Source organism: Paramormyrops kingsleyae, chromosome 25, assembly GCF_048594095.1.
Source record: "Paramormyrops kingsleyae isolate MSU_618 chromosome 25, PKINGS_0.4, whole genome shotgun sequence".
Classification (NCBI taxonomy): domain Eukaryota; kingdom Metazoa; phylum Chordata; class Actinopteri; order Osteoglossiformes; family Mormyridae; genus Paramormyrops; species Paramormyrops kingsleyae.
Window position 1 is genome coordinate 33986024 of NC_132821.1, and position 72089 is coordinate 34058112.

At 42.0% G+C, this 72089-nt stretch overlaps 1 protein-coding gene across 1 annotated transcript; it reads left to right on the forward strand.

Moving 5' to 3' along the window:
* The first annotated feature begins 12903 nt into the window (after positions 1 to 12903).
* LOC111842590 (up-regulator of cell proliferation-like) lies at positions 12904 to 51175 on the forward strand. The gene is made up of 3 exons (XM_023809325.2): positions 12904 to 13026; positions 19319 to 19404; positions 46027 to 51175. The coding sequence occupies exons 1-3, from the start codon at positions 13013 to 13015 to the stop codon at positions 50736 to 50738; spliced, it is 4812 nt and encodes a 1603-aa protein (XP_023665093.2). The 5' UTR covers positions 12904 to 13012; the 3' UTR covers positions 50739 to 51175.
* The last annotated feature ends 20914 nt before the right edge of the window (positions 51176 to 72089 follow it).

Consider the following 72089-nt stretch of genomic DNA (forward strand, 5'->3'; position numbering starts at 1 on the left):
TCGTTCGCTCTGCTTTTGGTTTGAATGCTCGTGTATGACTGGTTGACTTCCGATTTTCGCCTCATCCCTTACTGTACCTTCGCCCTGGTTTTGGCTGCTTGCTTGGTTTTTGAACTTTCGCCTGTACTTCGACTTCACCTCTCTGATCTCCCCTCTGGATACCTTTGCTTTGGCTGTGTGTTTCGTGTTCCACTAGGTGTGTGTAAGGAGTGTCTGCCTTTTTGTTTCTTCGTCAACGTGGGGATTATTGTTTGTTTGGGTAGGGAGATAGGTTTAGGCATTGTTTTTTTCGTTTCACCCCTTTTGTGTTCACTTAGGTAGCTTAGCTTGTGGTTATACTCGGTAGATGTGTTTTTGTTTGTTTCTTTGGCCTTTGTCACTCCTGACGTTCATTACACCTAGTGTTTGTATAGTGTTTGTGAAAAATGATAAAAAAAAACTAAAAAAAGACTCCCTTTGTGTCCCGTGTTCCCTTCTCCTAGCTCTGGTTGTCCTGTCCTTCCCAATCCCTCCTTCCCTTTCACTTTGTTAGGCTCCAACCCTAACTATAGCGGTGTTTTGTTTGTTGTTTTGGCCTTGTCACTCCCGAAGTCAGTTGCACCTCGTGTTTGTAACCGTGTCTGTGAATGAATATAAAAAAACACAAAAAAAGATCCCTCTTGTTTCCCGTGTTCCCTTTTTCCCATTCCCTGGTTGTCTCGTCTCCACCTCTCTTTTTCCCTTACCTTTCTGGCGATCCCCAACCCTAGACTGGGGATCGTAACAGAAATAGGGGGCTCGTCCTTTCTTTTCTTCCTTCCGGTGTTTGTCTGGCAGATTTTTTTTTTTTTGTGGGGGGGCGGTGTTGTGGTTGTGTTAGTGGGAATGGCCCAGTTTGATCTCGTAACTTTCACCCTCCACCCCACGCTCGAGCAGTTTGATAGGTGCAGGATGAGCTGATTCAAAGCAGGGTATCCTACCTGAGTTGGGCGGCTCGCCGGGTGTTGCATCCACTCCCGTGCAGTTGTCGGCTGCAGCGGAGGCCAGCGGCGACGATCCAGGGCTGGGGATCTGCATGGATCCCGGCGATCCTCGCTCCGCTAGGGAGGAGCTGCTGCTTACCATTAAGCTGAGGGAGCTGGAGTTGGAGATAAAACGGCAGGAGTATCAGGCACAACTTCTCCATGTTCGGGCTGTGGAGATAGAGGCTGAGAAAGAGGTGGCATTGCGGAGGCTAAGCAGGACTGAACCAAAGCCTGAGCCCCGTCCGCGGAAGGTACACTCGCCGGGTGTCGCCCCTCAGGCAGACCTACCCGCCTGTGACCCAGCTGGTGCCTAAGACGCTCCTCGCCCTCGCCTGTGTTCTCCTTTGGGTTCGCCAGCTTCCCAAAGCACTGAAATTGGGCATTCCGGATTCGATGTCAGCCGTCAGGTCAGACTTGTTCCCATTTTTCGTGAGAATGAGGTGGATGCCTATTTCTCTATATTCGAGCGGATCGCTACGACCTTGAACTGGCCCAAACACCTTTGGTCTTTGTTGTTACAATGTAAGCTAATGGGGAAGGCGCAAGAGGTTTGTTCGGCTCTGGCGTTAGAGCAGAGCCTAGATTATGATGTCGTGAAAGCTACTATATTAAAGGCATATGAGTTAGTACCAGAGGCTTATCGACAAAACTTCAGACAATTAAGTAAATCCGCCAGCCAAACCCACATTGAGCTTGCTCATGAGAAGGCTCTGTTGTTTGATAAATGGTGTGCTGCAAGTGGTGTCTCCGACTTTGACCAGCTTAAGGAGTTGCTGTTATTAGAGGAATTTAAAAATTGTGTTCCGGATCGCGTCGTGGTGTATTTAAATGAACAGAAAGTCGTTTCTTTGTCTGAGGCTGCCACCCTTGCAGATGAGTTTATTTTCACCCACAAGACTGTGTTTGCCCCAACTCCTCTGCCTCGTAGACTTGGTCCCCGTCCTGTGACACCTCCATCGTCATCCGCTGCGTCTCCACCACCTGTGGAGAAAAGGGAATGTTTCTATTGTCACGAGGTGGGTTCATATCATCTCTGTTTGTCCTGCGCTAAAGCGTAAGAACGCTCGTGTTGCTGCCAGAAAGGTGCAAATTGCTGCTCGTGTTGACCAGGCTGCACCGCCAACCCTGACTATTGAACCTACCTTTCAGCCCCTGTGTTCCCTGGCTTGGTCTCGCTCGGTGAAAATCAGGTACGACACCCTGTGACTATCCTACGGGATACGGGAGCAGCTCAGTCTTTCCTAATCGAAGGAGTTATTCCCCTCGACGATACTACATATTGTGGTACTGACATGTTAGTGCAAGGCATCGCCCTATGTGTGACTGCTGTTCCCCTGCACACCGTATACTTAAGGACCCCTGACTTTTCTGGGTACGTGTGTGTTGCGGTGCAGAAAGAGTTTCCTGTCCCTGGCGTCACGTTTGTTCTGGGGAATGACATTGCGGGGGAAAGAGTTGTTCCTCTGCCTGAAGTCCTTCCCGAACCACTGCTTAATACAGATGTTGCGGTGGAACTCTCGACTGTGTTTCCTGCTTGTGTGCCCAGTGGCGCCGGCTCACGGACATTGACTTAGCCGATATGTTTATGTCAGGGCGCGCTCTGCCAGCTCCTTCGACAAATGACCCTGATTCCCTGGCCCCTGTGAAACTTACTGTCTCCCCTGAGGTCCCCTTCACTACAGATGTTCTGATTATGTCACAAGCGGATGATCCCTCCTTGGAGGTTTGTCGTACCTCTGCTGTGGAAAAGGGTGTGTTAAAGGACCACCCCACCGAATATTTTTATCGCAACCGAGTGTTGATGCGGAAGCGGACCCCTCCAAAACTTGGCACCTCGTTACCCTTGGTTATTCGCCAGTGGTTTCTGTTTTTTCTGATTCTCGGTTCTCTTGTATGTGGGTGCTTTAATCGTGTAAGTCATGATTGTGATTGCGAACACCTGCCGGGTTCGCTCTTGTGTGGGGGGGTGTTACGTGCCGTAAGTTCCAGGGGGAGCCCTGCAGAATCTCCGGACCTCTCTCCTTCGTCGTCATTCGCTGGCTGCATCTTGGCTCCGCCTCCTTGACTGGACCCCGCCCACATATCCTCTGATGCATCACGCGTCACTTCCTGGTTCCTGTGAAGAAAAGACCACGGATCGCAAACTTCGGGAGCTCTGCTCGTTTATTTTGGATTTATTTGATTGGTTTGCATATTGATTGTGACTATCCGTGTATGACTGTTTTGTTCTGGACTCCGACTTTCGCTTCGCCCCTTTTTGGTACTGTCGCTTTGGTTTGTTTTGATTTCCTGGTTTATTTGATCTTCCGCTTGTTTTTGGACTACTCTCTTTGCCTTCTCCCTTTGGTACCTTTGCCTGTGTTTTGTATGCTTGCTGTGTGTGTTTGTACCAGGTGTGTGTAAGGAGTGACTGCCTTTTTGTTTTGCGAGATGTGGTATATTTTGTTTTCCTTGTGTTGCACTTAGATTTAGTTCCGGGACGTTTTCGTTAGCGGTGTTTTGTTTGTTGTTTTGGCCTTGTCACTCCCGAAGTCTGTTACACCTGGTGTTTGTGAAAGTCTTTGTGAAAAATAAAAAAAATACAAAAAAAGATCCCTCTTGTTTCCCGTGTTCCCTTTTTCCCATTCCCTGGTTGTCTCGTCTCTCCCTTTCCCTTACCTTTCTGGCGATCCCCAACCCTAGACTGGGGATCGTAACAATATACATAACATTCACTACTTAAATATTACATTTGGGTATTACATTTGGATTTTTCTCTCACACTGCAAAGAATGCTATTCATGAAATATACTACTGAAATACAATCTGTTGATTTTAACACTAGAGTTGGCTGTCCCTAAGAGTTACATAGTAAATATCAATAGTCACATCCAGGGCCCCTGCTGGCCAAATACCAGACTCTGAAAGATGGGAATGTAGGAAACGTGTTTCTCAGTGAGTCACAACAATAAAAGAATCTTTTTCTACAAGATAATGTATCTGTACCTCACGTGGTTTCATATTGGACTGGTATTAAAAGTAAAAGTGAATGTTATTTTTAATTTTTTAACATTGTACACATAATACAGTTTTATAGCAACCAAGCGACAGTCATAAATAAAAGAAAATATACGTGTATAAACATCCAAAGACAAGGAGGTTATTCGTTTGGGGAAAATAACATTTATTTATTGGTCACAAAACACCAATAAACCGAGCTCAAACGTATAACAAATGCAATTCTCCTGCTCTATTGGTTCACCTTGGTAGCAAGGTAAAATACACCCATTTTGCCCATTTTACCGCAATCTCTCTCGGCTTCTAGACTTTAATTGAGATATGTATACAGATGTTGATTATACGACATTGAATCACTGTCCACGTACACGCATGCGTGTTTAGAATTCACTACGAGTCGTAAACGTACGTAGCGCAGTGCATCAAGAGGGTCGAGCCGCAGTCACAAAAAGTACTGTTTAAGGCACGAGGATTTTGCTTTGAAAACCTTGAATCGGGTTAGTGAGCTGGAACGATACAGCCGCCGATGGAACCTGTGGCTCCAAGGGCTGACAGAAGACAGGGAGGAGAATGTGCGGGCTCGAGTGACCAGCATTTGTCAGGCGATTCTACCGAAGGAAAAGGAAATGCTCCCTGCTGCTATAGACGTCGCGCACCGGGCGGGAACACTTCGACAAGATCAGGCAAAACCTAGAGGCGTTATCATGAGATTTGTCTCTCGAAGATACAGGGATGCAGTTTGAAAAGCAGCAAAAAACAACCCTTATCTCCAAAACAACGGTCTTCGCTTTTCAGAGGACTTAACCCAAGAGGACAGAGAGAACAGACAAAAACTGTGGCCGCACATAAGGAAAGCTCGGGATGAAGGAAAAACGGCCTACTTCGTGGGAGGGAAAGGGTTCATGAACGGTTCGGAAATTCATCTGTGATCTGTCAAGCTAAGATCAGGAGGTTTGCCTAAGAAGTGCCTCGTGTTCAGGTCATTCCAGGATAATTACTCTGAATTGTCTTTTCTCAGGGTAAAATTGCGGGTTACTTAGATAGCAGGTGAAGTTCCTGCTGGTTCGGGGAAAAAAAAAAAAGAGAGAAAGGTATTTTGTTTACAGATTTCTTACTTCTATGGTTATGTGATATAGCACATTATTCCTCATTACATGAGTAATGTCAAGGTTATATTATGGTGCTAAATTATAATGCTAAATATGGTGCCGTCCTCGATAGTCCACCGTTACTTATCAACACTAGTAGTATTTAACCAAGGCTTATCTAAGTTTGGGTTCTTATCTTTCATAGTTCTTATTGTTTGTTTTTATTAATGTTGTCAATTGTCTCACTAAATGCCAGGGGTCTCCGTAATAGTGTTAAGAGGAAAGCATTATTTTTGTTCACAAAACAATTCAAATCAGACTTTGTCTATTTTCAAGAATCTCACTCTAATGAGGACAATTCTAATTTTTGGAGGTCTCAGTGGGGAAATACTATATGGCTCTCCCACGGAACAGAGCGCTCAGCTGGGGTAGCCTCTTTAAATGACAGGTTTAATGGAAGTGTCTTGACCACACAATGTGACCCAGACGGTCACTTTATTTGCCAAGTTATTGAACACAATGACTCAACCTACTTAGTTTCTAATATTTATGGGTACAATACCAAAAAAGAAAATGTGAACCTTCTGTCGTCTATTGAAAACATTTTTACCGGTTGGCTGGTTAGATTTCCAAATGCATTTATATTGTTAGGAGGTGATTTCAACATTATTCTAGACGGTTCTATAGATAAAAGTCCACCTTCTCAGCATAACGGTTCAGACTCATACTTGACTGACTTTATAAGAAGATTTAAACTGGTAGATATACGGAGAGAAAAGAATCCTTATAGCAGATTGTATACCTGGAGCAATAAATCAGGCTCTAGGCAATCATGACTGGACTATTGGCTTATATCTGACAGTTTTAACAAGGATTATGTTGATGTTAGCATCTGCCCTACTCCCTTAACTGATCATAAAGCCATATGCATTTCTCTTAGTATCTCAGCTGGTTCTACACTTGCCACACGCTCAAGCTATTGGAAGCTCAACTGTTCTGTACTGCAAAATGGGGTAGTCAAACATAAGGTTAAGGATATGATTTCACTTTATTGGTCTAAAGCAAACAAAGATAATCATTTTGGGCTTAACTGGGAACTGCTTAAATATGAGATAGGAAAATATTTAAGAAAGTTTGGTGCTGAAACAGTCAAAGCCAGGAATGCGGAGGAGTTAAAGATTGTTTCTAATATAACAAAATTATCCTGCAGAGATTTTGACTCTCTAACAAAGGAGGAAAAAGAAGAGCTATGTTACTCACAAATTAAACTTGATGAAATGTATCGGCAAAAAGCAAAGGGTGCCTTTATCAGGTCTCGCTCTAAATGGTTAGAAGGCGGCGAACAAAACTCTCATCTAGAGAAATATCGTTCCACCAACAACAGTATCAGTAAGTTGAATATTAATGGAGCTATTACTGAAGATCATTTTAAAATATCAGAGTTGTGTTCAAAATTCTATAAAGAATTGTATAGCTCTCAATTTAGCCCAACTGCGTCTGATAATTTTTTAAACTCCCTTTCAGTGAAGATGATAAGCGAAGTGGATAAAGAGCACTGTGACATGTCTATATCTCTTGAAGAAGTACAGCAAGCTATAAACCAACTAAAAAATAACAAATCGCCTGGGTGTGATGGGCTATCCTCCGAATTTTATAAATCCTTTATCGCTGAACTGTCCCCTTTTTTATTAAAAGTCTTCATAGAATCCATTGAAAATGAATGCCTCCCCACTTCTCTGACCCAAGGAATAACAGTCCTAATTCCTAAACCAAACAAGGACAAATTATTTTTAGATAATTGGCGTCCATTCATTTTACAGTCTCTTAAAAAATTCGGTTTTGATGGTTTTTTTTCCTCAGCTATTAAAAGTGTATATAACAATAGTAATAGCTCAATTAGACTAACAGGTGGTATGTCTCCCAGATTTAATGTTTCTAGAGGCATCCGACAAGGGTGCCCGGCTTCGCCTTACCTCTTTCTATTGGTAGCCCAGCTTTTGTCTGATCATATTAAGTCAAGTGAAATAAACGGCATCAATATATTAGGTACAGAGCTTATTATATCTCAACTGGCGGACGATACCACTCTCTTTCTTAGAGATGAAAATCAAGTCTCTGTTGCAATAAATACTATAAGAAAATTTTCCATGGCCTCTGGCTTAAGGCTGAATATCAATAAGTATGAAATCATGTCCATTAAGGACTGCATGATATCCTCCATTTGCAGTATCCCAATCAAAAATGAACTTGTTCACTTAGGTATCACAATCACAAAGGACCAACAAAAAAGAACCTCATTGAACTTCAACCCTATTATTCAAAGAACTAAAAAAAGAAGCCGAACCAATGGCTGTTACGGGATCTCTCCCTCAGGGGCAGAACCCTACTGTCTAAGGCAGAAGGTTTATCACGGTTAACATATCCAGCTCTATCTCTGTATGTGGACAAAAAACATATTACTGAGATTGACAAGCTACTCTTCAACTTCTTATGGAAAAATAGAACTCATCATGTGAAGAAATCTGTTCTAACAAATGACTATGAAAGGCGTGGATTAAACTTTATTGATTTCTGTACTCTTAATAATACTTTTAAAGTAAATTGGTTAAAACATTTCTTTAAAAACCCTAACTCTATTTGGAATGTCATACCCTGTCATATTCTGTCAAAACTGGATGGATTGAGCTTTTTCTTAACCTGTAATTATAATATTGATAAAGTCCAGATAAAAATGTCATCCTTTCACCGCCAGACCTTCCTTTCATGGTCTCTTCTTTTCAAACATAACTTTTTGCCCAACAAATATTATATATGGAACAACAAAGACATACTGTTTAAACACAAATCTTTATTTATTGATTACTGGTTTAATAATAACATTATTTTTGTTGACCAATTGTTTAACAGGGCTGGTTGTCTTTACTCCTATTGTGAGTTTCTAGAATACAAAATTCCTGTGTCTCCTGGAGATTATGCCAAAGTCTTTGGAGCAATTTCTTCTGGTGTTTGCATGTTATTTAGAGCTCAACCAAGATTGGACACACAACAACTAGTCTTGTTATCACTGACTGACACTTCAGTTGGTAAGATTTGTTTTTCCTGTAACAATGGAAAGAACAACAAACTAATTAGATCTTTGCTCAAAACAGATATTATCACAGTCCCATATGTGGTTCCATACTGGAATAAATTTGTGCAAAACATTGACTGGAAGAAGGTCTGGCTCTTACCCAGCCGATACCTGCTGACCAACAAAATTAGAGAAATATCATTTAAATTAATTCATATGTTTTACCCGTCTAATGATCATATTGTTAAATTTTTTTAAAAAGATATTGATGTAATGTGCACTTTCTGTTCTGTGAATATTGAAACAGTTACCCATCTGTTTTGGCACTGCCCTTTTGTCCAAAGTTTCTGGTCTGACATTTGTATTTTTATTGCTGGAAAAATTGAGAAAGATTTCAAGTTATTTTGGAAGGATGTTCTTTTTGGCCTTTATGACCTCAACAGAACTAAAACTATGCCTAATGAAACTTTCATTATTAATCTCATTATTCTGTTGGCAAAATATTACATTCATAAATGTAAGTTTGCGCATTCCAAAACATCTTTTATTGCTTTTAACAATGAGGTCAAGCAATATGTGAATTCGATTAAGCATTCTTTTAATCAAAAGGCAACAAGAACTGTGAAGGTTTGTAAACACTTTGATATCTTTTTGTAAATTCGTACTTCCCCTGGCAAAATGTGATGATGTGAGTCTTGTTTATGTTTTATTTGTGTTAAAACACCTGCAATATTGGAAAATGCACAATTTGTGATTTCTATAATGGAGATTAACATTCCTGTACATTGTGCAATTGTTGAATAAAGTATATATATTTAAATAAATAAAAAAAAACAGTACTGTTTGCTACCTGTCGTAAAATACTCCGTGTACGCATGCTTTAACTCTGAGCACATGCGCAGTCTAACGCTGGGAAAGACACACGCAGGCGCACAGGTACATTATGCATGAACCGGATCCGGAAGCTACGGATCCAGTAGGGTGTACGGATCTCCCGGAAACGTGTTCATTTGTAGCAGAGGTGTGTATGTTGCTTGTGCAAAAATATGATTAATCTAGCTCAAGTATGTGGTGAATTATAATTCTGTTGAGGCATTTGTAAAGGTAAATTGTTTCTTTTTTCCAGACATATTTTTATGTCGCGTTTTTGTTTCGTAAAGTTATGCGATTACGTGTACTGGTGTGATGTTTTTACTTTCTACTTAGTTAGGACTAATATTTATTTCTGTACATTTTAGATACATTTTTCAAGAGCTGGACAATAAAAAAAAAAATCTTAATGCGATTCCTAAAACCAGTTATTATACTGTTAAGGCAGTAAACTTAATTTTTTATTTAGTAATCTCAGATGTTAGTATAATGTAAATACATAAATGATAACATCCGCATAATTATTTCTGATTATCTTATTAAACCAAAATGGCAGAATTTAAGCAATACATGTATTTTACATGTAAACCAGCATAAATTTACAGCTTTTCCGGGTATATTCAGCGTCACATAGCTTGTTTGTTAGAGAGTGGCGTTAGGCAAATTCAGCTTTGATCCGTGGCTGACCGCAACATATGTCTATTTGTCTCACAGACGTATTGGGTTATTATTGTAACAAAATTATTTGCAAATGTGTATGGAGAGTTGTGTGACTATCTCAATCCGTGCGTGTGTAATCCGATTTGCTAATGTGCAAAAGAAACTACAAATGCGTACTTAGATTTGCGAGCAGTTCTGTGATGTCAAGTGCAAAGACAATGCACACCGATAGTTTTAGCGGTTCCAGCCATACAGAGAAATACGTATTTATTTCTATGGGCCAAGCCATTTCATAATTTGTGCAAAACACGACTGCCCTGCTCACCAAATTGGTCAGATGGCGCAGGCCAAAGTTGAATCTGCCAGTCACGCTTATTTCATTCATCCCATCAGATATTCTTCTGCGGAGCTTTTATAGTCGCCTGTGAAAGTGGAGGAGAAATGTTACCTTATTCTTATTAAAGCTTCTAATTGTTAAGATGTATCTTTCGTTGCTTTAGTTTGCTGAAATGTTTTGTTGAATAAGGATCTTTGCTAGTAGTGGTTTAGTCACTCTTAGTTAGTTAGTTAGCTAGCTAACATTACTGTCCCCGGGTTTGGATCTCCGCCGTAGGTCTTGGATTGCATCACCCGCGGATACAGGTGCTGTACTCTATTTAACATGACAGTTTGCTAACGTTGATATAAGCGCAGGGTTGTCAACTTTGGTCAGCTGGCTGGAGTGAGACTTTACATTAGAGACAAGTCTGCACACACGCATTTACATGTCTGTAACATTTTTATTACCTTAATATGTAACAATAATAAATAATAATAATAATAATAATAATAGGGTTTGCAATCTACCCCAAAGCTTTTGGTGTAGCTAATTTCAGGTTTATAATGGAATAATACAGATTTGCCGTATACTATAAGCCTGGATAAGTTCAGTTTACTTAAAAAAAATTGAGGAAACCGGTTACCTTAAAAAAGTTAATTTAACTTAAAATGTAACAAGATGTTTCAACTCGAAAATTTGTTATAGCAAATTTCCTGCCCAATTATGGCACTTAATATGCCAAGTTCAATGCATTAAATTCCCAGTTGACTTAACTTAAAATCATTTGTAATAAATGATTTGCCCAATTAAGTCCAGTTAACTCAGCACTTTTAAGGAAATGGATTACCTCACATTTTACAAGTTAATCAACAAATAGTTTTAAGTAAGTAGCACATAAAAACACATTTACCTAAATAAGGGCTTTGCTGAAGGACACACAGACATGCCAAGGTCAGGCTTCAATCAGCTACCTGCAGTTTACAGGCACAGAGATTTAGCCCACTGGACCACATGCTGCCAACAAGCCCTAAATTCCTAAAATTACTGTTTGATTTATTCAAATATTAACACAGATTTTTCACTATGAATTCTGTCTAAGAACAGATATAAATTTTAAGTTCATAGTTTAATTGTATGTTATATACAGGGCTGCAGATAACTGGTGCGCAAGTACGCATTCACCCTTAAAAGCGATACGTGCGGCAATCGATTGCTGTGACAGTGCAAACGTCTAAACCTCTATACAGCAAATGAACTACGAATTAGCATATACAGGTTAAAATGCACGGTAATTTTTTGTCATATCAGCGCAAATGCACATAAAATATGCACGCATTTGCACTGTCACAGCAATCGATTGCCGCACGTATTGCTTTTAAGGGTGAATGCGTACTTGCGCACCACTTATCTGCAGCCCTGTATATAACATACAATTAAACTGGTTATATAAACTAAATAAATTTTAGTAGAGTGTGTTACGTGCCGTAAGTTTAGGAGGATGCCTGCAGGTCCTTCGGAAGTCCTGCCCACTTGCCGATTGGTCAACCGCCCCCTCGACTCGGCCCTCTGGACCTGACCCCGCCTCCCTGGCCTTCGGAGCGGTTTTCGGTTTGTCGGCTGAAGAGAGTGCCGCTTCGTCCCTTCGTCTGCCCGCTACTTGCTTCTCGCCTGCTAGCTCGCTCTTCGTTCGCTTTGCTTTTGGTTTGAATGCTTGTGTATGACTGGTTGGCTCTTGACTTCCGATTTTCGCCTCATCCCTTATTGTACCTTTGCCCTGGTTTTGACTGCTTGCTTGGTTTTGAACTTTCGCCTGTACTTCGACTTCACCTCTCTGTTCTCCCCTCTGGATACCTTTGCTTTGACTGTGTGTTTCAAAACAAACCAAAACACATCTACCGAGTATTACCACAAGCTAAGCTACCTAAATGAACACAAGAGGGGTGAAACAAAACAACAATGCCTAAATCTTTCTCCCTGACCAAACAAACAATAATCTCCACGTTTACGATTAAACAAAAAGGCAGACACTCCTTACACACACCTAGTGGAACACGAAACACACAGTCAAAGCAAAGGTATCTAGAGGGGAGAACAGAGAGGTGAAGTCGAAGTACAGGTGAAAGTTCAAAACCAAGCAAGCAGTCAAAACCAGGGCAAAAGTACAATAAGGGATGAAGCGAAAATCGCAAGTCAAGAGCCAAACAGTCATACACAAGCATTCAAACCAAAAGCAAAGTGAACGAAGAGCGAGCTAGCAGGCGAGAAGCAAGTAGCGGGCAGACAAAGGGACGAAGTGGCAATCTCTTCAGCCGACAAACCGGAAACTGCTCCGAAGGCCAGGGAGGCGGGGTCAGGTCCAGAGGGCGGAGTCAAGGGGGCGGTTGACCAATCGGCGAGTGGGCAGGACGTCCGAAGGACATGCAGGCATCCTCCTAAACTTACGGCACGTACCCGAAACTTACGGCACATATCCATTACGGCATGTAACCCAAACTTACGGCACGTAACAGAGTATAATTAAATTTTTTTTTAAAATTAATTCAACGGCACCCATGTTCAGTCTACTTAAATGTAATTCATATGTTTGGATGGTATTAACCTATACATTTTAATTAAATTCAACATTAAATTTGTTGTCATAAGACCAGTCCTGGATTGCAGCCTTGGATTATGGGTAATATACGCAGAAAGGTGTTATGAGAGCTGCGACGCCCTTTGGAACCAGCCACTCCTCTGTACACCAGTGGTGCTGGATGTATATTTGCATAGCATGACATGGTACTGCCTGTTATTTGGCAGATTTTTATATATCTACCATGGTGTTGAATCAGGCAAAAGTATAAAAAGCCAGATATATTAAACTATATTGGTTGTTGACTGCTGTTGCAGGAATGGATCATGGTGGGATCTGCTCTATTCTGCTAGTCTGTGGGTGATAGAGTGGTTTCTACTTGTGTGGCACCTCCTGCAGTTCTCAAGATGGACCACTAAGGTTGGACACACCATGGATAATAAAGGGTATGTTATCCATAAAGCTCTCATTATTCTTTCCTAGGTGGTATCCTGTCTCTTACTAGAAGAATATACACAGACATTCATACTGACACTAACATCCAAACCCACTAACGACAATCCTTCAGGATTTTATTGCAGTTACACACCTATAAGTGGGTACTTGACAAATAGAGGTGAAACACTATTTTTTTTTTTGATATTCCAATTTCTGCACAAAATGTATGAAATTATAATGTTCAAAGGCTTAAGGTTTGGGAAATGTTAGTGGTTTACAGAATTTCCCCTTTTTTTTCTATTTTCTAAGCCTTTTTCACAGCCACAGACGGAAAATGTCCTGCGGTGTGACATAGCACTACTGTAAAGATTAAATTTACAAATATTATTGATTTCAACTGCAGATCACATATGTTAAAGTTTAAGAAGCCCTTTATAAAAATCATTATTGAAACTCAACATGCACTTATTTTTCACAGCTGTTTTTCAGTTCCACTCCTTACTTGCACCTTCTTTTCTCACTCACTCGCATAGAAATATTTTGTAAAATGAAGAAAAGTCTTAATGCACTGTTTATTTTTCTTGTGATAGTTAAATTATACAATGTTTTAAAGGCTACATCACAATAAAAATGAATGATCAAACTTAAAAGGCATTTAATTGCATTTAAAGTGACGTCACACCACAGGACATTCTGTCACACCACAGGACGCAATTTTAAGTATCTTAAGTTTTTCACCTGACTAAAAACATCTATGCAAAAGTGGGCACATATGGCTATATAGAAAACCGCAACAATAATGAGAGTAAACTGAATGTAATGAAATTAGTTTTTATTAAAACAGTGTAACAGACCAAAAACAAATAGGCTTACCATAAACTGATCACTGTATAAAGTGTATAAAATTCATTTCCATTTTCATCTTTTATCATTTTACATTTTTATCTATTATCTAGAAAATCTTTCTTAAACCATTTTTAACATGAATTTGATGAATTTAACATGAATACTGTGAATAACATGCGTACAGTGCATTGGAGGTTGAATTCACACTGGATTTCTCCTTTAATGTGCAACATTTTTATCATATTCAAACTCCCTCAAAAACTCCCTTTCCCTATATCAACTTATATACTTTCTTCTTCTCTCCCTAAGGATCTCCTCACGCCTAGCTTCATCATGATTTAACCTCTCCCGGTACCTTCTTGTCCTCTCTTTGCTCATTCCTAAAAACATCATAAAGCACTTTAAAAACACTTAAAAATAAATATCAGTGATTGTGGGTCATCTATATGCAATAAACATGAATACAAATACATCATCTATTTAGAATTTTAAAAATAACAGGTAAGGCTCTAGCAATACATTGCATTAAGCACATCACACCGCAGGACATGAATGTCACACCACAGGACATTAACAGCATTGTGGCCACTTTAATCCCTTTCTATACATGACTGACCTTGGGGCTAATGCTAACTGACTAATAATATTGCTTTTAACCTTAATATAAGTTTTTTTTTTTTAAACCAAACTTTTTCCCTTTTAATAAGGCCCGTCACACCACAGGACATCGTAAATGGACACAAACATTGTCTAACAGAAACAATGAAATCTGTTCAAATATTAAGAGATTAATACTCAACTTTTAACTTTCACAGCACTCTCCAATAACTGAGTTACTTCCTGGTAGGGGGCCTGTCTTGAAGACTCCTATAGTTGTCCATGCAAAAATTTAAAAACTTGACTTGCATGTCACGCTGCAGGACGGCATTTATGTTACAAAATTTAACTTGCTGTAAATATTACCGTATCATGTTTTTGCATGTCAAAAAACTTTTTTTTATTAAGTTGATATCTGAGACTAATGCCAAAGATTTTATGAATTATCTCAAATGTTGCTGGTTTATTTTATTGCTATTTACATTTCATGTGTCATTCATGTTACAGTCACACCGCAGGACATTTGGCATTAAAACCTTTAAATAAATATGCTAAAAAAATATTTTTTCATCCAAAACTAAAATTACAACATAATATACTGTACTTTGCTTCATTTATACTTGATGTTTATAAGGAAAAACACATTTTGGTAAGTATTTACACTATGTTACATTAAAATCACACGTCACGTCAAACACCCAAGTACCACTATAGTACTGAAGGCAAAGAGCCATTTGGTCCACATTAATTAATGCAGGCATCCCAAAGGACATTGAAAGGTAGCTAAAAATAAAATGTGATGGAGACTAATATCTGTGGCATTCCATTCTCTTGCAGTGGGTTTCTAAATATTACTCCTGGGTTTCCAAAAATTAAGCCTCATAAACAATCTAAAAACAGTGGTACCTCAGTTCTCGAACTCATTAGAACTCAAATTTCTTAAAAGTCGAACCAACCAGTTGGGGAAAAAAAATGACCTAAAACTCGATCTGAATCTCAGAAGTCAAACCGTGAACGCAGACCTAAGATAACTTGTATGGGCGGGGAAATGAGTCACGCGGCACATCTCTCAGTGGTAACAAAGGGTAACGCTTCTGTCTCAGCCTCGCATTCGCTGGGATAACATCGTGCATGTTTACACTAGCTGAATACATATATTTAGACAGTTAAAATACATTTAGACCAGGGGTCACCAACATAGTGTCCGCGGGCACCAGGATGCCCCCAAGGACTACATGAGTTGTCCGCGGACCTGTTCTAAATATAGCACAACTCACCAGTGAGCAGCGTCTAAAATTTAATTTTATCCTGTTGCTATTCTTCTTTAATCACATTTGCATTTATATAGATTTCAAAATCACAATATCTAAAAAAAAGCATTTAAAACATGTTTATTATACATGAAGTTTAGGAGGGCGTTTCAAACTGGTATCCCTACATATGGCTCAGTACCCGTGAAGTGGCTCTCAGTTTCAAAAAGGTTGGTGACCCCTGATTTAGACAATGATAGACAGTAACAGTAATTATTATTATATAATAAAATACATTTAAAAATAAAGAATTCTTATTAATTATTTTAATATTAATAATAAACCATTAATACATTTAATTATAATAATATTGTCGCGCCCTTTAAGACAAAGGCACAAACGTCAGGGTATCGGGGAATACGGGGTTTAATTACAGGTAAGGCAGGCAAAACGCAGATGGACAATACAATGACCGGACTGGGGAAACAAACTGAAACACGGACTAAATACAGAGGACTAATGACAACAACCAGAAACAGCTGATCACACGGGGATTCCACACGGGGTTAATGAGGGGGCGTGGCACACAGAAGGAGCGGACGATCGGGGCATGACACATTGATTTTATTTTAACTTGATACATTGTTTGGATACATTTTCTTACTTTAAAAATGACTTTTGATAAATGTGCTTAGATGTGTTGAGTACACTATATGCTTTTCTTGTTTTGTCTGGTTCATTTTCTGTTTAAATGCTAAAAAAAACATATTTCGGTGTAATTTTTTAGGGCCGGGAACCAATTAATTGGTTTTCCATTCTTCTTATGGGGAAAATTCGATCAGAACTCGAACTTTTTAGGATTTGGTCCGGAGTTCTGAACGGATTAATTTCGAGTTCTGAGGTACCACTGTATTAAATAGGCAAAATGATTTGATTTTTGGCACAGTGGTGCAGTGGTTAGCACTGTCGCCTCACAGCAAGAAGGGTTTTATCCCTGGGTCACCCATTGTGCCTTTCTGTGTGTGTGTTTACATGTTCTCCCCGTGCATGCGTGGGTTTCCTCCCACAGTCCAAAGACATGCAGATTTGGTCAACTGGCTACTCTAAATTGCCCATAGGTGTGCATGCGAGTGTGTGTGGCTGTTTGTCTGTGTTGGCCCTGTGGTGGACTGGCGGCCTGCCCAGGGTGTACCCTGCCTCTCGCCCGATGGTGCTGGGATTGGCTCCAGCTTCCCCATGACCCAGATGGATAAAGCGGTATAGATAATGGATGGATTTGATTTGTTGGCCTTTGTGTTATTTTTTTACCATTGTATTATAACAGTAACATGCTGTAAATTAGTTTACAGTAGATGAATTATAAAATTAACAGTAAACTACTGGCAACCCTGCATGGCAATTTTTTACAGTGTGGAACTTGTTGAAATCTCAGAACCATCCTCAATGTAATATATAGTTGACGAATGATTGTCCCTTTGATGAAATGTTCATGCAATGTCATGTCTTATGCTAACTTGCATATGACAAATAAACTAAACTGAACTGAAATGGGAAATGCAGGTTTAAGCACCCCTTCCTGCTGTCATTTCACTATAGAATACATTTTATATCAATATTAGGTAACATTTTATATTACTAGATTGGATTGCCACCTTATCGTGGTGGAGGGGTTTGCGTGTCTCCGTGAACCTGGGGGCTAGGTTGTCGGGGGTAATAGCCCCTGGTAGGGTCTCCCAAGGCAAAAAGGTCCCAGGGGAGGGGCCAGACAAAGAGCAGTCCAAAAGAACCCCATGAAAAAGTTTAAAAACAAAGTCCTGTTTCCCTCTCCCGGACTAGGGTTACTGGGGCCCCACCCTGGAGCCAGGCCTGGGGGAGGGGCCCGTTGGCGAGCGCCTGGTGGCCGGGCTTTGGCCCGTGGGGCCCGGCCGGGCATAGCCCGAAAGAGGCACGCGGGACTGTACCCAGGTGGGCCCACCACCCGCAGGGGAAATGTCAGGGGTTCGGTGCTTTGTGGATCGGGTGGCGGCCAAGGGAGGCCCTGGCAGTCCGATCCCCGGCTGACAAAACTGGCTTTCGGGACATGGAATGTCATCTCTCTGGTGGGGAAGGAGCCTGAGCTTGTGTGTGAGGTTGAGAGGTATCGACTAGATATAGTCGGGCTCACCTCAACACATAGCTTGGGTTCTGGAACCAATCTCCTGGAGAGGGGCTGGACGCTCTTTTACTCTGGAGTTGCGGCGGGTGAGCGACGCCGGGCTGGGGTGGGGCTATTGGTGGCCCCACAGCTCGGTGCATTAACAACAGAGTTTACCCCGGTTTACGAGAGGGCTGTTTCCCTGCGCCTTCGGGTCTTGGATTCCCTTAGTGGTATGCTATTTGGTGTGCCGCGGGGGGATTCCGTCGTTTTGCTGGGGGACTTCAACGCTCACGTGGGCAATGACAGTGTGACCTGGAAGGGGGTGATTGGGAGGAACGGCCTCCCTGATCTGAACCCGAGTGGTGTTCTGTTATTGGACTTCTGTGCAATGCATGGTTTGTCCATAACGAACACCATGTTCGAGCATAAGGGTGTCCATAAGTGGACATGGTATGAACATGCCCGGGGCTACAGGTCGATGATGTGTCTGGGGATCTCCAGCATGCACTGGGGCGGTTCGCACCTCCAAGTCCGAGACCATGGTTCTCAGCCGGAAACGGGTGGTTTGCCCTCTTCGGGTCGGGGAAGACGTACTGCCTCAAGTGGAGGAGTTTAAGTATCTCGGGGTCTTGTTCACGAGTGAGGGTAGGCGAGATCGGGAGCTGGATAGACGAATCGGAGCGGCGTCTATAGTTTTGCAGGCGCTTAACCGGTCCATCGTGGCTAAGAAAGAACTGAGCCAAAAAGCAAAGCTCTCGATCTATTGGTCCATCTTTATCCCTACCCTCACCTATGGTCATGAGCTACGGGTAATGACCGAAAGAATGAGATCGCGAATACAGGCGGCCGAAATGAGGTTTCTCCGCAGGGTGTCTGGGCTCTCCCTTAGGGATAGGGTGAGAAGTTCGGATATCCGGGAGGGCCTCAGAGTAGAACCGCTGCTTCTTCACGTCGAAAGGAGCCAGTTGAGGTGGTTTGGACATCTGGTGCGGATGCCTCCTGGGCGGCTACCCGGAGAGGTTTTCCGTGCCTGTCCTACAGGGAGGAGGCAGGCCCAGGACTCGCTGGAGGGATTATATCTCTCGGCTGGCCTGGGAACGCCTCGGTGTCCCCCCCGAGGAGCTGGTGGAGGTAGCTGGGGAGAGGGAGAGGGAAACTGTATATGATTACACAATTATAACATTTGTCATATAATGTTTGTTATTACTGCATATTAAAGCTGTCAAAAGTATACTTACATGCTGCTTATTAATGCTCTATGAAGGCACAGTTAATGTAAATTACCCAATATGATGTTTTGCAAGTTTATACTTTTGTTTTGATATTTTATTTCTTCCCTATTTGGTAAATTAATAAATTCAAAATATGAAAATGAGTGGCAACAAAATATCAGAATTTCCTTTAATATTTTTCTAGTTTTTCTTTAGTTTCTAAATTGCTTTACTTCCCTCTACAATGCTCAATGTGCAGACTTGACGAAGAGGCTCTGGATCATGGTGAATCTGCACCCTCTGGGATCAACGCGGGAAATGACGGCAAAAGAGGAACTAAACAAGGTAAAGAGTAATTACATCATAATCATTTATGCGTATAGTATATTAGAACATTTACTGTGTTAGCTCAAATATAAAAGTTTTTTTTCTCAAAATAAGTCTGAAAACTTGGTGTCTTACAAGTACGATATTTTGTAACGAGTGTTTTGACTTACCGTCATATAGGCTTGCGGTAAGATTTCTTGCATGAACAAGAGAATCAAAAAGTGGCAGTGTCATGCCAGATGCGTGAGAGCTGGAGGCCCTGCGTGTGTTTAGCGTGTATCTGAGTATCGTGTGAGTTGTTGGCTTCTCTGGCTGTGCCGCTGCTAGTATTAAACTGATAGCGGCCATTAATAAAGACAGTAACATTCATTTTAAAAGAATTTAATACTAATTCGACCTTTCTCTGCAATATGGTTTTTTTACCTTCAGTGTTACACCATATTTTGTGACCATCGTAATGTGACTCCAGGGGGCGCTGTTTCACATTTATTGGGAATGAACACAAGGTTCCTGTTCATGTGCACGAGCCCTCTGCGCATTTCTGTACCGTAATTATTTTACCTTTTCATTTAACTTACCGCAGTTAATTTAACTCTTTCAAGGCAGCAGCGTTTCCTCTTTCTGTTCCGTCCTCTTATTTGTATTTCTTAGTGCTGTCTCAGGAGCTGTTATTCTGCATGTTATTTCAAAATCAATATTTGCGAATTATATAGCTAGCTAAAAGAGTGGGTAATTCTTAGTAAAACATATAGCTGATGTTGTGACTATTTTCCACAATAGCCTGGTTGCTTTTTTTTATTTATTTATTTTCAAAGGGGGTCCGTGCAGGCTAAATATAACTATTAACTACAGATATTGTCAGGGATTCTGCCCCCCCCCTGATGCCGGTGTGTGGTGTGATCGACCGCTGGAGGGCTCCACTCAGAGAGCACTGAGTCGTCAGAGTTCGGTACTTTACTCCACGGCTGATTATAATCCCACATACAAATCGGAGCACTGAAAGAACAGTAGTGCGAGGTGGATTGAACTGAAGACAGAATTAAGCAGAGACTTTTGCTTCAGCTCGGCACAGTAAAGAGAGTGGCGGAAAAACGGCAACTTCCGCTTTTACCCGGCAACTCTTAAAGCTCTTTTAATGATAGCAGTCAATATAACAACTGAACTAAACATCGAAACATTTCTTTTTATTACAATTATCCATAAAGTGTGCAGCTTTTGTCACTGCAGTTTATCTTCCTGGGCTTCTGGAAGAACATTTCTAGAGCCTCTTGATATGGGAAGTCAGAAATGTCTGGCTCATTTATTGAGATCCTGACCTGCAAATACATTAACTGTTAGGCTTTAAAAGTGATAGCTGATAGCTTAAAATAGTGCTCACCTGTGTGTGCGCGCACGTGTCTCTGCACGTGCATCGGGGCGGAACTCCGCCATGCGCGAAACAGAGTGTGGAGGAGAATTGTAAACGCGCGACAAAAATGATAAGCTGTTGTGTAAATTGGATAAGACTATTTAGTTTGTTTAATAAAAGGACAATGTATAGACCTGTTCTATAGGAAAGGTAACCTTAATGACTTCTGTTGTGATCTGGCGCTATGTAGAAAATAAAATTAAATACAATTAACTAGGGCTGCAACAACTATTCGTTCTTGTCATGGACTCGGGATTTTATTTCGAGAACAGAGCTCTGAGAATATTCTTAATGAGCCGTTTACTGTCGGATTGGATAACTTCAAGTGCAACCATGCAATGGCGTTACTGCCGGTGTTATGCCGAAAAAGGCATCCCTGCCGTAGAATGCATGCCTGTCTCTAAATGACCGATTGGTCGTTGATCTGAAACGAGTTGAGCTACTTTGTCGAGTTAGGCTACCGTAGTGCTAATCAATAGCCCCAAAAAACCCATAAAACTCTAACCCTAACCCCCAAAACACCCCTAAAACCCTAACCCTAACCCCTAAAAAAAACCCTAACCCCCAAAAAACCCTTAAAAGCTCAACTCGTCAGAACACCGGCATGCATTCTAAGGCAGGGATGCCTTTTTTGACAGGGATGCGTTTTTCGGCATAACACCGGCCGCGTTACCCGCCCCGTCCCTTCACACACACACATGTGTTTAAATCACTGCTTCCCAGAGGTATTCCGGGGGGGTCGCACCGATGGAATAGCCTCAGGGGCAAAATAACCTCGTTACAGACTGGACGATTAAACAAATAAAGCAGCGCAACATTAAAGTAACTAACAATATATAAACCACTACCTTACGTGTACTATTAGAGCATTTATGTAATTTATTTAAACTTTATTTTACCAGATAAATTAACTGAAAAACCAGTTCTCGCTGCTTTACGTGATATTCGGGAGAAATAGCAGATAATGCATCGGAACTTCCTGGGATAAAAACGTCACGTTCTTCAGGCAATAAGGGCAAAGTTGTCATTACGGAGGCAGTTCCAGTTTGTTCAGCCGGCTGAGAGGTGCTGTACGATCTGTCTTAAATCGTCTTGCTCTTGCAAGGTTTTTGTACCATGTAAGATGGTGACGCGTGACAACGTTTTGCAGCGCCGGACAAAAAAATCTTACCATATCATGAAAAACGAGGTTTAAAATTTTCTACATGAAGTGCAGGGAGACTATCAATTAATGACTTGTATGATTTTGTGTTGTTTTGTGCTATAGTATAGGCTGAAACCTGCGGTTATCATTAAAAACAAAATCGTTAACGTAAAACAAACTTTAATTTGTGTAGCCAATGAATATTAACCGGAACATTAAATTCTATTTGCATAAAACAAACTTATGCTGGACTTTTATTTTTAATTGATTGCTCTTTTTTCTCCCACAGTGGTGAAATTGCACCATTTGTATTTTGTAATTGCATTTGTTTCGCTCAATTAGAAAAGGGAGTTGTATTTCAAATAAAGTTTGAATCTGAACCTGTGTAGTTTGAATGGGGGGGGGGGCTCAATAATGTTCCTATCTAGAAAAGGGGGCCCTGCAGAGAAAGTTTGGGAACCAATGGTTTAAGGTCGTGGTTGTCAACACAATCAGCTATTATGTGGCTACAAATGTGGCTACATATACCACAACGTGTTTACCCTACCATTCTATTAGGGGGGCGCCCCAAGTTAATTTTATTTAATTTTATCTTCTATATAGTGCTAGATCACAATAGAAGTCATTTAAGGCTACCTTTCCTATAGAACAGGTCTATACCTTGTCCTTTTATTAAACAAAGTAAACAGCCTTATGTTATTTATCTTATTTACAGTTCATCACTGTAGTATGCTGAAACAACCGGACACGTTTTAAAATGAAATTTGCTGCCTGCCGTTCACGGGTTTTTCATCACCAATCGTCTTATTTGCGCCATTCAGTCACTAAAGTCTATAGTGTTTCACGAGACCGGAAGCCGGCGCATTTTTAGCATAAAATGTGGAAAAGGCTTTTTCTCCGCAATAAATGTTTACTTTGTCCATAATAAATGCAGACACACTCGCTTACGTGCTCTCCCCCTGTCACATATGTGTATCAACATTAAATAACATTAGACAATTATTTAATAATATTCTTAGTCACAGCAGCAGCGGTAGTCTGTGCTTTTACATTAAAATACTGGAGTATTGAATACATTATCTAAAGCACCATGCTGGTTGCACTTCATAAAACAAGATTTTGTGTATGTTATTGCATTGATTCAGCTGCTACCTTTTTCTTTTTATATATATATACTCTTAATGTAGCATACATTTGTTTTTTATGTGAGTTGCTGGAAACAACCTTTGTATAAAGACAGACTGGGTTATTAAAAATTGCTGGAAATCGAATTGGTTTTTGCCCCCCCCCCCCCCCGATTAATCGAAAAAGTAATCGCCAGATTAATCGATTATCAAAATAATCATTAGTTGCAGCCCTATTTTGTAGTATAGTGTCCCATAGAAATTTAGGGTAACTAAAGATTTTCTGAGTTCTCTGAAGTCTGGTGGGGGTGTACTCATTTATGCTGAGCACTGTACACAAGCACTGTACACAGTCATAAATTGTGGCAAATAATGATATGCCAATTAGACTGTATTTTACTGAACCTCACATTGTCTTGCTATATTTGTGTATCTGTACTATTACCGCCCCCCCCCACACACACACACACACACACACTTTTTGGCAACAATGCGTAGGGGAAAAAAAGTTTTTGGAATACCAAATCTTACTTTTATAAAGAAAAATTATTTAATTTGACAAGAACATAAGAACTATACAAATGAGAGGAGGCCATTCGGCCCATCGAGCTCGCTTGGGGAGAACTTAACTAATAGCTCAGAGTTGTTAAAATCTTATCTAGCTCTGATTTAAAGGAACCCAAGGATTCAGCTTGTTATCAGGAAGACTATTCCATACTCTGACTACACGCTGTGTAAAGAAGTGCTTCGTTAAATCCAGTTTGAAATGTTCTCCCGCTAATTTCCACCTATGGCCACGAGTTCTTGTATTTGAACTAATGCTGAAGTAACTATTCAGTTGAACAGCATCCAAACCTGTTAGAATCTTATAGACCTGGATCATGTCCCCCCTCAGTCTCCTTTGCTTGAGGCTGAACAGATTTAGCTCAAATAACCTTTCCTCGTATGACATTCCTCTAAGACCAGGAATCATTCTTGTGGCCCTACGTTGCACCTTTTCTAAGGCCGCAATGTCCTTTTTAATATATGGTGACCAAACCTGCACACAATATTCTAGGTGAGGTCTCACCAAGGAATTGTATATTCTTAGCATTACCTCCCTTGACTTAAACTCAACACACCTGGAGATATACCCCAACATCCTATTGGCCTTTTTTATTGCTTCCCTGCACTGGCGAGAATGAGACATGGAAGCATCAACATGTATACACACCAAGGTCTTTCTCATAATCAGCTACCTTTATTTCAGTAGGTCCCATAAAATACCTGTACTTTATATTTCTGCTCCCTACATGGAGTACCTTACATTTGTCTATGTTAAATTTCATCTGCCAGGTGTCGGCCCAGTCACTAATTAAATTAAGATCCCGCTGTAGCTGCTGAGCCGCTAGTTCAGTATCTGCTACACCACCCACCTTGGTGTCATCTGCAAATTTCACCAGTTTACTGTATATATTGATGTCTGTATCATTTATGTAAATTAGGAACAATAGTGGTCCTAAAATTGAACCCTGCGGTACCCCACTATGAACGCAGGCCCACTGTGACATTGAGCCTCTTATAACTACTCACTGCTTCCTATCCGCTAACCAGTTAGCAATCCAGGTCGCTACAGTTCCTAAAATACCTGTCGCTTTGAGTTTAAGTGAGAACCTCTTGTGGGGGACAACATCAAAAGCCTTTTGGAAATCTAAGTAGATGACATCATAGGCCTTCTTATCATCAACTTCCTGAGTAGCTTCCTCAAAAAACTCCAACAGATTTGTTAAACAGGATCTACCTCTCCTAAATCCATGCTAGCTATCCCTCAAAATGTTATTTGAGTCCAGGTAATCTACCATTTTCTCTTTGATTATAGCCTCCATAACTTTACCAGTTAGACTGATTGGCCTATAGTTTGACAAATTACTTCTATCCCCTTTTTTGAAAATGGGCATTATGTTGGAATGCTTCCAATCAGAAGGTACCACACCTTCAGATAAGGATTTTTGAAACAGTAAAGTTAAGGGTTGGCAAATAATATCCCTCATCTCTTTTAACACTATAGGTAAGATGCCATCAGGGCCCTGTGATTTATTTATTTTGAGCTTAGCTAGGCTTTGCAAAACATCAGCTTCAGTTATATATGTATTAGTTATAGACGATGTTGGATTAGTAATAAGAACTGGTAAGTTACTAGTGTCCTCAACAGTGAATACCCGTGCAAAACTATCATTGAACTCATTTACTATATCAATGTCGTTTTCAATTATAAGACCCTTACTATCCTGCAGATTAGTAATTTCAGCTTTTAGAGCTCTTTTAGAGTTAAAATACTGGAAGAAACTTTTAACGTCATCCTTAGCCTCCAATGCGATCTTCCTTTCGACATTCCTTTTAGCTCGTCTAATGTCTTTTAATTCAGCCTGATTTAGATACTCTTGCTTTATTCTGTCATCATCAGTTATTTTCCATTTCTGGAACAAAGCCCTTTTCCTCCTTACTTTTATACTTTATTTCCCTAGTAAACCACCTAGGTTGCAATTTCCTAGATTTATTCTTGCTGGAAACCGGTATGAAGTCCTCTTGCACTTGCAATAATGTGCTTTTAAAAAATTCCCATGCCTCTTCAACAGTTTTGTTATTTAACTCCATCCAGTTCACAGTTTCTAGTTTTAATCTCATACAGTTGAAGTTAGCCTTCCTAACATTATATATTTTTGATTTGGACTTTGCTCTTCGGGCACTAAACTTAACCTCAAATTTAACCGTGTTATGATCGCTACTGTCAAGTGGTTCTAAAACGTCTAATTTACCAATCCTGTCTTGGTTATTAGAGAAAACAAGATCAAGAATGGCATCTCCCCTGGTAGGGGTGTTAACAAACTGAGTAAAAAAACAATCCTGTACTAATTCCACCATCTCAAGTTCATTTTCAGAAGAGCCAGCAACAATGTCCCACTGCATCCCCAGTAGATTAAAATCACCTATTACTACCACATCATTTTTATTGCTCATAATCCTAATATCACTGTATAACAATCTGCTTTCCTCGTCAGCTACATTAGGTGCTCTGTAACAAACACCGACAATTAGGCTATTTGAGTTTTTAGCATCTAATTTTACCCATATAGCTTCCGTACTTTTACTTATATCAGTAAGCTCCCTTGCCTGCAAGTTTTCCTTTACATATACTGCAACACCACCTCCCTTCTTACCTATATGGTCTTTACGGAACAACGTGTAACCATCCATATTATATTCTTGTCCATCCTTTTCTCTCAACCACATTTCAGTTATTGCTATAATATCATAATAGTCCGATGAGATAAGAGCCTCTAAATCATGAATTTTATTCTTAATACTCCTGGCGTTTAAATACAGACAACAAAGGGTAGGCCTATTACAGTGCCTACTTATAATATGATTTTTTGGGGCTTTCCGTTTCCCCCCAGTTACATACTTAACTAACCTCCCTACCCCCCCAGTCCCTAGTTTAATCATTCCTCAACTACTCTACTAATACGCCTTCCCAGTACACTGGTTCCCCTCCGGTTCAGATGCAACCCATCTGGCTTGAACAGGTCCCACCTGTTCCAGAAGGTCCTCCAGTGCCCCATAAACCTAAACCCCTCTTTCCTACACCATCCTTTTAGCCACGCATTTAATCTCCTTATCTCAGCTAACTTAGCCGGACTTGCGCATGGCACGGGGAGTATTTCAGAAAATACCACCATGGACGTTCTGCTTCTAAGCTTATTGGCGACTTCTATAAATTTATCCTGCAGAACAGCCGTCCTACCCTTGCCTATGTCGTTGGTGCCAACATGCACCACGACAACTGGATCCACCCCAGCTGGGGCCAAAAGCTTGTCCACACGATCTGGAAGGTCTCCTACCTGGGCACCAGGCAGGCAAGACACCGTACTGTACAGTATAATAAGTTAACCAACAACCACAACTTAAAAAGTGTCTACAGGCAATCGGATTACAAGTGTATTAAACAGCAAACGTTCCAAAAAACAAACGTATTGTTTGGGGTTGGGGGGTGTTACATCGTATTCTGTGACTGTTATAATGTGTGACTCCAGGATGGCACCGTTTCATGTTCCTGGGAATAAACCCATGGTTCCTGTTCACATGCACGAGCCCTCTGTGCAAAATGTACAAAATAAAATGAACAAATAAAAAGTCAGAAGGTAAGATAAGGAAATTTAAAATAATCATGTAATTTTAAAACGTTCATGTATTTGTAATCTGCATTTACATGTGTAAACATATCTGTTGTGAATTCAACGAATTCAGGACTCTTGCTCTGATTACCCTATACATGCTACCTCTTGGTAACATTATTAGAAATCATGGTGCTGGGTTTCATTGTTATGCAGATGATACACAGTTACATATATCTGTTAACCCTGATGATACATCACTCCTCTAATCTCGGTTAGAAGACTGTCTGTTAGATATCCAGTGCTGGATGGCAAAAAATTCCTAATGTTAAACACAGAAAAAACAGAAATACTGGTAATTGGTCCCAAGGCTGCAAGAAATAAGTTTCACCACCTCAGCATTAGTGGCCTTCCTATACAACCTAACATGGTGGTTAGATATCTTGGTCTTCAAGTTGATTCAGATCTATGTTTTGATGCTCACATAAGAAGTATTACTAGAACTGCATTTTATCATCTACGGAACATAGCCAAGCTTCGTAAGATGCTCTCACTTCATGATGCAGAAAAATTAACTTCCAGACTGGACTACTGTAATGCCCTCCTGTCTGGTTGCCCGTCTGGATCCTTACATAAACTTCAGCTGGTACAGAATGCAGCAGCCAGAGTTCTCACAAACACTAAAAAATTTGAGCGCATTACACCGGTCTTATCCTCCCTTCATTGGTTACCAGTTAAGTCTCGGATTGACTATAAATCACTGCTATTAACCTATAAAGCACTGAATGGCCTTGGACCAGACTAAAAACACACCTGTTTAGTTTAGCTTATAGGGACACTAGTTCTAACTCAAGTTAACTGCTCACTCCCAGTTATACCTATAGTGTGAGGTGTAGAGCTGGGTGGGGATCGGTGCCACTGGCTTTGGATAAACTGAATTGACAGTGCTGTCACTCTAGCTTCACAATCGCTTGTGGGATTGGAGTGCTGACATTTCAGGGACTCCCCATGCCTGCATTCCCACCTGCCTCTCCCTCCTACTTATGCTGCCATAACTATATCTGCCGGAGCTTGCACATTGCACTTCATATTGCAAATAAATTATAATAATAATAATTATTATAACTTCATATTGCACTCACCTAACTCTTAGCACTGCCTATAGTCTCTCCTACTTTGACTACTCTGGAGTGACGAGACCAAGGTAAATGTTTCTGGAACTGATGGCCTCAATAACATGTGACGGGGAGAGAGCACGCAAGCGAGTGTGTCTGCATTTATTAGACAAAGTAAACATTTATTGCGGAGAAAAAGCCTTTTCCGCATTTTACGCTAAAAATGCGCCGGCTTGCGCTCTTGTGAAACGTCATAGACTTTAGTGACTGAACGGTGCAAATAAGACGATTGGTGACGAAAAACCCGTGAACGGCAGGCGGCAAATTTCGTTTTAAAACGTGTTCGGTTGTTTCAGCATACTACAGTGATGAACTGTAAATAAGATAAATAACATAAGGCTGTTTAGTTTGTTTAATAAAAGGACAAGGTATAAACCTTTTCTATAGGAAAGGTAGCCTTAAATGACTTCTATTGTGATCTGGCGCGCTATATAGAAAATAAAATTAAATAAAATTTACTTGGGGCGCCCCCCTAATGGAATGGTAGGGTAAACACGTTGTGGTATATGTAGCCACATAATACCTGATTGTGTTGACAACCACGACTTCCCCTGCGTTCATTTAAACACATGTGCATGTGTGAAGGGACGGGGCGGGTAACGCGGCGGGCAGTAACACCATTGGTTGCACTTGAAGTTATTATTTATCCAATCCGACAGTAAAAGGCTCATTAATAAGAATTAGGGCTGAACGATTTGGGGAAAATATCTAATTGCGATTTTTCTGGCAGACATTGCGATTACGATTTGATTCGCGATTTAATTTTTTATGTCAAGCTTCAGTTGAATATTCAGTGTGTAGTAAATTTAAAACATATGATGCAGCATTACCACATGAGATACCATCAAAATATTAACTGGTCTATATTCTAATGCAAGGATGAGAATTTAATGATGTGGTGTGTTAAGTTAAATAATGTAATAATGAACAAATGCAGCAAAAAAAACAATAGCGATCTTGCAGGTAATGCCTTTCCCACGCCAGTGAACAAACAAGAACTACTTCGGTGTATGCGGCCGTTTTGTTTGCGCTGTTATTAGTGTTAATAACAGCAGCGAATCTAACACTCAGAAAGCTGCAATGTTCATAAAGTGGCTGTTCTGTCCTGAAACTGTAAAGCTGGAAAATTTTCAAACGTAATATTGTTGGTCTACGTTTCCGCTTTTTAACAACTGTATAAGGTAATTTTTTATAGGCTACAAATCAATTCAGGGGAAACAAAAAATGTATGTGTTCAGGATTGCAAACTCTCACGGGTTTGGGTAACACGCTTTCAGACTCTCACGCAAGAAATCTTATGGCAAATCTAAATTATTCCATTATGAACTTAGACTTAGCTGCATCAAAAACGTTAGGGCAATTTGCAAACCCTACAGACTATTTCCATGTTAATAAAATTTAAAAAAATTAAATAAAAAGACTCGTCTCAAACAGAAAGCCTCAATCCAGGCAGCTGACCAAAGATTGGACTGAAGCAGCTTTCACTTATAGCTCAGTAGCGGAATCACTATTTTTTTCTGCACCGCGAATGCGACATTTTCTTCAGGTTTCACGTGTTTGCTGTTTGTGGCCGTGTACTCGGTCGCCTTGGGCCAAGTAGACCTGAGTGCAGTGTGGACGATGGGGCGGGGCGACATATTGGGGCGGGGCGACACGTGTTGCTCCGCCTACGTGTCATTTAATTGGTTCACCGACGATTGTGGGCGGGGAGACATTAGGCAGGTCACGCACCTGTACAGTATCTCCTTTTATTGGTTCGCCGAAGAGTAATATTATCCCGGAAAACAGTTCAACAGCAATGTATGAAGTTGACAGATGGCAAAGATTACTTACTTACTTACTGTTGTTTTATTCACCTACTCTAAAACATTTGTAGTACAACGTTCTCAATTTTGACATGAAGTCGGTATGTCTACATTATTTTCGTTTTGTTTCAGTTTCAATCGGTTGTAATGCATCTTTCTATATGACTTGCACTAGACATTTATTTCAATGCTTGCGTTATATTTTACGCCTAAAACACTTGAAAAAAACTGGACATGATTTAGCAGTTAAATCTGAACATATTGATATGATATTTTGTATTGTTTACCATTCCTTTGCACAGTATTTGTCATAATTAAAATTTCAAATTAAGCTTTTCTCTGACCTGTTCTTACCTTATCTTTATCAAATAACCACAATGAGTGTTACAAACAAATGACATTTATTATAAACATAATAATAAACATGACCATTTTTTATCGATTCATTATTCACTGAGTGCCCCCAATTTCGTGTAATCCAGAACAGAATAAAATCCCAAAAGCTCTCCTCTCTTGCCTCTTCCCCTGTATCCTGGTGGACAGTCCTTGTAAAGAGATTTGCAGTTTAGGCATTCTGTGATCCGATAAGCTTTTCTGTATTCATCTCTGTATTGGCTTGAAAAGATGCTTCAGTTGACGACACCTTTTGGTTTGTTTTAGGTAAACAAAGTAAAGACCAGATGAGTGAAAAACTCGTTTAACTAATACTTGTCCTATACCATCTATATTAAAATAAATGTTCTCTATACTTAACTAAAAGAACAAAAGTAGCACTTACTGTCTAGCCAAGAAAAGTGGACTTCTCTTCTAAATGCGTCATTCCCAATAACATCTCGAAATTCTCTGCATACCAAAGAGAGGGTTCGGTATGCAGTCTCCCCATCGCTGAGAATGACGTCCTTCAGTATTTTTGTAAGAATTTCTGGAGGTAGCTAAAGAGGGAACATAAGAATACTTGCAACTGTTCATTTTGCACATAGAAATGTTTACTGTCAATGTGTTAAAGGCTCATTTTATAAAATTCAGTATACACACACATCTTGGCATCCCATAGACGATTTTAACTGGACAATGTTAGTTTGACAAACCTGGTACAGTGTAGTTTCAACTTTGTGTCCTGCACATGGAAAGAGATTTAAGACAAATATAATTACAGTGAGAATAACTTATGTAACACCACAATGAGAACAAGTACATTCAGAAATTGTTCTGCATCTGAATTATTATATAAAGATTTTCAATACACATCACATACTATTTTATACTTTTTAAAAGTGCATGGCTTTTCAAAATCGCTTTTACCAGTGTCACTGAACTTCTCTAGGCGTTGTCTTTTGGAGAGACGTGGAGCAGCTGTTTGTCTCTCATGTGTTCTTGTATTAAAACACCACAAATCAAAAAGGTTAATGTTGTTATAGTTCAAACCAACATGGTAACAAGCATGAAAAAAATGAAACATACATTTCCAAAGAGAAGTTGTCTATAAGAAGAGCACACCACCATCTTCTGATCATGGGCATGTCATCCTGAGAATGAAATAATGAACAAACTAAATGAAAAATAATGAACAATGGTATAAATAAGCATAAACACATGCACAATAATTTAAACAAAATAACAAAAAAATACTTACTTGTTCAAAATCAAACTGCAGCCCCAAAGCAATATACATGGTATACTGTCAGAGTATTCAAAGGGAAAGTTTCAAAGAAATTGTTAAAATAATAACTATCAGTTGTCACTCTATGAACCTACTATCAAAATGAAGAGTCCACAGTCAGTGTCTCCCATCTGTTTTGGGATTCTCTGTTAGATTTGGATGAGTACAACTTAATAAATACAGCTCATCATCCCAATTCAGTAAAATGAATGAAAGTTACAAAATACTTTACTTCAAATGAATCCATAGTTCTTTCAGTCCATTCATCATTATGAATGTACTTTGCTATTTTCCTGTAAAGATGAAACCATTTACACATGATTATAAAACACATGGGTTTGTTAGAATATCTCTTTAATCTCTTTATTTTTTTTGGGACAATGCACATTAATGAACAAACACTACAATGACATAATCAAGTAATGCTTGTAAATGAGCCAGATTGTAGCACAATCGCTAGTTTACATCTGTAGTCCCTACATAAGAAAACATGACATACAAAGACGACATGAAATCATCCAGAAAATTATGACAAACACACACAAAAAAAAAAAAAATTAAAATTAAAAATGACAGCACAACTGAGTACTTTTAAGATGTAATTTAAGATGTTTTTTAAAAGTGCTGTAGGTTGGGCATTCTCTAATATTTTTCGGGAGGTTATTCCAGAAATGACTCCCTCTAACTGATAAAACCGTTTGTCCAAAAGTTGTTTTCCTATAAGAGATCTGAAGCTCTCCTCGAGAACCGAATCTAGTTCCATAACCTATATCTGTTTTTTTTTAATATATGTAGTAAGTGGGGAAGGAGCTAGTCCATTCAGTACTCTATAAATTAGACAACAGTTTTTAAAATTTATAAAATTTTCAAAATTAAGCAGATCGTATTTTTCTAGGATTTTGCAATGATGGAACGACATAGGCTTTTGATCAAGAATTTTTATAGCTTTTTTGAATAATATCTCTAATGGTTTTAACATTGTGTCTTTAGTGAAGGACCAAATTGTAGTACAATAATCTATATGTGAGAATATCATAGAGTGTAAAAACATTTTTGCAGAGATTAATGACATTGATGGTCTAATTTGTCTAAAATTATTCAAATTAAATTTAATTTTATTGGCTGTTAATTTTATATGTTTTTTATAAGATAATGTCTGATCCAAGGTGATGCCTAAGTACTTAAACTCTCGTACAATGTCCAATTCAGATTCTCCCAGGAATACCTTTGACCGCTCCAATTGTATAGGTTTTTTAGTGAACATCATTACGACTGTTTTCTTTTCATTTAATAATAGGCAGGATTGCTGAAGCCATTGCTGAGCGTTCGCTAGAGCTAATGTAAGAATGGAAGAGGCCTCGTGTGTGCTTTTAGCAGATGTTAAAATAACAGCATCATCGGCATACATTTGTACATGTATTCTTTGACATATATTAGGCAAGTCGTTTATATATAAAGAGAACATTATCGGTCCCAAAATGGAGCCCTGTGGGACCCCTACTGGGCAGTGAAGGTATGATGACAATGCATTTCCCACTCTTACACACTGTCTTCTATTGGAGAGATATGATTTACACCAGGTCAATGCGTTTTCAGAGAAGTTATAATGGGATAACTTGGACAGAAGTGCTTGATGATTCACTGTATCAAACGCCTTCTTAAAGTCCAAAAAAATTGCACCAACACAAGTGGTGTTGTCAAGTAAGGATTTCACTTTCTCCACAAAGACACTGTTTGCTGTCTCCGTGGAATGATTCTGGCGAAATCCAAACTGCATAGGGTGTAAAAACGAATGGTCGTTGAGATATTTATTTAGAGATTTTGCAATCCATTTTTCTACAACCTTAGATATTACAGGGAGAATACTGATCGGGCGGTAGTTACAAATGTTCGTTTTGTCTCCAGATTTAAAAATCGGTGAGACCACCGCGACCTTTCAGGCTGCCGGAACTGTCGCCATTTTAATCGATAAATTTATTAAATTTGTTATTGGGCACACTAAAAGATCTTTATGAGTTTTTAGAAAGCAAGTGTCCATACCATATACATCTTTGGCTTTAGAGGGTTTCATTGATTCGATCATATTTGCGACTTCGAGGTCGGTAATTTGTTCGATATTAAAGGTCTGTTTTTCGCGGTCGGGAGACTTACGAACTATTTCTGATATACCAAACCTTAAGCTTATTTCGTTAACAGAATTAATGAAGAATGTGTTAAATTCACTTGCAAGTTCTGTCGGATTAACTATCCATATGTTATTTACCTTTAATTCTAATCTATCGTTGGGCCTTACAAACTGCTTACCTAATAATTTGCGTATGTTTTGCCATATAATTTTCCCATTGCCATTTGCATCTTTAATAATATTCAAGTAAAAGTTCGCTTTGGCTTTACGTAGTGCACTAGTCGTTTTATTTCTCATTGATGTAAATTTTTGTCTATCGGTTGCAAGGCCAGATTTTAAATTTTTTTTAAGGAGAATATCCCTCTCTTTCATATATGTCTTGCATTGAGTATTTAATATGCAACAAACAATTGCACCTGTTTTAGCTTTGACCTTAGGTGTCACTTTCCTATGTCTATCACTATGTAGACCATCTGACAGAACTTGCCTGCGAACTGAACAGAACATTGAAGTTCAACAGGGAACAGAAAAAGAAAAGAGATTGCAGTTTAAAACAGAACCACTGTAATCTTTGAACACATGCTGAACACGTCATAAACCTGTATGTGTCAATGTACTGTCCAAATGCTCCTTTATCAACAGGGTCAAGAAAATATATTTCTCTCTCCTTTGGTTTCATAATCTGTAAAATGTACATATGCTGTTACACACACATACACTAAGACACACAAATTATTTCCAGAATATTGTACTAGCCCACACAATACATCATAGTATAGCCTGTAGCCTTGGTGAAAACCACTGAAAAATGTAAAGAACAAAGCAGTGGCAGAAGATGTGACTTGAAAACACTGCAGCAACAAATGAAAACACCTGTTATCACTACTATAAAGTTCTGAAACAGGGAAAAAATGTACAGAATACTCAACACTTACAAAACGGGCATCTTTCTGCAACCGATTCCTGAAGAACCTTGCATTCAGCCTTCGTTAAAACAGTGTAGTGCTTCATGATAACTGTGATGCAGTATTATCAGTGAAACCTGCGCGATATCGAGAAATAATTTAATAATAGAAAATACATTATCCAAAAACATTATACAATATATATATGTAAGTACCAAAAACCGTAAAGTTCGGTACAGACCCGAACTTTTTATAGTTCGGGGTCGCTCAACACTAGTTAACAGGGATGACTGCGGCCATACTGTATTGCATCATTCTCCTTACTAATACTAACTTTTATTCACCGCTACATAAAAATCTATCTCATACCACTAGTAAAAATGCAATAAAACTGTAGTGAAAAACATGGTTACCCCATATGTTTTTCCACCGCCTTATTGTGACCGAACTGCAGCTTCCTCTTTCTCCTGCTATTTCTGTGAAAGTTTCTAGTCGCGTTTAAAATTCAGAATAAGTGATTGACAGCTACAATGACCGCCCGCACTCACAAAATGGGCGGAGCGACACGTGTCGCCCCGCCCCAATATGTCACCCCGCCCCATCGTCCACACTGCACTCAGGGGTGACTCCCTTGGGCCACTTCCGATTGGTGACCATAACTGTCACATAAGGAGCACGGCGCTTGTGATTGGTGAGAACGACTGTCACATAGGGAGCATGGTATGAGTTTGGAAAACTATTCTTACAACAGTTTTAAACCCTGGGTCCGACGTGCTGTGTAATGTATGTCCTAAATCGCAGCCTTTGCGATTTGCTAATTGCGTTGTTTCAAGTCGCGATTTCGATTTGAGTTAATATAAATAAAATCCCGAGTCCATGACAAGAACGAGTACAAATACGGCTGATTCAAAGACAAGATCGAGACCTTCAAAAACTGGTCTTACTACAACATTACTACAACATTTGAAATTTAATTAAATAAATTTCTATCATGAAGAAATGAAGCAGTGTAGTGGTAAGAAATTTAAGGTGGGTAGACTATATGCACTGCTGTAAAAATGGTGGGTAACTATATCCTTAACATTAGTGATCTAAAAAAAGGTGAGTAAACGCTGTTTTGTAAATTTAAAAGGTGCGTAAATGGCGTTTATCTGCATTTACCCTCCACTACACCACTGAATGAAGGATTTGCGTTAAGTAATCTGAATAATTGCATAAAATAATCCAAAAACTCCACAACGTCACATAATACTTCAGTGTCTCTCCGACCTAATTTCAGCTAATTATCGTCAAATTCTGGCAGAATTAAAACAAGACTCTGCTGTGTCCGCCTCCACCATTTTTTAAACGTTTTTTCCAATTCTCCCAGAATACATCACGTAAGCTACTGAAGGCATGCCATTGGTTCTCGTCACCTTTTTCTTTTATGGCGGTTGGCATCCAGCTTAATGGTACTTTACTGCCACCGCGGCTTCGGTTAGCTTACTACTCCCAAATTAGGAGGTAGCTACTGTACTTATGCGTGTAATAACGTAGACTCAACTAATCGATTATTTAATTAGTTGACAACTATTTCAATAATCGATTTTAATCTATTAAATCGATTAGTTGTTGCAGCCCTACTACAAAATACTCCCACAAATGTAAGCCATTGATAGCAAACAAGATTTGTTCATTTGCACACATAAAAAAGTGATTTTCCTAACAAAATCATTCATGCTCATGTTGCAAAAATGAGTACACCCCAATTAAAGTCTTAGGAGAAAAGTCAAACTGAAGACTACAAAATTCAGGTTAACAAGATTTCAACCACATGTGAGTCTAATTATTCTTTTGAGAGGTGTCTAGCAGACAGGTGACTATAAAAGGGCATTACTTAACAAATAAAAACCCTTCCCATTTCATGCTGTCAGCAATGGCACCACACGGAAGAGAAATGTCACAAAACCTGAGAAAGGAAATCATTTCTTTACACAAAAAAGGTGAGGGCTACAAGAACATCAGCAAAGCTTTATATATCAGTCAGAATTCTGCAGCAAAAGTGATCCAAAAATGTAAGAAAGATGGAAGTGTAACCATCTCACAGAGATGTCCAGGCCATCCATGGAAGTTAACATCTCGACAGGAGCGTCTTCTGATGAGAAGGGTTGAAGAAAATCGCTATGCAAGTTCACTTCAGTTAGCTAAAGAAGGCGAAAGCCAAATTGGAGTAACTGTTTCCCGTGACACAATACGGCGCACACTGCAGAGGAATGGAAGGAAGCCTCTCCTAAAGCCCACACACAAAAAGCCCGTCTAGAACTTGCTAGGGCCCATGCTGAAAAAGATAAAGACTACTGAGACTCCATACTCTGGAGTGACGAGACCAAGGTAAATGTTTCTGGAACTGATGGCTTCAAAACTGTATGGCGTCACAAAGGTGAAGAAGAATGCATGGTGCCTACAGTGAAACATAGTGGCGGCAGGGTCCTTATGTGGGGCTGCATGAGTGCTGCTGGGGTCTGGGAGCTGCATTTCATTGATGGTGTCATGAATTCACAGATGTACTGCTCTATATTGAAAGAGAAGATGCTACCATCACTCCATGCCCTTGGTCATCGTGCACTTTTCCAACTTGACAATGATCCAAAACACACAGCCTAGGCCACTGTTGCATTTCTGAAGAAGAACAGGGTGAAAGTGATTCAGTGGCCAAGTCTGTCTCCTGATCTGAACCCAACTGGACGTCTATGGGGAATTCTGAAGTTATTATTATTAACCTTAATTTCATGTTATGGAGTTAATCAAGTGTTCTTCAAAACTCCTCGTGAAAATTTTGGAAATTGTTATTGTGTTCATTGAGATATCGATTAAAATCTTACTTTTCAAAGGGGGTGTACTCATTTATGCTGAGCACTGTATGTGCTTATCCCATCCAGTTTGTACCCAGCTTTGTGCTACATGGGACAGGATCCAGGCTCCCTGTGACCCTGAGCAGGATAAGGTGTTGAATGTCTGCATTCCCAGTTTCGATTGGGATACAGAATATTACACATGCATCAGTTTGTCTTGAACTGAACACAGAAGCATGAGATCTACTGTAGTGTGATCATATGTTCTCATATTATTGTTATTGTTTCATTCAGTATTTCCCCTACCATTATATTACCCCCCCCCCCCCCCCAATGCCCCCCCTTGAAGGTCAAGTTTAATTTTATTTTCCATATAGCACCAGATCACAACAGAAGTAATTTTAGGTTACCTTTCATATAGAACAGGTGTCCTTTTATTAAACAAACTAAATAGCCTTGTGTTATTTATCTTATTTACACAACAGCTTGTCAGTTTTCTCTCTACACGGTCACGCGTTTGCAATTCTCCTCTGCTCTCTGTATCACGCATGGCAGAGTTCCGCCCCGATGCGCGCACACACAAACGTGCAAACACTCCCACCAGCGGACAGAGCACACGTTAACCACCTGAACAGCAGACAAAAAGAACTGCTTTTTAAAATATTTTTATATTTTATATTTATTTTTTATATTGACTGCTGTCATTAAAAGAAACACATGAACACCATGAATCCTGTCGGTGTCTGTATGCCCCCCCCCCCCCCCCCCCAAAAGCTGTAAACCTACGGGAAACACTCATCCATCCATCTTCCAAATGTAGTACAGGTTTACAGTGAGCCAAGTGTTTATTAAAAAAGGATCGGACATGAGACGTAGTTTATTCTTGATGGGATGCTAATCCATCACAGGACATACACTAATACAAAATCAGAGACAGTGTGCAATTTAGAGTTTCCTGATCACCCAGCTGCCTTTTCTGATGTGGTTAAAGGCAGGGTTTATGCAGGAATCCTAGAGTTGAATTTACTACCTTTTTTACTATCTCCACAATATTTTTTACTACCAACAATCGGACAGCTGCCTTTTTTTTTTGGGGGGGGGGGGGGGGTTAAATCTTCATACTCATCATAGATATTAGGTAAGTTTATGTTTAACTGTTATTAAGTATTGTCATTAAATATTTGTTTTTTTGTAGTGTCAGTTCAGTTTCGTTTGTCCTTACCTTAACTCTAGCCCTTGGGTTATCCAAACCATAACCCTTAACCCCACCTAATAAAGTCAACTTCACATTTCTTAAAACAAAGGATACTTGCCAACAGCCATAAACATTAAGAAAATTGTATGTGTCATGTGACACACACAATAAGACACACACATTCTCATACACACACAGTAAAGTAGTGAATTATTTCATCACGAGGTAACATGTAACAATAATTTACACTGTAGATTAAAAAACTGTCCAGAGTCTTTGGAATGCTAATGGGTGGTAACCATTGGTATTTACTGGTTGATGCAGTGTGAGATAAAAGTTTGAACGTGTCCCAAAATAAATCTTGAGAGAAGTTTAACAATTTTACTTGTAATTTCTTAAAATGTGGTGCAATGCTGAACCGAATCATGTATGCAGTCTTATCCTTGCCATATGCGAAACTTTTAGCTATATCGGAGTCAGTGAACATGCTTCCGAATAGTTCCCCAATACCCTCATTCAAATTGTACAAATGATGGCTAGCTGCTGTGTTCAGGCACCAGAGTACTTCAGCTCTGAGCCGACGGTGACAGTAAGGTCTGCTGTCTGTCTGCTGTAGCCATTTTGGTGCTTATCGCACTAGTTTGCTGCTGAGGTGGTGTGATGGCAATGTTTGTGCTCGTAGCTGACCTTATGTTTGCATTTGCCCCGTGGCCTGTACTACGAAGCGGGGTTACTGGCTTATTGGAGTAACTTTGCGAGTAACTTCATGACGTGTGGTGTACCTTCGCGATTAACCCGATGAAAGGTGGGTAGGTTTTACTCAAGGCATGCTGCTATGGCAATTTACGCTAAGTCTCTAACCTGCTCCGAGCAGTTTTTGTTCTTGGTTATGTCGAGGTTTCTGCGTAAGCCAGCCCTATATGAACAGCGCCCCTCCAACTACAATTTCCTCGAAGACAATGCCGGCGTACCTGGATGATCTGTATGACATTAGCGCCCAAATCGTGAGGGGCTCTCTCTGTCTATATGTATGAAATGGAGCAATGCCATATAATATGCATACAATGTATTAATAACTGTTAGAGAGAAGGTTATTCTGAAAACCCAAGGGGTGTGCATTGTTACCTTTTGTCCACTGATCAAAGCACACTCCACTGGATGTGTCTTGTCTAGTTTTAAAGTTATTAACCCATTCATGTATTATGCACATTATATGGATACATTCGAACATTCAAAAATTAAAATTCGTAGGTAAAGCAATCTGGGAAACAAAGGGGTGTGCAACAATCGCCATGAGCCCAAAATGCAAACCACCATGTCATTACAGCTGACAGCACCTATAATATTAGCTATTAACACAATTTTGCACAAATCACGAAATAGTTTGAAGCGCAAAAATAATTGGTGTGCATCAATGTCTGTGTACTGGACATTACAATTCTGTCATTAAAAACGCCCCCACCTTACTTCCGTTAAAAGTTATTAAAGCCAGAAAACTGAATATGAATATGACGCTAACTTAACCGCTGTCAGAGGTTCCTAGTCGTTTTCTCACTACACATATGCTTCTGTTTTGTCCTGTTGTAAATCATTTCTTTGTTAAACAATGGCTCACCTTCTATTAAGTGTAATTTTAAGACACCTTTTTCTTATTAGCTGTAAAACATAGAAACACGCTATTATAAGTGGAGGCTAGACACAACAAATCTTTCATAATGAGTAGAAATATAAATACATAGCCCTACCACTTGACATGATGTTTTTATATTTCATGTTGAGTTGCTGCCACGTACGCTTTCCACTACTATTGCATTTGAAATCGGATCAGTTAAGTTATTGTTAACATTAGGTTTACATTATGAGTAACATTACAGTAATGGAACTTCAGGGAGCATTACATTACTTAGCAGCATATAATAGGTGACTTCTGAATTGTGTCGCTTCTGTTAGCCTCTGTAATTATTAACAGTATTTCAATTCTTTTCAGAAAACACTTCATAGTCTAATACTTGGTCGTGAGATATTTTATACCATGTTTTATGACCGTGAAAATGTACTTATGCATTTACTCAGTCGGCAATATGTTGTCAACAAGCCTGCTTGCAGTGGTATCAGACTTTGCAGCGTTGATATAAGCTCCTCATAATCCTGCATAATTAGCAAGCAGTCTTCCTCTGTGAAACATGGAGATCGCGCTATGAGTCAAACGGTGCCTTGCGCTGCTGAACGTGCTCTATATATGTGAACACACACAAACTCCAATGCAGTTAACACCGATTTAACAAATCAACTTCTTAACTGGCGTCGTAGTACTGATTAGCACCGATTGAGACAACCTGATTTTGTGAACCCCGCGTTCGCAAATTAACTCTGGGTTAAATCTGATTTGGTTCAACCCCTTTCATAGTACAAGCCACCGGTCCATGTAGTATCACCGAACAACGACATAGGGAACTGCTCTCCGCGCACGAGAATCCGCTGCTGATGACTGGCGGATTTTTGGTGAGATTTGATCGCGGAAACGCCATTCCAGGTTAGGTTTAGAGTTTGTTTTTTTTGCATATACTGCAGAATGCTTTCGGGTCATTTCCCATGACCGGCTTAAGCCAGTCTTTAAATGACGGGTTATCAAGCCAACTTTTAGAAAACTTACATTTCCCCATTTCACCGCCAAGTGGCTACTAGCTAATTTCAGAGGGTCTCCTAATATCAACACGTTAGATCACCCTGGCTCAACTGAGGTAAAAGGCGGAGAAATGGCGTCAGTGTCACTCTGATAGGCTATTAATTCCGACTCAGGTCCTGCTAGCACGTATATTAACCATCCATCCATCCATCCATTATCTACCGCTGTCCGGGGTTCGGGTCGCGGGGGCAGCAGCTTCAGGAGAGGCACCCAGACCTCCCTCTCTCCAACTAACTCCACCAGCTCCTCAGGGGGGGACACAGAGGCGTTCCCAGGCCAGCCGAGAGATATAATCCCTCCAGCGAGTCCTGGGCCTGCCCCGGGGCCTCCTCCCTGTAGGACATGCACGGAAAACCTCTCCGGCTCATGACCATAGGTGAGGGTAGGGACAAAGATGGACCAATAGATCGAGAGCTTTACTTTTTGGCTCAGTTCTTTCTTAGCCACGACGGACCGGTTAAGCGCCTGCAAAACTGTAGACGCCGCTCCGATTCGTCTATCCAGCTCCCGATCTCGCCTACCCTCACTCGTGAACAAGACCCCGAGATACTTAAACTCCTCCACTTGAGGCAGTACGTCTTCCCCAACCCGAAGAGGGCAAACCACCCATTTCCGGCTGAGAACCATGGTCTCGGACTTGGAGGTGCTAATCCTCATCCCTGCCGCTTCGCACTCGGCTGCGAACCGCCCCAGTGCATGCTGGAGATCCCCAGCAGATGAAGCCAACAGGACGACATCGTCTGCAAAAAGCAGCGAGGCAATCCTGAGGCCACCAAACTGGACACCCTCAACACCCTGGCTGCGCCTAGAAATCCTGTCCATAAATATTATAAACAGGACCGATGACAAAGGGCAGCCCTGGCGGAGCCCAACACGCACCGGGAACACGTCCGACTTATTACCGGCAATGCGGACCAAGCTTCTGCTCCGTTCGTACAGGGACCAGATCGCCCACAACAGCGGACCCCGGACCCCATACTCTCGAAGCACCTCCCACAGAGTACCTTGGGGAACCCGGTCACAAGCCTTTTCCAAATCCACAAAACACATGTAGACTGGATAGGCAAACTCCCAGGCCCCCTCCAGTACCCTTGCAAGGGTATAAAGCTGGTCCAGTGTTCCACGACCAGGACGAAAACCGCATTGTTCCTCCTGAATCCGAGATTCAACTATCGATCTCACCCTCCTCTCCAGTACCCCAGAATAGACCTTCCCAGGGAGGCTGAGAAGTGTGATCCCCCTGTAGTTGGAACACACCCTCCGATCCCCTTTCTTAAATAAGGGGACCACCACCCCGGTCTGCCAATCCAGCGGCACCGTCCCTGACCTCCACGCACTTGAGAAGGCGTGTCAGCCACGACAGCCCCACAACATCCAGGGCCTTCAGGTACTCCGGGCGGATCTCGTCCACCCCCGGGGCCCGGCCACCACGGAGCTCTTTAACCACCCTGGCCAACTCAGCCCCAGTGATGTGCAAGCCCCCCCCAGCACCCTCGGGCTCTGTGCCCTCAGATGTCTCAAAGGCAATGTGCGTAGATGTATCTGAGGCAAGGTTGAGAAGGTCCTCAAAGTACTCCTTCCACCTCCGGGTGATGTCCCCAGGTGAGGTCAACAGCACCCCCCCGCCACTATAAATAGTAGGAACAAGGAGCTGCTTCCCCCTCCTGATACTCCGTATGGTTTGCCAGAACCTTTTTGAGGCAGACCGAAAGTCACTTTCCATGGCCTCACCGAACTCCTCCCGCGCCCGGGTTTTTGCATCTACGACCGCCCGAGCTGCGTTCCGCCTGGCCCACCGGTACCTGTCAGCTGCCTTCGGAGACCCCCGGGCTAATCATTCCCGGTAAGCCTCCTTCTTCAGCTTCACGGCCCCCCTCACCTCTGGTGTCCACCATCGGGTACGGGGGTTACCGTCACGACTGGCACCGACCACCCTGCAGCCACAGCTCCGTACGGCCGCTTCCACAATGGAGGTCCGGAACAGTGTCCATTCAGACTCAATGTCCCCAACCTCCCCCGGCATGTAGTTGGAATTCTGCCGGAGGCACGAGTTAAAGCTCCAGCGAACAGGGGCCTCTGCCAGACGTTCCCAGCATACCCTCACTATGCGCTTGGGTCTACCAGGTCTGACCGGCTTCCTCCCCCGCCACCTGAGCCAACTCATCACCAGGTGGTGATCAGTTGACAGCTCTGCCCCTCTCTTTACCCGAGTGTCCAAGACTGAAGGCCGCAGATCAGATGATATGATTATAAAATCGATCATCGACCTGTAGCCCCGGGCATGTTCGTACCATGTCCACTTATGGACACCCTTATGCTCGAACATGGTGTTCGTTATGGACAAACCATGCATTGCACAGAAGTCCAATAACAGAACACCACTCGGGTTCAGATCAGGGAGGCCGTTCCTCCCAATCACCCCCTTCCCGGTCACACTGTCATTGCCCACGTGAGCGTTGAAGTCCCCCAGCAAAACGATGGAATCCCCCCGCGACACACCAAATAGCATACCGTTAAGGGAATCCAAGAAGGCCGGGTACTCCGAACTGACATTCGGTGCATAAGCGCAGATGACAGTCAGAGACCTATCCCCGACCCGAAGGCGCAGGGAAACAGCCCTCTCGTTCACCGGGGTAAACTCCGTTGTTAATGCACCGAGCTGCGGGGCCACCAATAGCCCCACCCCAGCCCGGCATCGCTCACCCGCCGCAACTCCAGAGTAAAAGAGCGTCCAGTCCCTCTCCAGGAGATTGGTTCCAGAACCCAAGCTATGTGTTGAGGTGAGCCCGACTATATCTAGTCGATACCTCTCAACCTCACGCACAAGCTCAGGCTCCTTCCCCACCAGAGAGGTGACACTCCATGGCCCGAAAGCCAGTTTTGTCAGCCGGGGATCGGACTGCCAGGGCCTCCCTTGGCTGCCACCCGATCCACAAAGCACCGAACCCCTGACATTCCCCCTGCGGGTGGTGGGCCCACCTGGGGACAGTCCCGTGTGCCTCTTTCGGGCTGTGCCCGGCCGGGCCCCACGGGCCAAGGCCCGGCCACCAGGCGCTCGCCAACGGGCCCCTCCCCCAGGCCTGGCTCCAGGGTGGGGCCCCGGTGACCCTAGTCCGGGCGAGGGAAACGGGACTTTGATTTTAAACTTTTTCATAAGGTTCTTTTGGTATATTATACCAGGTATATTATATATTTTTTAATTAGATTAAGTTAAAACACGTAGACAAATGGGGAAACTCATGATATATTGAGGTGGATGATGAAAAATTTACTACCAAGTCAAATTCCATTTACTACCTTTTAATACCTTTCAAGGGCCTTAATTTTGTCTGATTTCATTTACTACCTTTTACTACCGCGCGGACACCCTGTAAAGGATTATTTGTGAGCCCCCCCCCCCCCCCCCCAAACAGAAGTTATATAGGCAGTCCTGCAAAAACCACAGGTGTGTGTTGACACTGGAAAGATTCTGCACATTTGCCCTTTTTGTACTCGGGCTCAGTGGTGGAACAACTGTACACTGGGCCCTGGGGCAAAAATAGACCATGCCCCCCCCCTCTAAATTCACACCTAGGACCTGCCTACACTAGTTGCACAATATGAAATTTAAGAAGCCTCCATATATCCTACCCGTCATGCAGTGCAGTTGTTATCAAATTCCACAAACATGCTTTTTTCATTAAATATACATCTCAACAGCAGAGTTGGACTAAAAACATTACAAACTATTACATTTCAAAATTATTTTAAGTATTGTACCATTTTTTTGTGCTACGACTCCCACCATAATGACATTGTATACAGAAAAATGACAAACATAAAAGTAGGATAAAAGTGGTTAGTTTATGTAATATGCTTGACATCAGCAACTTAATCCTCACCAATGATTTGCATACATGTGAGGTTTGCAGCTGGAGGGGGCCCAGGGCTCATATTATTGTTAACTCATTACACCTCGTGTTCTTTGTAAATGGACAATTACACTTTAATTAGGAGACACTTTCATCCACAGTGACATACAGCTGAAAGCTGGGTCAGACAGTCCCTGGGGAAATTGGGGGGTTAAGGGTCTTGCTGATGGGACCCTGGGATTTGAACTGGCAGCCTTCTGATTACTGGCCAGTCTTAACTGGCTGAGCCACATAACACTGGATTCACCATATTTGTGTGATTTTCTTAGTATTTCCTCCCACAGTCTCAAATAGAATATAAAATGTATTAATAATTTGTTTAAAACTGTTTGTGCTGGCTGTATGGCTTGATTAATTTACTCAGATGTGAACCTGCACATTTTGATATAGGTCCCATTATGCTACTAAGTGAATGTAATTTTACTATCATTTAATCAGTTACTTCCCTCTCTCTAGAAGTTTTCCAATGAGATATTTTAGTTGCTAAAAGAATATTAACAAATTTATATTTTCTTTACAGAAATGCTTCTGGAAGAGCTGGTGTCTCACTTGGGAACGATGGATTACCTGAAGGGAAAAAAATTAAGTCTGACTGCTATTCTAGAGATAAATGAGAAAAACATAAGCTGTACAGATGAACCCATTCAGTCCCTGAGTTCAGTATGTTGGCAGTTTCTCCAAAAACTATTTAGGGTGAATGTAATGGCAAGAGATGTCAGTTACACTGATGATACAGCCATGAAAGGAAACTCAGCTCAGGACTTTGACGAGGATTTCAATGAATTATGGGAGGCTGAAGCAAGTGATGATAACATCAACCCTCTTGACCTGATTACCGCTCTGTTCCTGTGCTCAAATGGCCTCCTCCAGCAGGAGATGGCTTTAAAAATGTCTGTGTGCCAGTTTTCAGTTCCACTGCTTCTTCCCAACTGTGATACTCAGCAGTGCACTTTGATGCTGTGGGCCTTGAGGGACATTGTAAAGAGCTACAGACCACATTCCCTGCTGGAGTGCAGAGGATTTGAAGAGAACAGCATTGTGCTCCTGGACCTTCCTATGATCTCTTTTGTTAGACTTGGAAAAATCAGCATGTCTAAGTCTCATATTCTAAACCAAGTGTTTAGCAATCCACAGCAGTACCATGACACATTTATTCACCGCAACATGAAGAATGGCAACATCTCTCGCAAAGTTTCTAATGGGATGGTGGAAATCAGCTGGTATCTGCCTGGTGGAAATAGTGACATCTTTACTGAGCCTCTTGCTGTAGCTAATCTTCGGGGTGACATCAACTCTCATCATACTGGCTTCAAATTCCTCTGCCAAACATCAGCAGCTGTCTTTGTGTTCATTGATGACTTCAAGGAGAACATCAACTTAGTGAAACCTCAAGACTCAATGGCTCCTTTATTCCTAGTCTGCAATATAGAGAAAATAACTGTTAATAAGAATGATTTTAGAAACTGCATTCGTGACCTGAAATTTAATACTAATTTCATTATCATGAAAGGGAGGCAGATGAATGATGCTCAATTTGTTGACAAACTTCGGTCAACTATCAGACAGTCTGTTTCAGGTGACTGTGCCAAAATGAGCATTGAGAAGATGTCTGCTGTTGCACGTGAGCTTCAGATCCTTGTTGATGAAGACAATGGCCTTTGTCAGAAAGCAAATCAGAAAGCTGATGCTATTACAGCTAGTATCACTGACATTCCTAAGTACAAGCAGGACCAGCTACCATTACAGGAGGATATCTTAAAGAAACTGGCTAAACTGGAGAAAGAGGAGTGCAGGCTAAAGAATGCAGGGACACAAAATATTCAGATGTACAGGAGTGAACTGAATAGAAATAAACAAGAACTCAGGAAACAGCAGGTCACCAAAGACATTACACCTGCTGTAAAGAGTTTCATCTCTGGTTTATCAACCTGCAAAGAGGAACGTGCCTATTTCCTCAAGTGGATGAGGATCAATCTAGATAACCTTTCAAGGAATCGTGTGTTTAGCCTCAAAGAGGTTTACAAGGAGGTATGTGAGAATGATGTCAAAAACAAGGAACTTATACTGGACTTGGAAAATCAGATGTCCTGTAGCTCCTTGGGCATAGAACATTTCCTGAGGGAACTGGGACAGCTCTATGAGTCTGCCATCTCCATACCAGAACATCCACACTCAAAACAGAAGATGCAAATGATCAAGGATCTACCTAAAGTCTGTGCTGAAATGATGCTGGAAGGATTTCCTTTAGAGCTGGTTGATGGAGATGCTTCTTACATACCTCTGAAGTGGGTATCTGCTGTGCTGAATGAACTCCATTCTATGGAACAGGACTTGAAGATCCGAGTCATCACTGTACTGGGAGTTCAAAGCACTGGGAAATCCACTCTTCTCAATACCATGTTTGGGGTGCAGTTTGCTGTCAGCAGTGGACGGTGCACTAGAGGTGCTTTCATGCTGCTTGTCCGCGTAAGTGAGGATTTTAGAGAGCAGCTTGGCTGTGACTTCATCATGGTCATTGACACAGAAGGGCTGAGGTCAGCAGAACTGGCCCAGTTGGCTGACAGTTATGAGCATGATAATGAATTAGCTACACTAGTGGTTGGACTTAGTGACCTCACAGTTATAAATATTCCAATGGAAAACTGTGCAGAAATGCAGGACATCCTACAGATTGTAATCCATGCCTTTCTCCGCATGAAAGAAGTTGGAAAAAAACCCCACTGCCTGTTTGTTCACCAGAATGTGGCTGATGTCGCTGCCCATGATAAGAACATGAGAGACAGGAAGATTCTTCTGGACCAACTCAACACCATGACTCAAGCTGCAGCCAAAATGGAGAAGAAGGGTGAGGATATGAAATTTATAGACATCATCGAATACTCTGACAGGGACAATTTCTACATCCCCTCCCTCTGGCAAGGCTCCCCCCCCATGGCCCCAGTCAGTGCAGACTACAGTGAAGCAGTGGTGCAGATTAAAAAATCTATAATGGACAAGATGATGATAAATCTAAAGGAAAAAAGACCTTCACAGACAGTGGAAGAGTTTCAGGAATGGACCAGCAGCTTATGGCAGACAGTGAAATATGAGAATTTCATTTTCAGTTTCCGCAATAGCATTGTAGCTGCAGCTTACAGTAAGCTGTGTGAGCAGTACAGTAAGTGGGACTGGGACTTCCGCAGAACGATGCGTGAGTGGATGGTAAAAGCAGAAACTAAAGTGTTAAACTTTGGTACAGTGACCCAGAGCTCACAGCCAGCTGAGACCATTGAGGACTTTCTGATGAAGCAGAAAACTGAGGTAGTTCGAGAATTAGTTAAAGCTGAACAGCAATTGAATGACAACATGGCTAAATATTTTGAAAAGCCAGAGAAGCATGTTTACCTGGTGGAGAGATACAAGCAAGACTTTTTAAACAGTATCAAAAGTCTGAGGCAGGAAACAGAGAACAAAATGATGAGAAGGTTAGAAGAACTTCAGAGCATTAAAAAGGGGAGGAATAAGTTGGAGAAGATTAAGGAAAATCAAGCTAAAATGATGGAAGAGAAAGTGTCTGAGTTACTTGAAAAATGTAGGAAATCCAAAGACACATTTTCAGATGATCAACTGGATAAAAAGTTTGAACAGATGTGGAATGATGTTGTAAATGAGCTGCCATTCAGAAGCATAGAGGAACAGAATGTTAGTCAAGAAATTTACCTCATGTTACATAAAGACCTGGAGACAAGGGGCAGCTTGGCAATGGAGATTCTGTTAGAAGTCAGTGATTTGGAGGATTGTGGGAGAAAGGCTTTTATTGTTGAAGAACCTTTTCTTAAAAAATTTCTGCGAACAATCAAAATAATCCAGTCGCAAGAAATTCAGGTAATATCAGAGAACTTAATTGAAAAATGCCGCAGTTTTATTAACAATAAGGTTTCCCAGACACCTCAAATGGATTATGACAGCACCTATGTCAGGGAAATGTTGATTGTCATCAATGACTATGTTCAACAAAATCGGGATCTGTCTAAAAATGTAGGGTTGCAAACCAATCTAAAGATACACATATGTGGGATTGCAGCAAGGGAATTTAAACAAATACACAAGAACTTTATCCAAAACAATGATCCACTGCAGTGCCTGGAGAAAGATAAAGACCAGTACTGTGAAGACTTTAAGGATCTCTATCATAAGAGAGATCAGACTCAGAGAAAAGCAGAGGAATTCACCAAGAAATGTCTGCAACCTTCAGTCAGGAAGTACATCGCAGATTACTTGGGCTCAGATATTCTGGAGAAAATGAAGTCTGGAAATAGATCAATGAAATTCAGCACCCGCACCTTCTTCCAGTACTCCATTCTCCAACAGCTGCTTGAAGATCATCAATTTGAGAAATTTCTACAGTTTATTACAAATTATGAAAAATTTGCCAAGGATTGGATTGTTGCCGAAATAAAAACTACCTTCTCAAAAACAGACTGCAAATTATCAACCTTGGAGATTAAGCGCTTAGAAGAAATTGTGTGGCATATAAAAACAGCTATTCAGGAAGCAGGGAAGATATCTGAAGGGAATATGGGGGGGCAAAATGTTCGTCATTTCATTGATAACATCCACAAAGGTTTGGAAGACAAACTCATTATTTCCCCTGATGCTTTGAGTAAAGTCCAGACCTTGAACAATGTCACAATAGAGCCGTTTGCCAATTGGCTAATGTCAGATGTAGATGATATGAAACAGTCCTTGATTTCAGAGTTCCAGAAGGATGAGGACATTAGTGTCAAACTTGAGAAATTACCCTTCAAGCCCCAGGATGAGCTCTTCGGCAAGATGTTTGGCTGTGGGAAGATGTGTCCATTCTGTAGGGTCCCATGTGAAGCTGGAGGTGATGAACATGAATATCACTATGCCTCAATTCACCGCCCCCAAGGAATCGGACGATACAGATGGGAATCTACTAATATCTTATGTACAGAAATTTGTTCATATTTAGTTGCTAGTGAAGTAAAATTCAAGAATAGCAAAACTAATGGAGAGTGGGTTCCCTATAAGGAGTATAAGAGCATTTACCCTGAGTGGGTCATACCGCCTGGCACCAACATGAACGGCTCGAACTACTGGAAGTACGTCTTTGCACAGTTCAATGATCAGTTTGCAGAGAAATATTGTGCAAAGCCAGCAGAGCTACCATCAGACTGGCTTCTGTTGGAAAAAGAACATGCAGTGAAAGAGTTGGATATAAAAATCTAATGTCACTGCTAATTGAAGTGGTCAAAAAAAATAGGAATGAGAGTGTGTCAGCTGACGTTTAAGTCTCCAGTATCAAAGAGAATTTTTTTAGGCATGAATGTTTGGATTTTCAGAACATTAGCTTATCCATAATTATTCAAAATTAGCAACTGCAACAGGGACAATGTTTAGACCTCACTGAGTGTGATGATATTTAAATTACAGGAAGAGATGCTTGCTTAGAAAATTATATTATATATTCATTATACAATAGTAATCACTTTTTTTTTTTCACGAGTGTTTATAGCGTGATGATTTTCTACTACATAATATACACTGCCAGTAAAAAGTTTTTGCATATGTTGAAATATTCTGTATTTGTATGTTACTCACCTAAAATTCACTAAAACTACACTTAATATTATTTACTAACAAATAAATGTACAGTATGTTCACCATTTGAGTAGCTTTATTGCAAGAAAATGTTGTATCTTTGATTCACCTCCTTTAGCAGTTATAACAGCAGAGAAAATTTGAAACATTCTTTCTACAAGAGACATTAAATACTGCTCTGTTTCACGGGATGAAACAATTAACTAGTTGACTATACCATCACTACACAGCCATTTATTAGGGTGTCAGACTCTTTCCATGTTATAAAGGAAACTTGTTTTGTTTGACTTATATTTTCATTTATAGTTGTTCACTCAACTTTCCAATGGTTAACAAGAATAAAAAAATCTGCAGTTGAAACATGAAATAAATGGAGAAGTGATTAAAAACCTCTATTAATGGATGTGATGTAAGAAAGACCTTAAAATAATTTAAAACTGATAAAAATTAAACTAACATTGTTTAGGGTGCAGTTTCACAATAAACATAACTTAATCCATGTGATACAATGATTTTGTCTGATATAGGAGTGTGATTCTCTTTAGGATTGTACTTAAGTATCAAAATTTTAAAAAAGTACTACACATTCAAATCTATTAATGTTACAAAATGCAACCTATCCTATGAAATTCACTCAAGACATGTTTGAATACAGCACTGTAAGTTACAGTGTATCACAATAAAGAAAGAGAAAATATGCTGTTTGTGGGCAGCTTGGTCACAGCCGGAGGCCCCCGTTTGAGCATACAGAGACACACTGAGCCGTCGGTAGCGGCTTTGTCACAGCCGGAGGCTCCCGGTTGCGCGTACAGAGACACACTGGGCCGTCAGTAGCAGCTCGGTCACAGCCGGAGGGCACCGTTTGCGTGTACGGAGACCCACTGAGCCGTTGGTAGTAGCTTCACTCTGACAGGTTTTATTTATTATTTATTTATTTTTTATGTTTCTTACACAAAGGGCTTCATCAGTTGTAATGAATGAAACATTAACCCTTCACTATACAACAGGCAGCACCAGGTGGTGCCGTTAGTCCAATAGTATCTCCCCTTTTACAATTTGGTTTGCAACAAAAATTACGATTTGTACATACACTCACCTAAAGGATTATTAGGAACACCATACTAATATGGTGTTTGACCCCATTTCGCCTTCAGAACTGCCTTAATTCTACGTGGCATTGATTCAACAAGGTGCTGAAAGCATTCTTTAGAAATGTTGGCCCATATTGATAGGATAGCATCTTGCAGTTGATGGAGATTTGTGGGATGCACATCCAGGGCACGAAGCTCCCGTTCCACCACATCCCAAAGATGCTCTATTGGGTTGAGATCTGGTGACTGTGGGGGCCATTTTAGTACAGTGAACTCATTGTCATGTTCAAGAAACCAATTTGAAATGATTCGAGCTTTGTGACATGGTGCATTATCCTGCTGGAAGTAGCCATCAGAGGATGGGTACATGGTGGTCATAAAGGGATGGACATGGTCAGAAACAATGCTCAGGTAGGCCGTGGCATTTAAACGATGCCCAATTGGCACTAAGGGGCCTAAAGTGTGCCAAGAAAACATCCCCCACACCATTACACCACCACCACCAGCAGCCTGCACAGTGGTAACAAGGCATGATGGATCCATGTTCTCATTCTGTGTACGCCAAATTCTGACTCGAGACTTTGAATGTCTCAACAGAAATCGAGACTCATCAAACCAGGCAACATTTTTCCAGTCTTCAACTGTCCAATTTTGGTGAGCTCGTGCAAATTGTAGCCTCTTTTTCCTATTTGTAGTGGAGATGAGTGGTACCCGGTGGGGTCTTCTGCTGTTGTAGCCCATCCGCCTCAAGGTTGTGCGTGTTGTGGCTTCACAAATGCTTTGCTGCATACCTCGGTTGTAACGAGTGGTTATTTCAGTCAAAGTTGCTCTTCTATCAGCTTGAATCAGTCGGCCCATTCTCCTCTGACCTCTAGCATCAACAAGGCATTTTCGCCCACAGGACTGCCGCATACTGGATGTTTTTCCCTTTGCACACCATTCTTTGTAAACCCTAGAAATGGTTGTGCGTGAAAATCCCAGTAACTGAGCAGATTGTGAAATACTCAGACTGGCCCGTCTGGCACCAACAACCATGCCACGCTCAAAATTGCTTAAATCACCTTTCTTTCCCATTCTGACATTCAGTTTGGAGTTCAGGAGATTGTCTTGACCAGGACCACACCCCTAAATGCATTGAAGCAACTGCCATGTGATTGTTTGATTAGATAATTGCATTAATGAGAAATTGAACAGGTGTTCCTAATAATCCTTTAGGTGAGTGTATGTGACCTTTTATAGTCGGAAGAGGGGATAAGCAAGGGTGTTAGGACACCACAGTTCTATTGGATGAAAGAGACGGGACATGAATTTGGGCAGATAGGTGACAAAGCTGATTAATCTCTGCACACCTTTTGAGGAACTTTGCAACATGGACTTTGGTGGCCTCATCTTCCATGTCGCCACAGCCAACAATCAGTATGTCGTCTGCAATGGGCTCAACACCATTTAATCCAGCCAGCAGCTCATGCTGTTTCCTCTGGTATAGCTCAGGAGCCATGGACACAGCAAAAGGTAGTTTAAGATACCATTTCCGCCCCCAGGGTGTCCAGAACGTTGTGAGGAAGCTGCTCTCCCAGTTGAGCTTACACTGCAGGAAAGCATCATGCACATCCACCAGTGAGAATATATGGGCTTTTGGCCAGTTTGTAAAGGACGTCATCTGTGGGTTGGCATGACGTAGTGAGACCTCTTTGAAGCTTGTTCAGAAGCTTCAGGTCAATGCAGATTCAAATTTAGTCAGCCATCATATTACTGATCCAGTGTGTAGGCTCTGTCACTGAGGTTAAATGGCCTTCCTGCTCGTGCTTGCCCAACGCCACCTTTACAGCTGTTTTGAGAGCCACTGGAGTAGTACGTTGTGGGCTCTGCACTGGCATGATAGACTCATTTAAGGCAAAGTGGACTTCACCAGGAATGACCCTATAGGGCTGGTGAAGACATCTTGATATATGCTGATCAACCGCTGTCCGGTAATAGCAATATTTACAATTTCTTTCATTATCACAAATCAGTGCTTTTATGCGCTTATGTGTATTTTGCGTGATCTGCAGTGTTGATTGTGCCGTCGCATTTACCCTGGGCTGAAGCTTTCCTGCACACATCTGTCAGCTCCGCAGCGAGTCTCTCTCCCAAAAGATGGCGGCATGTGCATTTGTCGGATATTCCCAGGACTAGCCAGTCCCTTACGGGCTCCTCCTTTAGCTGGTTGTAATCATACGTCACAGCCGTCTCTCTCAGCCTTGTCACGAAAGAGTCTGTCGTGTCTCCATCGTATTGTTTTAGGTTCACAAACACAGAACCATTCAAGTAGAAATCAGAAAATGAGCTATCTGTTTTCTCAATTTGGTTTTGGAAATGAATATTGAAAAAAAAGTTTTTTGTTGTTTGACTCGTTTTATCTGCCTTAAATGTTACATTCATTCATATAATCATTCATTCGTTCACTACATCAAACCATGGCAGAATGAGTTTCCGTGCTTTCAGGCTTTTTTTTTAATTCTGAAATATTGCAGAGATGCATCTCATTACCAGCAGATGGCAGTAGAGGTTCATCAGTAAAGCCCCAACACTGGCTGATGTGTGTAAAAATGTCATGTCAGAATCTTTCATTTTTCTTTACATCTTCATGGGCAACACCTTCAAATGCTGTGGTGGACACAAAAGCATTCCTCCTGTTTCACAGAAGTGTTTTTATATTTTTCTCCATATTTACACTTTGTTGTACAAAGCTGGACAATACTGGACAGCGTTAACATTGCAATAGATATAAATAAATGACATTTGCAAAGTAAGAATTACTTACTACTGTGCATCAATATCAATTTACACTACAACTAATAAAGGATAAAATTGAGATTAAGGGGTTATTGACTACAATGATATTTATTTTTTACTTTGTGTGACTTGTGTAAAGGGAACTGTGTCCTCATAATGCAGGATTGACCAAAAGGCAAATCCACATCCGCAGCACTGGGATTTCCTCCAGTGGATAACTGGGGTATGTTATATTTTGATGAAAGATGTTATCGGATAATAAATGATATATTTGACTGTCTAGTTTAGAGAACAGTCCCCTTGTTAATTGCTACAGTCCTGTACTCCAGTATTTCCCCTCTTTAAAATGCAAACCCTTGTTTAAAGCCCCTACATGAAAGGCTCCAGAGGGCTCTAGCCTCTGTAAGCCGTTTGCCCGCGTAGCGCTTTCCTCCCTGCGGCCTCACGCACCAGAACCACCCACGCTGTTCTAAGCCCAGATCTCCTTTATCCTCCATATCCCTGAGGGGAGAAAGCTGTAAGCTGGGAATCAGATGCACTCGGTGGGGGATTCCAGGGAGCACTGGCAGACCGGCTCCTGACACAACAGCAAGGCTGGAAAACGATGGGTGTATGACACACCTCCGGACCAAACTGGAGGAGAACACTGTGTGCAGTTTATAGCTCAGTTTTCACAGAGAATGCTTATCACGACTTAATGCTAAGGCTAACTAGACTGGAAAATGCAGCCAGCTAAGCTAGCCCCTAGATAGCTTGTCCTTATCGCTAAGGCTAACTTAGACTGGAAAAATGCAGCCAGCTAAGCAAACCCCTAGCTAGCTTGTCCTTATCGCTAAGGTGAACTAGACTGGAAAAATGCAGCCAGCTAAGCTAGCCCCTAGCTAGCTTGTCCTTATCGCTAAGGCTAACTTAGACTGGAAAAATGCAGCCAGCTAAGCTAGCCCCTAGCTAGCTTGTCCTTATCGCTAAGGCTAACTTAGACTGGAAAAATGCAGCCAGCTAAGCTAACCCCTAGCTAGCTTGTCCTTACCCATGCATACTCCTCACCATTCATAGGAAAGCCCTTCCCCAGAGTCCCTCCTTCGAAAAGCCGTCAGCTCCCCGCTAATGGCGTGTTGTACCAAAGCAGTTTATGCCACCTGAAAAGACAGCCCTTTCACCAGCGCTGATTGATGGTGACGGCAGTAATCCGTCCGGATCTGTGCCAGGGCCTGAATGCCAGCCGGCTGTCTGTGGCCCCCATTCAGCCCGATTGTACTCACAAGCCTGTGCACAGAGCAGGCAAGAAACGTCCTGGACGGCTCAGGAAGTGAAGAGAAAGGCCTGTTCTGGGCCTTTTACAAACCTTTGCTGAATCAATTCTCCTTTTCCCAGCATGCTGCTGCTTTTTCACAGGGCAGCCTAGTGGGGAAAAAAAATACTGCAGCGACCGTGGCGATGGCTCATCAGACTAGTGAAGTACAGGAGGGCACCACTACTCACTGAGAGTTAAACTGTGTCCCTCAGAAACTTCTCTGATCACTGGCAATTCTTAGCAGTAGTACAGGTCCATGATACTGACTCCATCTAATGTGTCAATATTAAGCAAATATGGCAAATGAGGAAAATGTGTCAATATGAGGCAAATGTGGCAAATGAGGAAAATGTGTCAATATGAGCAGTGCTTGAAGTGTGAAAAAATAAGTGCAGGAACTCTAATTTTCTCGGGCCACTGTCGCTGCATCGGATCAGTTTCAGTAAGTACCGGAAAGCAGAAAAAAGTGGCGGAACCCAAAAGACGAAAATACAGAAGTTCCGGAACTGCGTTCCGCTGCGTTCCGGCCCACTTCAAGCACTGAATATGAGGCAAATGTGTCAATATGTGGCAAATGTGGCAAAAGAGGCAAATGTGGCAAATGAGGCAAATGTGGCAGAGGCAAATGTGTCAATATGAGGCAAATGTGGCAAATGGGGCAAATTAATCAATATGAGGCAAATGTGTCAATATGAGGCAAATATGGCAAATGAGGCAAATGTGAATTTAAGGGAATATCTGCAAATTCTACACAAACTGGCTGAATTTTATGACAGCTGAGAATGCATTGTGGATTTCAAAAGACAATGTTCCTTTGCAGAACACTGAATGGTGGGCTGAATGGAAGGTTTATGTGTCACACTGGTAAACACTTCTGTACACAGGACATACTGCATTAATTTACTTAGGGGAGAATTTTCCTTTTTCCCCAAGTTCTAAAGAAAGAATGAAATGCTTTTGGTTTTTGCCCTGTGGTTAGTGGGAAACTAATTACACCTGTCAGTTGTGTTGGGCCACACCATTCTTTCTAGATGCAACACGATCTTTTACAGTTAAAATATGTATTGAAAAATTCAGCTTTTGTTCTTAGAACTGAAATAAACCTTAAAAATAGGGGCCGGCTTCCAAGTATTCCACAGGTATGCCGATTTGTTTTTGCTGACTGTCAGACCCTGTGTGTGACTCACACTAGGCTTGTGTGCTCTGTGCATGGGAAACACTTGTTCTGGAAGAGGAAGTACTCTTCTGTCACTTCCCGGTCACCCTTTTCTCACTCTCCTGTCACCTTCCTGTTTGAGACACATCTTCAGTCTGTAGCTGATCTATGATCAAGGAGATCAGTCAAAGTTGAAGTGGTTTGTCACCTTTTTATTTTTGCTCATGTGCAGTTTTATCTTCTAACCAATATAATTTCAGTCCAAAAAAATCTATGAATTTTACTTACCAAAAACCCTCATGTATCACACTGATGATGAACAAAACGATTGGTTAAATGTGAAGGCAGTCCTGATAATTTACACTAATCCTGTAGAATTTACACCATTATGAGTTATGGGCAGTAGCTACCTTCAGGAATCATGATAAGATTCTCTGGCTTTAATCCTAAAAGGGTCCCTGTCTTTTATAACCTCAAATGAGGCATTTTTTTCTTGGTCGCTTCTGTAAAATACACAACTGTATGAATGGACAGATTGTCACACACATTACATTCAATGAAGATTTTAAAGAATTCAAATGACATCCCAAGCACTGGAGGTTATGAGTTAATGTACGCAAGGGAGGGTATAGATACCAGCAGGTGTCGTGTCTCAGTGTTTGTGACCACAGCCACTCGTGCTGGTGCGGTGTGCTGCTGTGGACTGTAGGTGCTCTCCGAGTGGGTTGCTGAGCACCTGTTGCCAGGCAACGAGTCCAACGAGTTCAAAGCAGGAGCCGAAGCTGATCGCCGGGCCGTGTCCTGAAAGGGAAACCCTGCGGGCAGCTTTTTCGGCCCTATACCCCGCAGCTCAGCCCCCCCCCCATTCAGACCAGGCTTGGAATATCCTCAGCACCAGCCCGCCCCCACTCCCGCCCCCGCTCCAGCCCTCAACCAACCACAGGGGACAGATATTTGGCCCCTTTAATTAGAAAAATGTAAGGCTATTTTTCAGCACAAAGGGACAGACACTCTATATTGAGCTTTGACAATGGAGCTCAGGAAAGGAAAGTCACTTGTAATTCCCCTTTGATCACTGGGCTGCCATGTGTGTCCCTGAATTACTACACATTCTTCAACTTTTGTGTAAACTCATAATTAGCAGAACAAAACCCCCCAGATCCCTTTCATGAGCAGCACAGCATAAACCTTATATACCCCCCCTCCACAAAATAAGTACCATGATTTCAGATCTTAACCTTTATAAATCACCTGCCGCAAAGACACACAATCTAAATTATATGTAGAACAAGGGCAAGATTAATAAAAATATGTTTTGTATAAAGTATATATAATACCTTCAGCTCTGCACTTTGGATAGTGGAAGCTTGAAGAAATGCCAAAGGACTATAGAAGTCATAAATGTTTGCATGAATCATAGCTTGATTTAATTATACGCCTTCAATAAGGTTAAGATTTACACCGTTTGTAAAAAGAAAAAACTCATTACAATGTCATAAAAATGACGTTAACATGAAACAAACAAATAAAAATAATCTTAAACATGAGTCTTAAAGTGGACGGTCATATACTCTATCTACTCTGAATAGCCCTCAGCGGCTGCAAACAGGAATGTAACACAGCTTTCAGATCCAGCGTTTTGGGTGAGCTGCTCCATTAGCTCAAAGCTATTATTTCAAGTTGCAGGAGAGACTTCACAACTTGCTTTCTTGTATTTTAGCTACATTTCTTAGTTAAAAGAAGCATAATTTGAAATGCACATTTAAAATTAATCTGAAGGACAGTTATAGCGTGTTTTAAAATTAATAGATTAATGAGTTAACTACATTTTGCCCTCAAGAAAAAATGTTATACAGCCTTATGTATTATTTGTATTTTTAATAATCATTATTAAGAATTTATTGCTAATAATCAAAGCACAGACTGATTATGTAGGTCTGCATGCGCAATGTGGTGAAACCAAATGATTTCAGACAGACAACTGCTGCACAATCTATATCCTCAGAAAAATACAACACGAAGCCATAACATAAAAAGTGTTAGGTAATTATTGTTAATAATAATGTATTCAATGAATCCTATTCCAGGAAGCACAGGTCACAAGGCGCAGAATTCCCTGGTGAACATCCAGATCCATCACAGGAAACACACTCACGATCAAACACTAGTGGAAAGGAGAAGACACTGATCCACCCTAACCATGTTCCTTTGTTCTGTAAAATGAAAATACAATGAAACCAAAGTACCTGAAGGAAACCAACTGCGGCAAGAACTGAGCACAGAACCCTGGAGGTGTGACGCCACAGTGCTAATCTATCGTGCTTCCCTGTTAATGATACTATTTATCAAAACAATTCACCATAATTTACAAAATTTTTATAAAATTATGCAAATTGTTACATTGCTTTGTGTATGATGTACCCAAATGCCACAGCAATATCTGCAAGATCACTTTTGGCCACTAGATGGCGACCTCAACTGCTCTTTTGTATTTATCCTGGTTGAAAAGCAGAAGTTGCAAAGACAAGATGAAACAAAACATCTTAGACTCTCATCTGTGAGAATCAACCTGGAAATGGGTAAGACATTTTCCTGATGTCCAGCAAAAGATCGTAAAAATGACTTTCAGAGACGATGTGGTTCCTGTATTTTCGTTGCTCGTGTGACACGTGATCTCATGGAATCAGAAAATGATGAGGCACAGGATAAGGCACATGGAATCAGAAGAGGCACAGGATAAGGCACATGGAATCAGAAAATGATGAGGCACAGGATAAGGCACATTGAATCAGACAATGATGAGGCACAGGATAAGGCACATGGAATCAGACAATGATGAGGCACAGGATAAGGCACATGGAATCAGACAATGATGAGGCACAGGATAAGGCACATGGAATCAGAAAATGATGAAGCACAGGATAAGGCACATGGAATCAGAAGAGGCACAGGATAAGGCACATGGAATCAGAAAATGATGAAGCACAGGATAAGGCACATGGAATCAGACAATGATGAGGCACAGGATAAGGCACATGGAATCAGAAAATGATGAAGCACAGGATAAGGCACATTATGGCACCATGGACTTTTGCAGGTTTGCCAAAAGTAGGGGTGGTATCGATTTGCTTTTGAAAGGCAACCAGAAAACTCATCACCATCCTCTACATTTAACATTTGCTGTGTGATACAACCATTATTCAGTGTGTTAACAGAGAGGCAATATCATATAAATATTACTGTCATATTATTTAATCCAAGCTTTTACCTGTAGATAGTTAGAAGGCAAAAAAAAGTTCAGCGGGTTAAAACCTTCTAGTCCAGCTACTGCTGTGTCACATAACTCAGAGCTGTGAAGGTGAGGCATCCGGCATGTTCTATCACCCACAGGTTCATTTTTGCTTCTGAATAAACATAAATTGCTATAACAACTATCGATTAACAGTTCTTGTGCATAGTATGTTTTCTTATGACTGTAGTGTTGCTCTAGCTGAGCTGGCTGCTAGGTCCTCTACTGGAATGTTAAACTTTGAGCCCTGGTTACCTCAGCATACAGGTTTTAATGGTCTCAGTATAGTGATTCACAATGATAAAATAAACAGTGAGTATAGTGATTCACAATGATACAATAAACAGTGAGTATAGTGATTCACAATGATAAAATAAACAGTAATACAATTTTGCTGAAACCTTTTTAGCCTATAAAATGTGTGTTAGAAAGAATAACATGGTACTGACTTCTTTAAAAATTTACTTTAATTGTTAAAATTGATTAAACTTGGAATTGGACTCCATAAAGTTGAGACCCCATAAAGTAAATTAAAAGTATCCTAAAACATGCTGGCCCTGAAGAACCAGGCTTGTCCACCCTGCAGTGCTGGTGATTTCAGGAAGGCTGTGGACATCCCTGCAGTGCTGGTGATTTCAGGAAGGCTGTGGACATCCCTGCAGTGCTGGTGATTTCAGGAAGGCTGTGGACATCCCTGCAGTGCTGGTGATTTCCCTGCAGTGCTGGTGATTTCAGGAAGGCTGTGGACATCCCTGCAGTGCTGGTGATTTCCCTGCAGTGCTGGTGATTTCAGGAAGGCTGTGGACATCCTTGCAGTGCTGGTGATTTCCCTGCAGTGCTGGTGATTTCAGGAAGGCTGTGGACATCCCTGGGCTCGGCTTCCAGAGGCGGAGAAGCCCTGCTGGCCAAATCCCACTGTGTGCTTCGTTGCCGTTAAAAGCCTGTGCTTAAAAAACCCCAAATGCTCAGGGAAGCAGCTAGTTAGTTAGCTGGTGTTGATAAACCCTGCAGCCCGGAGCATAAACAGGAGAGGCAATATGTGCACGTTGACAGGTAAATAAAGGCAGCTACGACTGGGACCCTCCCTCTCCATCAGCACACGAAGCCAACAGCCTGCGTCTCTCCTTTCAGCTTCTGCAGGGAGGTGACTCACAGTAAAAGCTCAGTTTAGATGAAACAATAGTTTGGTCTGAAAGGAAAACAAGTTCAAGCTTATTAACATTACGGTTTCGACAGAATAATTTACGAGAGTGATCATTTTAGCTTGTGGTTACTATAAGACAGGCTGCTTCACCTGTGCACGTATGACTGAAGTTTCCTGTGACCACCATTACTGATCTCTAATCCTTACTATATATAGATCGTGGCAAGGAATATACTCATTCTTTAACACAGTAACAAACACTGACATTTAACAAATATCTTTTTAAGAACTTAGTATAGGTTTGCATTTTTGTTACCTATATGGTATATTTAAACTATATTGCCAAATGTTTGGAGATTCCAGTTTATTCCACATCGCATTCTGACTCCAAGGGATTTAATATGAAGTTGGTCAGTGCATTGTTGCTATAACAGCCTGTACTCTTCTGAGAAAGCTTTCGATTAGACGCTGGAACGTGGCTGGTGGGATTTCACATTGGGTATTGATGTTGGGTGTTCAGGTCCCTTTCTGTGAGTTTGTGTGGTCAGTCACTGCACATCTGAACTTGCTCCCAGACATTTTGACCTTCACAATTGCTACAATTGCAGTTGACCAGAGAAGGTCTAGCAGGAAAGCAATTTTCCGAAATCACTCTTTGGAAAAATTGTGTCCAATTGTGGTGCCAAGTGGAAAGTCACTAAGCTCTCCTGTACAGCCGCCCATTATCCTGCTGATGTTTGTTGCAGGAGATTGTGTGCCTGTGTGCTTTTTTATTCACCTGAGTCAGCAATGGGTGTGGCTTAATGAGACAGTTCCTCTAATTAATAGGGGTGTATATAACAATAACCTTTCGCTACAGCTGCGCTGCTTTTCATTTAGCGATGTCATTCGTGAGTAGCGGGATGGTATAGCTTTGTGTGTTGCATTGTGGGTAGCATACTGCCAGGCCAGTGGGTTGATTACTGTCCTCTGCATGTCTAGAGTTCAGATGTCTTTTTTCCCCAGGGTTGATGCAGATCTTCTCCCACAACCCAAAGACCTGGATTATGTGAATCGGTGTTAGTGTGCACCCTGTGAAGGACTGCCATCCCATCCAGGACACATCTTGATTTGCAGCTCTCACTTCCCCGAAAAGGCTCCAGCCTGGCCTATACCCTGCCTTTGATAAGAAGATGAATGGGTGGCAATTTTACATTAAATAAGTAAAATTTGTGAATGACCATGTCATCTTGTATTGGCTTTGGCGCAATGTTGGCATGGAGAAGTAGCTGGTACCCAGTAGGCAGTGAGTCGGGCTAACTGAGATATCATGTTTTTCTCAGCTGCATCTGTGCGTTCATGGATTATGTGCATGTTCTGTTGTTACATTTCTGTTGAGAATAATCATGACATCATTACAAGTTGTGAAACTTGAAGGTGTATTTGAAGAAGCAGATTAAGCCACAAAGTGCCAGAAATTGAACAGGTAATGGGATTTGGGCCTGACACTGATAGGGGACTTCTGGGCAAAGGAGAAAGGGGATTTATGGAAGCTTTACATGGGATTGGAAGAAGGTCTTAACCAGAACTTGAGGTAGAATCAGAACCAGTACAGTCTAGTGATACAAGCCTGTCGGCAGGTATCCATTCTGGCTTCCTTAAGAGAGAAGCAACACGATCGGGTGAGTGCTGTCATCACAACCCGAGCGGGAGTCAGTCCACACTGGGGCTGTAACTCTGCGCTGTCTGAATGCTTGCCAGTGTGTCTGTTCCCTGGGAAATGGAAGAGTCCAGCAACAGATGCGATTTGGCAAGAGGAGAAGACCGACGCCGGCCGTCCAATGGGATGCGGCCAAGTCACGACCCGAGATCCGGGGAGGAGGTCTGTGTGCTGCGGGGGGGGCAGCAGGCAGCAACGCATTTTAGGGGATATTTACACTTCTTCTAGGAATGTCAAAACTAATCAGAAACTTTAGAAGCAACAAGGGCTTCCATAAATCTTCCTGGGGGTAGAGTCAAAAGATATTTTTGTGTTGTGAATGCTGTCGGTTAATTCAAACTGTTAAACAAGTATCTGAAATGTGGTTCACCCAGGGGTGAAGTCAGAGATGGTGCCTGGATATCTGCTCATCCTAGCAGTGTGCTTCCTCTCCAGGGGCGTAAACTCAATCTATTGCCTCAGGTAGGGCGTGTCATCACTCGGCAGGCCTGCATGCCCGGCACTGTCGGCGCTCCGAGGATCCGTGACAGACCCGAATGGGACTTGCGGGCGTGTCATCACTCGGCAGGCCTGCGTGCCCGGCACTGTCGGCGCTCCGAGGATCCGTGACGGACCCGAATGGGACTTGCGGGCGTGTCATCACTCGGCAGGCCTGCGTGCCCGGCACTGTCGGCGCTCCGAGGATCCGTGACGGACCCGAATGGGACTTGCGGGCGTGTCATCACTCGGCAGGCCTGCGTGCCCGGCACTGTCGGCGCTCCGAGGATCCGTGACGGACCCGAATGGGACTTGCGGGCGTGTCATCACTCGGCAGGCCTGCGTGCCCGGCACTGTCGGCGCTCCGAGGATCCGTGACGGACCCGAATGGGACTTGCGGGCGTGTCATCACTCGGCAGGCCTGCGTGCCCGGCACTGTCGGCGCTCCGAGGATCCGTGACGGACCCGAATGGGACTTGCGGGCGTGTCATCACTCGGCAGGCCTGCGTGCCCGGCACTGTCGGCGCTCCGAGGATCCGTGACGGACCCGAATGGGACTTGCGGGCGTGTCATCACTCGGCAGGCCTGCGTGCCCGGCACTGTCGGCGCTCCGAGGATCCGTGACGGACCCGAATGGGACTTGCGGGCGTGTCATCACTCGGCAGGCCTGCGTGCCCGGCACTGTCGGCGCTCCGAGGATCCGTGACGGACCCGAATGGGACTTGCGGGCGTGTCATCACTCGGCAGGCCTGCGTGCCCGGCACTGTCGGCGCTCCGAGGATCCGTGACGGACCCGAATGGGACTTGCGGGCGTGTCATCACTCGGCAGGCCTGCGTGCCCGGCACTGTCGGCGCTCCGAGGATCCGTGACGGACCCGAATGGGACTTGCGGGCGTGTCGCTGAAACACACCATACACACGCACCCCCCAGCTGTCCAGGGCTTAAAAGGGTGATTTAATTTCACTTCCTCTTCTTATTACAAAATCAAGGCTGTCCAAAACCAGCAGGCTCAACCTTGCAAGAGTGAAGGTGGCCATGTTATGTTTTTTTAATTTTTTTAGCTGGGGGGTTGTACGTCGGGAGGTGTTGATGACACACTACACACCACACCGCAAATTTAGGAAAACCGGCGTAACTGCATGCTCTCCAAATTGCGGCTCTCGGCTGCCCATAGGATTATTTATGTGGATGGAACTTAAGAAGTGTTACCTGAGAGCTCAGCAGTGGCTCTGGGAGGTTTACTGTCTGCGGCGTCCATTAAAACGAAGTGGCCGTGTAGGACTGCTCAGTGCGGCCCAAATCTTCCCACCTTCAAGATGCCTGTAAAACTGGAGAGTTCCAGATCTGTTAATCTGGAGAGTTCCAGATCTGTTCATCTAGAGAGTTCCAGATCTGTCTACTGGAGAGTTCCAGATCTGTTCATCTTCACAATCAGAATCAGAAAACTTTATTTATCCCGGAGGAAATTGCTTATGCAATGACACAAGAGACACAAGAACAATATCAAATAAAATAAAATAGTCTAGATAAAAAAATCTAAATATAAATCTGTAGAAAACAATCACAATATGAGGCATCCTTTCCAATCAGAGTGTTACAAACTGTCCCTAACTAATGATTTTTTTAACCATACCACTTGGGGCTGTTTGAAATACTTTTAGTAATAAGTAAAATAAAATAAAATAAAAATAGTAATATTTCACTAAGACAAAACAAGACAGATCAGTCCAGGGTAACTGAGGAAGTAAGAAATTGTAAAGGCTGCTCCCTTAAAGCTTGAGTGACTAGGCGTCGATACGGATCAGTCTCTGCTCCCTTAAAGCACGAGTGACTAGGCGTCGATACGGATCAGTCTCTGCTCCCTTAAAGCACGAGTGACTAGGCGTCGATACGGATCAGTCTCTGCTCCCTTAAAGCACGAGTGACTAGGCGTCGATACGGATCAGTCTCTGCTCCCTTAAAGCACGAGTGACTAGGCGTCGATACGGATCAGTCTCTGCTCCCTTAAAGCACGAGTGACTAGGCGTCGATACGGATCAGTCTCTGCTCCCTTAAAGCACGAGTGACTAGGCGTCGATACGGATCAGTCTCTGCTCCCTTAAAGCACGAGTGACTAGGCGTCGATACGGATCAGTCTCTGCTCCCTTAAAGCACGAGTGACTAGGCGTCGATACGGATCAGTCTCTGCTCCCTTAAAGCACGAGTGACTAGGCGTCGATACGGATCAGTCTCTGCTCCCTTAAAGCACGAGTGACTAGGCGTCGATACGGATCAGTCTCTGCTCCCTTAAAGCACGAGTGACTAGGCGTCGATACGGATCAGTCTCTGCTCCCTTAAAGCACGAGTGACTAGGCGTCGATACGGATCAGTCTCTGCTCCCTTAAAGCACGAGTGACTAGGCGTCGATACGGATCAGTCTCTGCTTCCTTAAAGCACGAGTGACTAGGCGTCGATACGGATCAGTCTCTGCTTCCTTAAAGCACGAGTGGCTAGGCGTCGATACGGATCAGTCTCTGCTCCCTTAAAGCTTGAGTGACTAGGCGTCGATACGGATCAGTCTCTGCTCCCTTAAAGCTTGAGTGACTAGGCGTCGATACGGATCAGTCTCTGCTTTGGTATCTATTCATCCATTTATCCAGTGACTTGGCGATATGTCAGTGAATCTGCACCTCTCCTGAGGAAAGGGGCCAGGGACAGGCAATAAGCACAATTCTGTATCATGGACGCAGACCAAAGGGTTACAGTTCAGTGGTGTGACAAGGACTTTGATGTGAGCTATCGCAGAATGACTGATCAAAGTGCGAGAGTGTGATACCCACCTGTCATACTGTCTACCTAGAGGTTCACTCCAAGCATTAATCGTACATTTCCACGCTGTCTGTAGAGCAGAGTAGCAAATACAATGAATAAATCCAGCCATTATGATATTAGAAGAGGTGCCGGGTTTTACCAGAACATCTCATTTTGCCAGTAATGCTAATTCATGAACCATCCATCCGATCAGCCGCTTGAGGGTTGAGTCAGTTTAAAATCTCCTATAAAATTTTGACATATTGATGTTTTACAATGAATAATAATGGTGGGGTAATAGAGCGCAAGTTAGTATGAATACGTTGCTTTTTGTAAGTCAAGGCTGGGTTTATGTGAAGCATGTGGTCTTGGCAAACACTATCATTTATAACCATTTGTCCATCTGTTCTACCTTCTATGTTGTTTACTGCTACAGCTGCGAGCAGTTTGCACGTATGTATTTAGATTCGCCCCCCACCCCCCCCCCTTTGGCTGTTTAATTCCATTATTTTCCAGGAATTTGACATTGAAACCGCATTTTCCTGCGGCCAGGGAATAATTTTCCAGTTTTTCTTCAAGTCGTTTTTTTGGTCCCCTCTGGAAAATATATTTTTATGCCATTATTTGTGACAAGCCACTCGCAAAAAATGGAGGAATAAAATGTGATTCATGGATGCCCTCTATGGGAGGGCGTGTGATATAACCGTATACAGCCTAGGCAATTGGTTTATTTGTCATTCATTAAAGAAGTACAGCTGCTATATATAAGCTTCCTGTTGATGTCAGGTTTCCATAGCAACACCAGAAGTTAAACAGCCAATCATCACTAAGGGCCATGTTGATCTGTCAATAACGTAGCCTCACCTAAAACCTCTAAGCACTACCAAAAGAACGTCCTCTCCTCTACATTCGAAAGAACCAAAGGAATTGCTGTTAAATTGGATTTCCATACAGCAAAAACACAAGAGTCTGCTCCGATTGTATAGCTTCCAACCAGAATGTTAGCTACTGAAGTATTATAGCCTTACAAAGAGCATTATAACCCAAGAATACTTTTTCTTCTTTCAGTAACTTATGGTGTGTTGATCTTGTGCTGTGTGATCTGCCCTACAATTTCTGAAATAATGCAGAACTCTTCAGTCCTATATTATACCACAAATTGTCAGCACAATTTTTTTAACATAAATAACACTTCTATTTACTTTCTTTGTCTGCATAAAAAGTATTAAGAGGGCAATTAAGGGTTCTTAATTTACCCTATAAATATAGGTATCATAGACACAGTAGTACAATTTTATGGCATATTCTATGATTATTTTATTTAAAAATCGTTCTTAAATAGGCATTCTTGCATAGTTAAATATCATTCTTTCATTTTCAGATTTTCAGCGATTAAGCTTAGATGGCTGTTGTTCCGGTGATGTGTAAGTGATTGTGTTCAGCTTAGAGTGGGGGGACGTCCTACAGTGATCGTGTTCAGCTTAGAGTGGGGGGACGTCCTACAGTGACCGTGTTCAGCTTAGAGTGGGGGGACGTCCTACAGTGACCGTGTTCAGCCTAGAAAGGGGGGGCATCCTACAGTGACTGTGTTCAGCTTAGAATGGGGGGAGTCCTACAGTGACTGTGTTCAGCCTAGAAAGGGGGGACGTCCTACAGTGACCGTGTTCAGCCTAGAAAGGGGGGACGTTCTACAGTGACCGTGTTCAGCTTAGAAAGGGGGAACGTCCTACAGTGACCGTGTTCAGCTTAGAGTGGGGGGACGTCCTACAGTGACCGTGTTCAGCTTAGAATGGGGGAACGTCCTACAGTGACCGTGTTCAGCTTAGAGTGGGGGAACGTCCTACAGTGACCGTGTTCAGCTTAGAATGGGGGGACGTCCTACAGTGACCGTGTTCAGCTTAGAATGGGGGGACGTCCTACAGTGACCGTATTCAGCCTAGAAAGGGGGGACGTTCTACAGTGACCGTGTTCAGCCTAGAAAGGGGGGACGTCCTACAGTGACCGTGTTCAGCTTAGAATGGGGGGACGTCCTACAGTGACCGTGTTCAGCTTAGAATGGGGGAACGTCCTACAGTGACCGTGTTCAGCTTAGAGTGGGGGAACGTCCTACAGTGACCGTGTTCAGCTTAGAATGGGGGGACGTCCTACAGTGACCGTGTTCAGCTTAGAATGGGGGGACGTCCTACAGTGACCATGTTCAGCCTAGAAAGGGGGGACGTCCTACAGTGACTGTGTTCAGCCTAGAAAGGGGGGACGTCCTACAGTGACTGTGTTCAGCTTAGAATGGGGGGACGTCCTACAGTGACCGTGTTCAGCCTAGAAAGGGGGGACGTCCTACAGTGACTGTGTTCAGCATAGAATGGGGGGACGTCCTACAGTGATTGTGTTCAGCTTAGAATGGGGGGACGTCCTACAGTGACCGTGTTCAGCTTAGAATGGGGGAACGTCCTACAGTGACCGTGTTCAGCTTAGAGTGGGAGAACGTCCTACAGTGACCGTGTTCAGCTTAGAATGGGGGGACGTCCTACAGTGACCGTGTTCAGCTTAGAATGGGGGGACGTCCTACAGTGACCGTGTTCAGCCTAGAAAGGGGGGACGTCCTACAGTGACTGTGTTCAGCCTAGAAAGGGGGGACGTCCTACAGTGACCATGTTCAGCCTAGAAAGGGGGGGACGTCCTACAGTGACCGTGTTCAGCTTAGAATGGGAGGACATCCTACAGTGACCGTGTTCAGGCGGAGGGTCTTTCACCTTCACTGACATGATCCACACTGCTCCCAGCTCCCATAATGTCACCCAGTTGGAGAGGATCCTGCTTAGGAAGTGACGATATCCCAGCAATGGCTGCTGGGTGTGAGACAATCCGGGCCGCTGGGCATAGTGACAGCGGTGTGGTCATGCGCTCATCGGATAATGCTGCACATCTGGGGGGGATTAGAGATGTCGGCCCAATTGGGACTGCGTTGAGGGATGATAATGGAACGTTCCTCACCAGCTGTGCTAGACATTCATTTTCCCAGGGCTTCTCTAATTAGCCGGGCCGTTCCAGCGCATTGACCCAAGAGGAAACCCAGAGGAATGGAATGTGGCCACCTGCTCCTATTGTGGGGAATGATCCATGTTTGGTGCAGGGAGAAGAGCAGCCCTGGGGCTAGGTGGGAAACAGTGGGGTGTTCTGGGGGGGTCGACTGGATTGGCCCCTGATTACAACACCTCAGGTTCAGTACTAGAATGGCGAATTGACAGTGTAACATTGTAGCATTAGTATAAGCTACTTGGACTCCACAAGCATCCCATGAAGAGGCTTAACATGTGATGTGACCATATTGCACAGAAACCTTCATGTACGTACACTGTTTATCCATGTCAGTTTTATTTATTCAGGTCTGTATGTGTTTCTTATTGGTCTTTTCATCTACTGTATTGAAGTTTTGATAGCAAGTACTTCAAAGGAGAACAAGAAATATGGCATCTAAACCCAAGAGTAACAACAAACAGATAGGAGCTTAACTTAGTAGAAGACTAGGTAGGGGGAAACTTGGTAGAATTCTACTCCTGCCTTCCTATTGTTGACTTTTGATCAGTGTCTGCTTATTTAGCAACATATTAGCATGACATTTTCGGTTTTCAGCATACAACATCTTGCAGGAACACAACCAATCACAAAAGGCCACCTGACCACAGCCCGGCCAATAAACCCTCAAGGTCAACCATCCAATCCGAGACATGCCAAAGCTGTCACCCAAGAGGCTAAGGCCTCAGCTTGTGCTCTAGTCCATGCGCTTAGCTGATCTATGCTCCCAAAAGCTTCAGAGTTTACCATGATACACACAAAATGCTAACTTTCTTATCCCTGATCCCAATACAGCACAAACAACCTGAATGCTTGGCTTACAAAGAAGAATTGTAATCTGCACTGCATTTTTCTCGTACAATAGAGTTGGCAGGCATTTCTGACGGAAAGGGGAAGAAAATGATTGGCAAGTCTTGGCCTTGTGCTGGAGCCACATGGAAGCCTTTTCAGAGGAATGCAATTAGAAAGTATAACCAGCCAGAAGCCCAATGTTTTTGTGATGGAGCAGGAGACACTTCAAGCACATCCTAGACATATTTGTGCCTCAGTGTATGTCTGTGTGCACTTGAAGACTGTTCAAAAAAGCACAGAGTACATCGCATAAAAAAAATAATCCATTTTACAACCTATTCCTTAATTTTAAAAATGATCATTTTAAAACAGTTTTAATGTGCATTTTTCAGCTTTAATTATGACTGAATACAACTAGAATATAAAAATCAAGGTGACGTGGACATGAACATAAGAAATTTACAAACGGGAGGAGGCCATTCGGCCCATCAAGCTCGTTTGGGGAGAACTTAACTAATAGCTCAGAGTTGTTAAAATCTTATCTAGCTCCGATTTAAAGGAACCCAGAGTTTTAGCTTCCGCTACACTAGCAGGAAGACTATTCCATACTCTAACTACACGCTGTGTAAAGAAGTGCTTCCTCAAAATTGTTTTAAAATAACGTAAACATAAAAAAAACAAGAATAAATAAATAACACTTCATAAACCCATGATATAATCTAAAACAAAAATCATCATCGCCTTAAACCCAGTTAGTGCATTATCACGTCTGGTATATATGTGAGCATAAGTCAGTTTTATTTATTGTACATTTCTTTTTATTTGTCATGTCACTTCACAACCTGGATAAGAGCATATAAAAGTCAGACAGTAATAAAACCTCTTTAGGAGTGTATCAGTGTTTTTCTGCTCAGGTTGTCATGACGAGCCTGGTTTCAGTGGAACATGTTCATCTGTCAGTGAGGTATGTAGAAGATCTGTGGGCGATCAGGTCTTTCCCTTTTCTCCGATGATTCATTCACCCACTTCCCTCCGCAGCCCTTTTTACCTCCACTCGTATCCCTCTGTCCTGCTCCTTTTCTTCTCCTCAGGGGATCTCCCGTCTAGCCGGTTGCTAATACATTTTAACGTACCATGACAAGTATCTATTCCAAGCAGGACTTTATATGACATGTCTGCAAGCTGTCATTTAAAAGGCCTGGACAATTTCACGAGGCTCCTGAGGAAGACTCCAGGAGATACAAGAATGTGAAACGTGGAGGCAGAGTTTAGAGTCCTTGAGCAACTAAGAGGAACCACAAAGGGTCCCTGGTAAGCGAAGGAGCCCATGTGGACATTTAACCTTTTCAACGCAAGTATTTTTGCTGTCATATGCTTACACACAAATACTATGTGTTTA

Bases quoted from the DNA above. Each gene is read 5' to 3' on its own strand.
- LOC111842590 (XM_023809325.2), top strand. The intron at 19,405-46,026 runs GTAAAGAGTAAT...TTTTCTTTACAG, and splicing joins CAAAAGAGGAACTAAACAAG to AAATGCTTCTGGAAGAGCTG.